This window comes from Cyrtonyx montezumae, unplaced genomic scaffold, assembly GCF_038088225.1.
Source record: "Cyrtonyx montezumae isolate F1298 unplaced genomic scaffold, pur_monq_1.0 scaffold_4, whole genome shotgun sequence".
NCBI lineage: Eukaryota > Metazoa > Chordata > Aves > Galliformes > Odontophoridae > Cyrtonyx > Cyrtonyx montezumae.
Window position 1 is genome coordinate 14,763,410 of NW_027072045.1, and position 57,694 is coordinate 14,821,103.

A 57,694-nucleotide genomic window follows, 5' to 3' on the forward strand; every position below is an offset into this window, starting at 1 on the left:
AGCAAAGCAGTTGGGCATAAGGATGTTCCTCTTGACCTGCAGGACATTTTAATACATGCAGAAGTGCTTTGCTGGCTCAGGCCTAAATGAGGAACAGGTCCAAGGCCAGCTGACACTCATGAGTGTGATTCTACTACCTGCACCAATATGCATGAGGTAAGAGCATAACTCGAGAGCAGAGCAGTGCAAGAGGAGAAAGAGGCTCTGTGGTTCTTCTGAGTTTGACAGCCTCAGCTGCATACACACGGCATGTCACAGTGATCAGCACAGACCCTTGAGAGCTTGGTATGTTGTTCTGCAAGTGGGACTTCCACTGGCAATAGTAAGCCTGATTTCTGTTTGCAACAGGACAACTTTATATGCTTGTAAAATCTACATAACAAGGCCTTAAATCTGGAGCAGCTGCATGATACTGTTAGTGCTTGAGCGTGGATTTATATGCCAATAATCAGTGTGATGTACTACACACCCCCACCTACACACAGATGGAGAGATAGATATATGCAGAGTCATAATGCAACATAAGCATTATTTCTACAAATATCCTAACAACATAGCTACTGACTAAGCTAACCAGCATAGGGGTTTGGAGCCACCCCTTCCAATACCATGTGACAGGTGATGGTAGAGAAAAGCAAGCTCAGGTGTTACACTGATTTACTAGGGAATGATCTGGGACCAACCCACACAGCTATCGCTTAGCAAACACTATTCATGGGCTGTCCCACAATCCCGCGTCAAACCTCTGTGTAGGTGCTCACATCACTTTCTGATGACACACAGAATTGAGGTCAAGTCAGTGGTTGGAAATCCTCCAGATAAACATTATAGAAGAGGGGGAAAAAAGCTAACACTGACTCTTCCCACCATGCCTCTCTCGATCACAGGTAGCCTGCAAGGTTAGATTACTGGGAGCCGGGCTGTCTAAAGAAAGCCACTCAAAAGGATTCATGTTTGAATTACAAGAGGACCCAATTTTGCTTGTCAGTAAGACTGAAGGGAAATTTCTTTATGATTAAACAGCAACGGAATTGGTCCATCTATGCTCTTGATTTACGTAATGTACTGTTTGCATATGGTAGCATTCATGCTCAAGTTACAACTTTTTGTTCAATTTCAGAGTGTCTTCAATAAATGAAAACAAAATATCTAGCCAAAAAGTTCCTTGCAAATCCTCTGAACAATGCTAAACCGAGGTCTTGCTCAGGATTTGGATTTCTGGAACCAAAATCCAGCCTTCAGTGTCTAACCTATACAACCTAATCAAAACATATTCAGACACAGCAGGTTCAAATCTGATTTTGTCAAGAGAAGGACACCCCTCTTCTACACTAGATTAACGGCACACAGTCTCATTTTACCTCCTTATTGTTATAGCCTTCCTATAAACTTTCATGGAAATTCCACCAGCGGAACTAGAGGCAGAAATTATCTTTGTAATTATTGTGCCGTGTTAACATCTGGATGCAGTACTGTTGGGGGAAAGAAAGCAAATGCTTCAATGAACTACATTTAACCAACTTGCAGGTGGCAGCTATCAAAACAACAGATGCACATGTATCCAGCTACAGTTACTAATGTATGATCTGACATACCAAGTCAGACAAATGTCATATGTAAATAGAACTTGAAAGGTATACAAATAAAGCTGCTACTGTATCTAGCTGATCATTTTGGTTTGTTTGTGTACCCCGTAGCTCTGAATCTATCCACTGAATGTTTACTCAGCACGTGCGGTATAAATATACTCATACACTAAAACTGACACTTGGTAATTTCTTTTACTTTTTCCCTTTTTTTTTTTTTTTGCTGACCAGCAACAAATTCTGTTATCTTTAACTGTAAACCAATACTCAATAAATATGCCGTGTTCAGCAAAGAGACGTGTTTTGTCACTCAGGATTTTCCTGCACTCTAAGCCATGGGCTGCGGGGGGGGCCGTGAAGGGGGAGGTCCAGGAGGGGCTCGGGATGGGGGTGGCCCAGGAGGTGGCTGCCTGGAGGGGGGCTGCAGAGACACAGGAGGAGAAGGACTCCTTGGAGCATCGTTGACTTTGTCCCTTCGTGGCAGCTTCGGTGGTGGGCTGTAAGGTGTAGAGGTCCCATCCGATTTTACCCGAGTGAAGTTTATGCATCTTCCCTGGAGATAAAGAGAAATTCATTATTCATAAGAAGCATGTTTTTTGATTCAGCAGCAGCTAGCCAAAAGGGCTGTAAGCATAGGAGCAGGATGTACTTACAGATCTTCACTGGATCCTAGACATGACATTCAGGCCATGGTGTACTAAAGATCAGTGCTACAAACAAATGCCTTCCTTGTGTTTCAGAGTTCTTGCCTACTGAAAATAGCCTAGGACTAGTTTAAATCAGAAAGGAGCCCAGTGTGACTTTACTCACGTGCACTCTCTTTGATACTACAGCCGTGCAGAACATGGCTATTGTCACAGCTCCACCACAAAGTCCTGCCTGCTTGTTGAATTATCTTCCTGATAAAGCTGTGCTAGAGAAAACTCAAAGGAGAAACAGGATTACACCTGAAGAACACCATGAGCAAAGGCACTACCTGTAGCCCTCTTTTTCATACAGGTGCTAGCCTAGAGGTGGCCATGCTTGCAGCATAATGCTGGGATAGTACACTGCCTTATGTGTTTCAGAAGAGATTTGGCTCTCCTGTTGTTGCTATAAAAACCTATTAGGTGAGGGATTTGTGCGAGGGGAGCTCCAGTGCTTCATATAAATTTCCACCAATCAAGTTCCAGAGACGAAGAGCAACAAGACCCCCAAAAACAATCTCACCTTTCCTGTGGAGAGTAGCCAGAACAATCTCAATCAGACACCAAGACCTCAGCTGTCTGCTTTACTTGCTCCTCCCCACAGCTACCATGTTGTGTTATGAAACAGTCCACTGTCATTGTGGAAGCCTCATGAAACCCTGCAGATGCAAACTTGTGTGTAGAGATGCAATGCTTGGCATCTCCATACCCATCTCCTCACCTGGAGATGTGGGAGGAGATGCTTAGGCAACAACCCAGCTGCCACAAGCTTGGCAGAAGCCTGGAACTCAGAAAGGCCTTTCATCATCAAGAATAAGGGCTGGAGGTGAAGATTGTCTTAAAATGAAGGAATGACACTGCCAACAGACCATTTACAGGAGCCTTCAAATGCCTGACGTGACGATCTGGCTAATCCCATTAGCCTCAACCCCATAATTTCAATAGAGTAGCTCTTCATGAACAGCCCTTCAGATACCAAACAGAGGTCATTCACAGCTTCTGTGCATTTACCAGAAGCACACAGAGGCTATGTTTGTTTGTGGGTTTTTTTTTGCTCATCTTTACTGGGATGTGGCTTACACTCAAGTAATTGTGTGCTGGACAGTACCCAGGCATTAGTGATTAACTTCATTTGCCAGCACTTTTTCTTTTGTTCAGCATGCCTGTTTTTGTTCCATGCAGAAACCATCCTAATACAGATGCCCTCTGCAGTTTAGAACAGAGAAGAACATTACCTATTTTTATCTTTTCAGGGCAAACACTGCATAGGGAAAAAAAAAAAAAAAGAAAAAAAAAAAGGAGGAGTTTGGTGTGTTAGGAAGCATCTGTTCCAGAAGGCATCTTCCCTCCATAATTTTCAAATACCTATAGAGCCATGATGTTGGACAGAGGTTTGGCGAACCCAGCGTACAACCTAAAACAAATTCAGCTCAAGGGTATACCAATATCCCTCAAGTAGAATTCAGGAGGACCCCAGATTTATAAAGGGTTCCTTCAGAGCTAAGCAGATTTAGATTGTGATCCCTGCAGCTATAGATGACTGTGATAAAAAGGGAATACAAGAATCCATGCCAGGGACATATCACTGTTGGCTAAGTGCTGTCTGACACGAGGAAACACCAAAGGTGTTCAGGGAATGAGCTGATTTTCTGTGGCAACCCCAGAAATCACAATTTCTGCTGGAATCCAGGCAAAGACTATCACAGCTTAGCCACATCTGTCTGTTTTGTTAAGAGACGTACAATGCCTGTAGCTTTGTTTGTGGACCTTCTCCTTTAAAAAGAAGAGAGCTGCTTTAGTTTATGACTTCTCTGAAGAAAGGCAAACAGACTACTTCTGCTATGTATCAAGAGAAGCTTATGCAAGCTTCAGGGAGCTCAGAAAATGATTCAACAGATGTACTAACGCCCAAATGGTACCACCCTACCACTCACTTGGACTAGATGGCTCAGGGCTTCAGGGCTCAGTTGCAGCCAAGAGCTAACTGAATGGACGTGTTGTTGCCTGTACATAGGATGCACTCAGACCCAGTTTTCACCATCACAAATTCACCACTACTCTTAAACAACAACCTCAATAAGTGGGATAAAATCCTCTTACTGAAAAGGCAGTCTCATTAAAGCAGACTTTGCTTATGAACCTAGTTCAAGGCAACACTGTGCTGGGGCCAGATGCATGGAGGCACCAATGGGCAAAAGCCTGCTTCTTGGCGACTTCTGCAAAGGTAAACAACTGAATCAAAAAATTCACAAGTCAGTGCTTTGCTCTACTCTCACAGAACTCAAGTCCTTCCCAGCACTGCAGTGAGTGGCCATCCTTGTCAGCCTAAAAGTGGCATTTGTCTTCTGCTGTGCTCACTTTGAAAATCAGCAGTATTTACCTGCTAGGCAACGAATGACACAGATTAATTTAATAGTCATGCTACTGTACATTGAAGAAAATTCAGCCTTGATTTTATACGTTTAAGAATTAAAACGGCAAAATAATCACTTCAGTATTGAGATTCAACATATGGAGAGGGAAAAAAATGAAAACAGAACAATTTCCCGGAACAAATGCAAAGCTGCACTAGTGCTTTTGCCTACCAGCCTTAGCTGCCTCTCTTGTCTTTCCCCCAAACATCAATTCCAAATATATTCATAGTCTATAATCAAAGGGGATCCCATAAATCTGTTTGCATTACTTTCACTTCAGTTAAAGTGATAGGCGACGTCAAGCTGCTGCCAGTTTCTGCCACACTCGCTGATTTGTCAGACAGATGGGTAATTTAAAGGCCATGCGCCGCATTGTGTCAGGAAAAATACGGTTGGGTTGGGAGACTCTGACAGATAGAGGCTTAGCTGATCGATGTATGCATTGTGACACTTCCTCACAAAAGATTATTGGTGTTAGCCTACAATCTCATACATCAAAGACTTCTGGTAAATACTGGAGCAAATCCTCATGAGCACTTCAAGCAGCCATTGATAAATCGAGGCTGAACTCCTAGCCAGGGTTAGGATTAACAGCCCAAAGGAAAAGGGGGAAACAAATAACAGTAAACCATAAGTCAGTTTTAAATTCTCTGGTGTATTTCATCAAAGGATTTCCAGGTTGAAGAATTAAGCCCTGCACTCACCACACTTTCCTAGCAACAAAATGCCACAGCAATTCTTCTGCCTTGTGGGCATGTTCCTCTAGGATTAACTTAAAAATAAAATAAAATGAAAGTGTTTCTTAAATAAATAAGCTGCTTCTTAAAGTAGCCACAAAATTCTTAATATTCTGCATCTGAAAGGATTAAGTAATCTCTTCTCCAAATGCATTTGAGGGCTCTCAAAACACAGAAATTGTGGACAGAAATATTAAGACATTATTCCAAAGGTATCCTGCACACTCATCTCTGCTCTTCTTGCACAAGGGATTAACAGTGACCGAAAGACACCACCACATTTGTAGTGGTAACAGTATTTTTTTTCCAGGACCATGCTATATACCAAGTGCTGTAGGAAGGGCTCAGAGCTGCCAAGTGCTGGAATACCACAGTGATCCCAGGCACAGCAGCTGTCAGTAGCTGCCTTATTGTTTTCTAGGAAGCAGATGATCTGGGTAAATCCAGTTCTGTCTGGTTTCAGCCCCTCTTCCAGCTGAGCATCCCTCAGATGGTGCGACCCGCGCCGCGTACTGTCATTCAGGCACCAACTAAAGGTCAGCGCAGCGCCATATGGAGTTACGCCCTTGCTTCAGCTCACATCTGCACAGTCTTCCTAATGCACAATTATTTTGCCTCCCCATATGTCCATCCACTTGTTAGGCTCTTGTTATGCTGCTTGCCAAACTGGCTTTTCAAAAAGTACAAATACTGAAGCAGCAGGATCTGCCCTCGCCCTGACTCCAGCTTTTATCCCAGTGCAACAATCACATGTGCAATTCAAGCACTTTGTGCTTCTAGGCAATGCCTCCTCGACCACCTAGGATGTGTTTTTGTGTGTGGTTTGTGGGGGGGAGGAAGGGAGGAACCTCTTGAAAGCCACTGCATCTTGTTTCTGGGCTAGTTTCTTCGCAGCACTCAGTCCAACACCGCCCACTGCTTGTTCCCCAGAAGTCCTTAGTTACTACTCCACAATCTTTCAAGAGCTAGGAGCAACTCCTTAAAAGGACCTTGGCAATTCACAATATCATGAGTAAGTCTCCTCTCCCATGAATTGAAGAACAACACAGAAAAAAGTATTTCAAAAATCCATCCCATCTGCTCATAGTTGTCACTTTTCTCTGCTTGTTTCAAGAAACACTTCGGTTTTTATTTAACAAAAAATTAAATCCACTTTCATCTCTGTGCACAGTGGAATGTTCTTGCATGCTAAGGTCAGTTAGTTTCTTCTTTTTAGCTGTGTTCGTTTACCCAGTAGAAGATATTGTTCCCATTACAAATTTTACTTGAGTTTTCTTTCACCTTCATTTTTCCTTATGGAGTCTCTGCCTCAGTTTTAACTAGAAGAGAGGATACTTGACTGAAGAGGAATCAGCATCAATTATATATACATATATATATATAGAAACTTCCAGGTCTTTGATTTTGGAAAAGCATGAATCTTGTCTTTACATTTTAGCATGAATTAAAATTCATTTCTTCAAAGCTTGGAGGTCCTCACACTGTTGTCTAAGACACAAGATCACAAAATTAAATATATATATATATATATGTATTTATATATATATAAACACAGCTCTGGTTTGCCAGCATTCACCATCACCGCCTGAGTTTCTACCAATGCAAAAGTGGAATATCAAATCACAGCAGAAGAGAGTTTGCATGCTTATTGAAAATCCAATTGAGAAAAGCATAGTAAACACAAAATGAATGCTAACACTTCAAATTTAAGGCAAAAGAAGATGCCGAAGCATATACAGAGGGTCAATCAATTTAGCTAACTGAATGCTTTGACCCAAAGACTGGGATACCAACAAGCTGTACATCTTTGAAGTACATCACTTTCATAAAAGTCGAATTTTGGAAAAAAAAAAATAAGAGGACCAGCAACTTTCTACTCCATTGATGAATGAGGCAGATTACAGATAGTCTATTTATACAGATTGAGCCAAATCAGGGAAGTAGAGAGCCCCCACTACTCAAGTCCTCTGGGTGAGTATTATTAGCAGCTGGCTCCTCAGCAGCCAGAACCTATGTGAAGTAGCCTTTGCCAAAACCTTCCTTGCACTGAGCTGCTTCATGCTGACTGTGTGCTGAACATGTCACGGCTCATTAAAGCCTTCATGGATTTCCTGGGAATTGCACTGATTACCCTGCAGCACACAGGCTAGAAATTAGTGAGCCAATGAAACAGTTTGTCGCATAAAACCCAAGGCTGCCTATTTTTCAGGCCCAGCTCAGGACCTTTTACTAACTCCTGCTCTTATATTTGGGACTGAGATACTGCTTTTGTGTTGGAAAATAAAATACTGGAAATGCCAGAGATTCCTGTATCAGCAGGTTGATGGCTGGTCATGCTTTCAGCTCAATAAATATATAATGTGTAATTAATTTCTAATTATAATGAATGGCAATGATGAAAATTCAATTGTTAAGTAACACTGTGGCTATTGCATCAATTATTGATGTTTAATTTATTAACTCGTAATTATTTCTTTTTATATATGACAATTTCCAGCTATTAGGTCTCAAATCAAAACAATATAATTATCATAAAATATTGTTTTGTATGGGAGTTTATCTCTTTAAACATCTTCCTGTTGGACAGGTCCTTTGCTTCCAGTGACTATTATCTGGGGATATATTTGGCATTTCAGAACTGATGTCCAAAATTATGTCAATCTAGAATTATGAACCAGTCAGAGAAAATAGGGTCGACTAAATGGATTTTAAAAGCAAGATTCAGTAAGCAGGGGTATCCAACAATAAAAATATAATTTTCTTCATTATTGCTTTTAAAATGGAAATTCATTCCATTTCTTAATAGAGTGTATTATATGGCATCTTTAGATACAAACTGGCAACACTTCTGGTCCCTCCTTTAGCAATGGAGCTATTGAAAGAGAAGGAAATAAGCATGCTGTGGGTTACAAATCACTCGTATGCTAACAGTGAGATCCCTATAATGGCTTTAGGTACGTTCAGTAAATTGAACACCAGAACAAGATGAATGCAGAAGCGTGAAGATGATCCAAGAGGCAGCAGCAAACATCCAGCCCAGCTGGATGTGCTTATCAGCAGGGACTGTGCCCCAGCTCACAGCCCCATTTGTACATGGCACAGCTTAAAGTCAGAGATGGATCCTCTGGAAACAATCTACTATGTTTAAAATCCAGTGCAGGAGCACATGGGAGAGAAGTGGGCCGCTTCTCTCCTAGAATCAGCAATTCTAGGAATGGGATGGAGGATTATGTCAGACAGGGAAACTGGCCCTTTTCAGCTAGGCTCAGGATCCATCAGCAAAGTAAATCTCATGCTGAGCACATCCCTATGACCCAACTGCCATATGCCTGCTACAGCTTTTCCAGCTTAGGCACAGAAGGAAAGACAACACAGCAGGTGACATGGAGAATCCATCCCAGTAATGAAGACATGGCTATTTAAGTAATTTGTATCAGCAGGGAGCTGCATGTTTTTTCTAGCTTTGTCTTAGAAAGAAAATGCAGCAGTGGGCTACAGATACCTCGTGAAGGAAGGACTGGAGTCACAAGATTTCTTGCAGGAACGCACAAAACATCACATGTCTTGGACCTTGCTGAGGTTGTGGCTGAAGTAACTCCAGAACATACAGCCTGCTGGTTCTAAGGGCAGAAATTGTTTCTGGGACAGAAATGGGTGACATTAAGCATAAGCAAAGTAATGTACTATCAGTCATACCTGATGCTCAGTACCAGCCTCAAAGCATAGCCATGCCAGACCAAGCTCCGCCCAAATCTGACAGAAATATCCTGCTTAAGCCAAACCTAAACCTGCATTCATGATGCACAATTTACTTCTTTGCTGCCAACTTTGATGGATGAAGGTACTAGAGGGGAGGAAGTGAGGATACACAGCTAAATTGTGCCACCTACCCAAGGTCAGGCAGCAACTCAGGAAAGGAACTGGGATATACAAGTTCAGAACTCATGACTCACATCCCTTATTTCAACCACAGCACCACACATTTCCACACTTGTATGCTGACAATACAAGAATGTGGTTCAAGAGAAGAAAACAGTGGTTGGTTTGCAAAAGATTCTTCTTTTTCCTTTGGCATTTTCAGGGAAAAGGAGGATGCATTTCTACATCACCTAGATCAGTGAGGGCTTTGGAGCATAGCAACTAAAGCAACAAACATCTGCTGTGTGCAACAGACTTAAACTTGAGGTATTGGTGGATTACTGGAAGGAGGAAAGGAGGCCACAAAGGACCATAAATACAGTTTGAACAAGACCAGTTAAGTGTCATCGTGCTTTCCAGGGTGAATTGTTTGACTGTCTCTGCAGGAGCTAGCTGGGACTGTGGTATGCACAGAAGAAGAGCACGAGGCTCTTTACGCGCCTAGTATATAGGGTAATGCCGGAGACTCTCAGCTTTCTGGTGAAAATGGCTATTAATTTTCCTTGGTTTAACCAGAAACATAAGATTTTGGCCCACCACACAGAAAAACTGTCTCATAAGCTCTCAGGTTGGGTAGTAAATTTGCACTACCCATGTACAATAACAGCGATGATAGATTTCTTCTATTACCACAACAGGAACCACAGTAGATTATACAAGAGCAGAAGCATCCAGAACTACAGCTCCTCTGTAGACAGCAGAGATGCAACAGTTTTTCATCTCTAGCTAACATTCTGTACAATAAAGTTAGTGTGAACAGTAACATTTATATATTATCTTACAGAGTGCTTAAGGTGAGGAAGGTCAGGACAGTACTCATTATCCATTATATAGAGATATATCATTATATAGAGAAATGGGATTTCACAAAAAAACACCACAGAAGAACATAAGCAGAGAGCTATGGAAAGCTAGTTAGATAAAGTTTTGGGCTATTACCCAACTCAGAAGACAACGAAGCATGTGCATTTCCCAGAAGTCCAAAACAAAGAAAGTAATATAGGTTCAGCATTGATCCAAGGGTGCTACTAACAAACAAGTAAATGCATTGGACATGGCATATCTGTTGGCATGGACATGCCCATCTCCAGCACACTCAAAGTGGCAACAGGAGCACAGTCTCACTCTCCTGGAACTTCATATCTGTCAGTGGGGAGCAGCAGTACAACAGACAAGAAGTGACTTACATTAGCTACAGCCAGGGTCTCTGAACTCACAGCTCACTTTCTTAACCCCAAGGCCATTCCTTCTTCATTGTGTTATGCAGCTCGTGCCAAGTAGCACCAGCACTTGGCATCTACACTCATCCTTCAGAAAGACCTCTCGTGGCTGTTACTGAGCATGCCTCAGGCTCCCAAAGCCCTGAACACACTGCTATCCCTTGGGGGCACACGGGCAGCATCTGCCCACAGAGCCAATTTGCACTCTTCTTCCATGTCAGAAATAATAAGATCCTCACAAAAAAGAAATAATGCCAGTATGTGGGCTTCTTGCAGGATAGGAAACTCGTTAGTCACTGATTACATCTCCAGCTGTAGTGCTTGGCATATCCTGGGAACCAAGCAGTAGGATACTGGCTAAGGAGATTTCCCCCCCCCACCCTCGTATAATGCCTATTACAGTAGGAATGAACCTTACAGATAGCAAACTCCTTTACCAAAATAAAAGTCACACAGTGGCTACATGTGTCTCATTTTCATCAAAAGTAACCCAGTGAGAACACCTACTGTGGTAGGCAAATGTCCATGTCTCTTCAATTTTTCATCAGTTTATGAAGATAATTGGCTCCAGAAAGGTTAAGCAAAGGGAGAAAAACTCAGAACAAGGCAGAAGCCTGACATATGTAATCTGAAGGTGCTCAGTGCTGCTTTTCCAGCACCCCCCTGCAACTCTGGTCAACTACAGTGCAGCTCTGAGCTGCAGGGAAGCCTGTTAAATAACACTGCTTGGTCTTAGAAAGAAGTAATTGACGTGAACTCTAGTGCTGGTACAAGGGCAGCTCACACGGAGTGGCAGGGGTGCTGCCATCCCAGCAGGCTGTTCACAAACCACTGACCACTTGTGGGCAGCAGCCAGAAAATAATGAGAAATTATGAATATAGACAGCATTCTTGTGATTTTGCACTTGGGAAAACTAAGCACATAGATGCCACAGTCAGCATTACAAATTGCTGCTCAAAATTCATCAGTAATAGGATGCTCTAAGTGTCAAACACACCAGCTGTAGAATGACTGCTTTAAAAGGGACCCAAAGGATAAGGAACCCAAATACTTCTCATAATTTCAAAGGCTAGTGGTTAGAATTGCATCTACCCATGACTTATTCAAAGTCATGCAGTAAATCAGTGCAGAGAACTTGTAAGGACATAAGTTCTGGTTTCCAGCACAAGCAGCAGCTCTTAGTGAAATTTTTGGCTTAAGCACTGCCTTTTTACCTTTGGTTCTTGGGGATAAAGGAAGAAAAAAGGCTTCAATTTTTGTACCACAGTCCGCATCAAGACCCTTTTCCCAACAAAAGCATTGCATGTGCTAACCAAAGGTTAGAACTGGTCAAGCATTGCTTTTTCTAGGTAGTTCTGTGGGTATACAAAGGATAATGGTGACATCAAAACCAGGCCTACATTCTCACTCTGTCCTAGATAATTTTCAGTGACAAAAATGAGATCACTTTCTAAAGCTTTAAATAAACAAGGGCAATTCTGCTCGGGAGGTTGGGGGGGGGGGGGGGAATGGTATCATTTTTTAGCTGTGGTTTTCGGTAAACCAAGCTGCTGAGAATTTCCTGTGACAGCATGTGCTGAAATGCAAAATTGAATGAATTTGCTGAAAGCAGCAACTAAAAAGATCATTTGTAAGAAGCATCTCACCTTCCTCTCTGCACATCTTTGGGCTTTTAATATTTACTTGCTGGCAGTGGTAACAAACTCACTTTTGATCCATGACTGCTCAATGCTCCAAGCCCCAGATTCCTGAAGGAGGGATGGAAGGGCAGAAGCCTTGGGGTGAGCAAGCCCAATGGGAAGTCTCACTGCAGCAGCAGCACAAATGCCCATTGGGAACTGCCAAACTCCAGCTGCCCACAGGGCAACAATGAACTGTTTGCACTGGGTACAGTGCAGTAGATACCACATTTGTGTTTCTACAAGTATTTTTCATGAAGAAAAGCTCTGAAACCAAGTTGTTTCAAAGGATGAAAAATTACTTTTCAAAAGCTTTTAAAGAATGTTTTATTGTTAAACTATCCCTCGTCATACTCTGTCCCAAAAAGCCCTGTGATTTTTTTACCCTCTCACTCAATTGTGGAGGTTTTCATCATAATAAATATTTTGTATAATGAAAATAAAGCAAAAACAACAACAACAACAAAAAACAATAGTTCAGCTCCACTTTTCACCAGTACGAAAAGCTAATGCAAGTGAAAAAGAACATTTGTTTTTAACTAGGAGTACACACTGCATAAAGTTTGGAGAATGTTAACTTTGAGTTATCTTGTTCCAGTGGGACCTCACATCTCTGGTAATCCTTGAAAATGTAAAGATAATTTAATTGATTTTAGGAAATTCAGAAATAGGAATTTTCCATGTTATGAATTCAAAGGCCAAACCCTAAAACATTGTGGTTTTTCTGCCTTCTGAAGTTTTCCTTAATAGAGAACTATACACACACCCACACACCTCCCTGCCACCAGAAAAAAAAAAATCCACAATCCAAACAACAAGAAAACATACAAAAACAAAACAGAAAACAAACCCCCCAGAAAACCAAAGCAATGGAGCAATCCCTCTGGCCTCTGGATGGTGCCATTTGGAAGAATACCTCACAACCAGGCACCATGCCTCCAGAACTACCAGCAGAAATCCAGTGTTTATTGACTGCTGTCAGCACGTCTGAGCAGCAGTGCCCTGTTCCCTCCTGAGCTCTGAGGGCTGCCCATCTCTTCCGGCTCCATGCAAGAGCTGTCCATGTAGCCTGGTCACTCATAGCACTGATGTTTTTTAGCCAGGATGTATGCATGCAAGAATATATGAGTATGTTATGTATATAACAATTTTTGAAAAGGTTTCAAGCTAAAAGAGGTGATATTTAAATTGAATATAAGGAAGAAGTTTTTATTATTATTATTAATTTACTTTTACACACAATATGGGTCAGTGAGGCACTGGAACTAATTGCTCACTGAAGTGGCAGATGTCCCATCACTGGTGGCATTTAAGAGTGGAGCTCTGAGCACCTGATGGAGCTGTAGGTGTCCTGCTCATTGCAGAGGAGTTGGTCTAGATGACCTTTAAGGGTCCCTTCCAACTCAAACGATTCTATGATTTATTTACATACTTCTTCCTCACCAAAAGCCAAACTCGAACTCAGTTTTCCACTGAGGGATTGCTACTGGAAAAGTCAACAGAACAATTCATAATAACCTTGTTCTCCTCTGTACTAGATCTCTCCATTAAACTCAGGCCTGTAATACCCTTTATTTATACAACAGAGAGATGGCCAGTCATTTTCTTGTTTCTCTTTCAATATTCTTCAGCTTTAGTTAATTTCACAGACCAAGGAACAGATTATCTCATTCTTCCACTGAATCTGGCTCAATAGGATTCTTTCCACCCTATTTCCCAGATGTACGTTTGATTTTCCAATGTTTGCCCCTATACAATAATCCTTCAGCTTGCTCTGTTTTACACTGCCCCTTTTGAGTCCCTTGTCCTCCCCACAGAAGGGCTGGAGGGCAAGTAACTGAGCATCCCTGTTCTGAGCCAGCCCCTGCATGTTTCACAGCCCCACGGGATAACAGAGGCTCTGTTGTGCTCTGCACCCATAGAAATGTACCCGCCAAGCCAGGAAAAGGCAGAGGATAGATACGTAGTATACAATGTTAGTGCTATCAAAATACAGCTGGGCCTAAAGATCCTATTCAGAAGCCCCAGATCGTGATTAAAAAGTAAATAAGGTGTCTTGAGCACAGCTGCCTTGAAAATACAGCTTGGTAAAAAAAAAAAAAAAAAAAAAAAGTTAAAAGGCCATTTTACAAAAGTAGTATGGGAAGCCGAGCCTGCCCTTTAGCATCCATACACACCAAAATATAAATGGAGGAGACTGAAGTTCAAATACTGATGAAATGTAGAGATCTTGGCAGAGAGAGGCCATGGGGCCGGGGAGAAAGATACTGCCATCTCTGCGCGGTTCTTGTGTGGCAAAGCTCCACTGCAGAAAGCCATATGTGAAGGTGGAACAGAGAGTTAGCAACACTCAACCTCCTTGGAGTTGTTTCTCTAGAGTAACATAACAGATTACAGAAAGCTCCTAGTAGCACACGGGAGCAGACCTCTGTGGTTCAGAGGCACAAACTCCTTGCTTCCTTCAATGAGGAATTTATTCCTGACCTTCATTTGAGTTTATGAAGGCAGGAGAATATCCTATGCCTCAACACAGGTCACGAGGAAGAGATGTGTCTCTGCACAGAGCTCTAAGAGAATTTTATTTTCCATTAACTTTGCTATAGTTTGTATCTTTATCACCTGCTAATGTGAGAATCTCTGAAAGGTGCAATCACTTAACACTATTATTAAATCTGAAAAGCAATTATCCCTCCTTCCCAACTTCAGAAAATTAATGTTGCAAATTTGCTAGTACATATTAAATTCAAAACTGCTAGGTTTGAAGTAGTAGTGTTGCAAAATAAGTCAAAAGATGCTAGTTTTGAGTTTGCAAAGAACTTTTCCTTTGACTCCAACACTTGCTCCCACGAAAGCAAGGCTAAGAACTTTAGCTGCTAAAAAAGATATAGACACTACTGTAGCTGGCCAGTGCTCAAATCATCACAGTGGAGATGTTGTTGACCTTTTGGGGCAATACTTTTAAATAGATGCCACTGCAAACATTTTATCTCATTTGAAGTCTCTGGTTCTCCTGAAAAATTTTTAGCCTCAAGATATTGTAAAGAGATAAGCTCACATAAAAAAATGGAAAAAGAGGAGGAAAAAAAAAGAAGCATGGCAATGGACAGAGCTTGCTGCTGCTGCTAACAGAGGAATGACATGACGGTGTGTTTGTGACACCTTACCTTATCCCCTGGCTGTGGTCTCATAAGAGAGACTTGGTCATAGCCTCGTCGAACCAGAGCCCACAGTGCATCAAGTTTGCCCTGGAATAGAAAACATCTAGCATTACAAAGAAAACATAGGAGAACACAATAAAATTAAACTATAGCTGAGCAGATGCAGCCTTTCTGGATCCAACTGCATGAAAATTGCTCCCATGCCCTTGTCCTGTTGGACAGCCAGAACAGAGACCTCAGTGTGGTAACACAGATCTCATAGCCAAGTGGGACAAACTCACTTTGCTTAAAATGCACTGAGGACAACTGTAGCTTGAACAGCTTCACAGAGGCACAATTGGGAGCTATGTTAACAAAAGGTAGAACAATGAATGTCTACTAAACTGGACAGACAGCCATAAGACCTAGGTAATTTCCAGCCAATAAATTCAAGCACTGTTAAACCCATCTGAGAACCATACATAGCATGAAGGATTGGGGGAGGGAATGGGGAGGGTCGGGTTGGGTCTCATTCTGCACGCACAAAACACTGGTTTTGGACTTGGCAACAGGTTTCTGGGATGAGTGTGGTACGTTGCTGCCTTCACCAGCAAAAGCCCTCCAGCTTCCTTGGCTGTAAGCTGAGATAACAGCTCTGGGGTTATGTGAGGATACATAGGTTAGAGATGGGGAGACATCAGATACTATAATGACACAGGAGAGATGAGGATGAAAAAGCATGGAGAGACTGAGGGACTCGCCCAAAATCAAACACTGTGTCTTGTGGCTGAGCTAGGAGAGTATAGAGTTGAATCCCAACCTCAGGCATTAGCCACTCTGCAACCAAAGCAAGGACAAGGCACTTTATTTATCTGAACTTCTTCACATGCTGCCTCAAAATGGAGTTCAGCTGGGTTCCTCTAACAGAAGAGTTGGGATATCTGCTGTTGCAACTCAAACTGTGCAAAAGGCCCAACAAAGAAGTGAGCTGTGTGAGGGAAGATTTCTGCTCCTGCCCTCTAACACCCTCCACTCTCCACAAAGAACTGTGACAACACAAGGCCTGAGACAGCATAAGTTCCAAGAAATGGCTAAACTGGGGGATATTGGCCATTTTTCTAAATAGGCTCCCCCAGCTCCACTATAAGAAAGGCTACACTAAGGAGGTAGGACATAGCATCATACAGGATAGAACAGACATCATAAAACTGAGAGGTGGGCTCATTACCTTGATTGGAGTGTACCACTTCCGTTGGGAAGGTGGTTTTCTCACATGGGGCTTTTTCGGCTTAGGTTCCCAGGGCTCATACTCCTGCTCCGGCAGCTTAATAATAGCATTTTTGGGTTTCTCCAGTTTTGCTCCTTCCTCTGTTGATCCTTTATCTCCCCACCGCACCTGAATCCAGGAGAGCATGCTCAGTACGGACATTGCAGTGGTCCTTGCAAACAGGTATTTATCAAGATCCATCAGGTGATCCAAATATTATCAGACAGGAACACAAATTTATAAGGGTACACAACACTCACCGTTGTCAGAAATATACGCTTAAGAGCAAAGTATTAATTCTGAAAAGCAGCCTGAACTGCCATCATTTGCACAGCACAACGTGCTGTGGGACATTACAGCACTCAAGGCTGATTAACCAATTTCTAAGTGAAATCCAAAGCACTCTGCTCTGCTCTGACACAGGCATATTGCTATTGCCTCACCCAAAAAGCAGGCAGCATCACTAGTTGAAGAAAGGCAGTCTTCATAAATAGCTGTATGCCGCTCCTGTTGATTAGTTCCAAAATGAAAAGTGTCAGCAGGCAAGGATTTGATAGCTTAAGAGTAGCAGCCCATATTAAAAACAGTTCTTCTAAAGAAGACCGTGTACAACCACAAAAGAGGTTAATAACTTCATCCTCATACACTGTACATCACTCGTTCCAAGTTAAAAATCTGCTTTTGTAGTCTGACTCAAACAGAAATGCAAACCTGTGCTCAGTGACAGCATATAATTCACAAAGCTGTTCAGAACCAAGGATGAAAATTCTCCAGTGGAAAATGGTTAAGGATACAAAGACACAGTACTTTGACTGCAGACTTTCCAGGCTTTCAGGTCCTTGCTGAGAAGCCATTGCTTTCATTCTGGTTTGGACCACAATCTCAGCTGACCCACATTAGCCCAACTCCCTCAGCTGCCAATTAGATCTGGTAGGAGGAATGTCTGGTGCAGAAACCCTGAAAGTCACCATTAAACCTTCAGCAGATATGAATGAGTAATAACTCCCTGCCTTATACTTGTATTGGCCTTGATTAGGGACACTAAACAGATATCATTAACTTTGTGGTGATATACCAGAGTTAGCAGCTGATTACAGCATTATCAGCTGATTCTCCAGAATACGTATGTCATAGGATAAGACAAGGCAAATTTATTTTACAGGAACACTTCACATCACATATCAAGATTGTGTCATGTGTGAATCCCCAGGTAAGATTTGATTTATAGACCAATTTCAACGTAGAGAATAATTGAAATTTTCCCCTGGCAAGCTTTTGTGTATTAGGAGTTAATGCTCAATTAAAAAAAAAAATAAAATAGAAATCACTGGTTTTAATTCCCAAAGCGAACTGCTTCCAGCCACCAAGGCACAGAGTGGGTAACATTCTCAAATACTCAGAACCAGTGCAACTCTGCAGAAGACAACAGAATAGGAGCCAACTGCACTAACGGAAGGGTTTGATTCAGTAAATTAGAACTTTCGGTGCTTATCCCATTCCTCAACCTGCGAATTTTCCCCTGCTCATAGTGCTATAGTCAATTAATTACTCATGCAAATGTGGCAGCTTGATGTCTGATTCTTGGATGGCAGGTGCAATCAGGTAGACAAGCCTTAATTAAATCCTGGTTTTTATTCCAACAAAAAAAGTGGGATTTTGTTTGTTCGCACAAAAACACCATTAGAGTATATAGTTAAGATCATTTGCAAGAGACTACAGCAGGAAAAAAAACCCAATACCTCCATTCTCTTAATTCCACCGACACCTCGGCCTCCATAATAAGATGCATCCACGGTTGGCCACTTTTTCTTTGGCAATCCATCTTCATCATCTGATTCCTGTGGGAAAGAAAGGGAGATGTTACTGTTGTTCTCGCATAAATGGGAAAAAAAATGAACATCCTACAGTTCAATCCTTGGATATTTGGCTTTGTGCATTACATTTACTTGCTGACCAAAAATAAAAAAGTCTCTTGTCTCTGCAGCTGCAATTTTAACCGGGGAAGCCAAAGAGGACTGCCTATTCCCTTCTCCTCTTCAGGCAACTTTTATTTAATCAAATATGCATTGAGGTTCAAAATCACAACTGACTTTTAAGGGGCAGCAAAACGCAGATGAATTGCACATTATACTGGCTTGTCACTAAGCCGTGCAGAAAATGCTGCTATCAGCTAACCCAAAAGACTCATTTATTAATTGTGCCTTTAGAATTTAATGTCACCTAACAGGGAAAAAGCTACCACTGTGAGATTTCTAACATGTGCATCAAGCCCTTTTCTCATGGCAGCTGTAACCAGTTGTTCTGTGCTGCTTCATTCTTTGTAGGGTCTGGCTCAAGCTGTACAGTTGGGAGCTGGAACTGAAACTGGAGCATCTCCAAATTTTCAGGAAGCTCAGATCCAGAGTCTCTGACCTGTAATTATAAAGACTGTGGATTTTTTTTTCTTCTGAACGTGGGAGAATCTGAATCAGGGTTTTACTTCATGTTCACTGTTCTGTTCTTGCATAACTAAAAGCTGGCAAATGTTTCTGGTTCAACAACCCTGGGAACACTTTCCCAATTCTATCATCCTGAGCTGGGAGAAGTCACTGGGACTTCTCAGACTCTGTCATTACACTGAGTCAAGACAGCTGAAAGTCACACCGTAAGTACAGTTTATAGAAATTCTTTTTGGAATTCACTTTAATAAAAGAAAAAAATATCAAAACAAAAAGAAATCAAGTGAAACATAAATAGTAGAGGACACAATTCGTTACCAGGTTGCTGAAAGACATTTTATTAAAAAGGCCCTTATATGTCTCTATGAATATGAAGTTGAGAGTCCAAAAGCCAATAAGATCTTTTAAAAATCTTGTCTTAATTTTTGTTTATTCTTATTTAACTCCTAGGTTATGCCTTAGAGAGAGTTACTTCCACCATTTATTCAGTGACATATGAACTCTCAGCTACGGTTCATGGGTCAGTTCCTCCAACAAATTCTTTAGTGTGGCCAGGCAAGACTAGAGTTGATATTTCCATTGCTTCTATGGGATTTTTCAACTTCTAACTCATAGAAATACACAAAGAAGTCATTGTGTGATTGTCCTGTTGATATTTTGGGAAAGTACAATATACAATCTCATTTTGTGCCACATCTAAGACAGCACCCAGCGAACTAGATCAGCAGTTTAAATTCATTTGTGTTTCACTTCATGTAGACTTGAATATTATATATATAAAAAAAAAACCCTGCCTCTTCCACGGGATCTAACAGATTTAAATTCTTTGGACCTAACAACCCTCATTACTGGCAAACTTCATAGTGGCAGGGCAGTTAATGATGGCTTGTACTTTAGAAGTTGATAAAGAATTCATACTAAATAGCACCTATACCAAACTTACATAGCAAAGCAACACTAAAAACCACCGTGCACATTTTGAGAAGTGTTAGAAATAAAATTCCTGTGGTTTTGAACAAGATTTAGATACTTGTATTCAGTTTAATAGCATTTGTGCCAGAGCATACTAAAGGGCAGAATGCCATACATAGTGAGGCTAATGTTATACATTCTGAAACAATGGTCCATGGTGGGCAGGCTTGGGGCCAAGTAGGCAGATGAGCAACATCTGTATTTCACGGTACTTCAGGAAGTTCAAAGAGAATGTGCGCTGGCCTAACATATCTGCTGACCATGACAATCCCAAAGCATCTGAGAATTCTACTGCAAGGGTGAAGTGCTCTCTGAAATCTCCCTCAAATCCCACAGCATCATAGCTGTGATTGCAGGCCTCACAACAACACTAAACACCCCCAACACAGCATAATTTTGGTGCGTATTCTCAAGTTAAGCTGTCACAATGCTGCTCAGGGCAAGCAATAGAATCACAGAGACAGCAATGGTGGCCTCTGGTAACCTCAAAACTGTGGCTGTGGTTGCCTCCTGATACTCATGCCAAGCTACAGCAAGTTAGCAGCAAACTGTAAGCTTCTCTTGTGGGTTAGGTAAGTATTTTCCCACCCTTTAGCTGCCTGTACCTAGGAAAGGAATAAAGGCAGCTGTGAATTCATCCTGGAGATACTTGTATTTATTGCTATTATTTCTATCAAAATAATAGAGTGAAACCAGTGCTGAGATCAGGGCGCCGGGGATTACTGTCTCAAAGAGTTAAGTACGACCCCTCCTCCAGCAGCTCACAACCTAAATACAGAAGGGCCAAGCATCCTGCCAAGGGTCAGGCTGCAGCAGAACCACGGCCAGAGCCCGCCTCCTGCTCCCTCTCCTGTACCAAAGCCACAGGAATGCAGCCTTCACTGTCTTTTCTGTCAGCTGCCTGACTTTGTTCTGTACTCCCAATAGGGAGCTAAACTCCTGCTGGGAACAGCTGGAGGAGGGGCAGCTTTCAGCACAACTGGTTTGCTGCTGGAGAAGTGAAGATTTTCCTTCACAGATACGTGATGCACAGAAAAAGGAACAAAATGCTGTAGGAACTGTGTGTTTGTAGACTCCCGATTTAGGCATCTATTTTCTCTGTGGATGGAAATAACCTTGCTGTATATATATATATATAAAGAAGCCAGAAGGCAGAAATAACTGCCCTGACCCAAGTGACTTCCTCTCTCAGCCTTCAAGGTGCCATTAAGACACCTACAGAGGTGACATTCCTGGGCAGCACACTGCACTACAGTGGCTGCAGACAATGCAACAGATCAGAAATAGCATACTTACAGGCTCTGGAGGTGGTGGTGGAGGTGGCTCCTTGATCACCTGGAATATATAAGTGATGGGAGGAATCTGAGTTAATGGCAGGGTTTCTTCCACATCAGGGCTATGCCCTCTGTACTTTTTGCTTATCATAGATAGGTTGCCTGGATCTAGTTCCCCACATTCAGTCACACAGCACATAAACAGCAGACTGTCATTACTCACACTGATAGCAATATCTGTGTTGCAGCACCAGGACCATCACATGTAGGTCTCCAGCCCTGCCTGGTCCTTACTGGACCCTGTGAAATGCCCAGAACTTTCAGCTCCACATGCATTCACTATGACTTGCATGTTTAACAACTTATTTTTCAGCAAAACTATTTTATAGATGCTCTAAAAAGTTTGCAGATAAATTTATTAATGTAACTTTCAAGGTGTCTAGTCATCATTTCACTCTGTGAAGTTTGACTAAAGTTTCTGATTCCAGGTAAGATTTAGGTCTTTTGCCTGTGCTGCAAAATGGAATGTATTATAGGATCGATAACACTGTCTAGTTGAGCCATTTGGCTCATTACTATATGAAGAAACAAAGTCCAAATAATCACTATCGTTTTAGTAAGAAGTGAGTCAGAAGTAGAACTTGATATCAAGTTAAAAAAAAAAAAGTAAATAAATCTATACTTACCACTGTACAGCAAAGGGGCCAGAACCACCAAAGAAGAGCCAGAGCCAGCAGCAAAAAGAGAATCAGGAGAGCGATGAAAAGGATGGTTCCAGTCAGCTGCAAACAAGATTGTCACCTTTGAGTTATCTGCATACGCCACAAATGAGGTAGGAGACCTACCTCTAAAAGTTACACAATTAGTCTGGACTCCTTTTCCTCTTTACAAGGCCTCACTTAAGTGGTGCAGCCCATTACTATTATCATTATTATCAATATTTAGTGTGACGAATCTGCACCTGGAATTACAGTTCAGGGACGTACCTCCTGTTTGTGGTATGAATATGTGTAATTCATGCTATACTTATAGCTCTCTAGATTCAAGGGTGCTAAAATTGTAAACTATCCCCAAACCTGTCCTGAGGGCTCCGTTAATACTGTCGAAAGGATATTTCAATACATGACCAGATTTAATGGCACAGAATAATATTCCATCAGTAGAGATGCATAACATATCAATGCTAATACTCAAAGAATGGGAATGTTGCAGCTAAAAGCATAGAGGTAACTGTAAGCATATCAACATCTTACAACTTACGATTAGCTCAGCCTCATCAGCTCCTGAGCCTGCCTCTGTTGCATCTTGACTTGATCTGCACACAACTTCAGCTTGAATGATCACATAAACTAGTACTGAACACTGCTGGTTCTTGGTAAACCTCTTGGGGTTGGTTTGGTTTAACCATTCCTGATTCTACCTACCCTGCAGGTGGGAGTGTGGGGCCATGTAAGATATACAATCAAAACAGTGGTCAATTTTTTTCATTAAAAACAGCATTAATACTTGAAATTGGCTCCCCAAAGCAGTCAGACAACCAAGGAGAGTCAGAGATCTGATTTTCCTGCATAAATTTTGAGGGACTGTGCACTCGTGCATTCATGACAACATCAGAAGATCTGCTGGCTGAGTATTTTTTTTATGACTACAGGAAAGAAGGTCTTCAATGTGCTGCTTGGCCCCTGCAGAACATGCAAAGCAAGTGGCTTTTGAAAATCCAACATCTGATGCAGATGGCATGGCAGGACACACAGTTCCCTTGGACTGCAGTGGACTCTGGGATGGTGTTAAAATTAGTTCTTGTGCTCCAGATTTGTGGAAAACCTCCTCAATGGTAAGTTCCCTGCGTTTAAGAGGTTTAATTCACCAACAACAGGAGTATCAGAGAACAGAAAAAATCTGGTAGCAAAAAAACCACAACAGCTGGAGGACAGCCTGGGAATGGGAAGAGGAAAAAAAGAAATTGAAGAAAGGTCTGTGAGTCAGGCTGAGGAAATAGGAGCTGGCTAGAAGAGAAAGCTGTAAGGCATTTTCAAATCAAGATAGACGGGAGGATAAACGGGAGGGAAGTAAGTTCCAAGGTAAATATAGGTAAGATAAGGTCTATACAATTCAACGTTGTTAAATATGAAAACTGCTTGTCGAGTTCCCATGACAAGATAACAAAATCTCATTCTTAGCCCCTTCACTGTTCCCAGTGGGTTTGTTTCCTCCCCAGACAGCAAAGAGGCTGATGGTAACAAAGAAAGCACCATCTGGTAAGAGCTTTGCAAAATCTGGATGGGATGTTTAGTGGTACCCAGATCTCCCTCAGGCCAAATCCTAGACCTGTCAGGACTGGCATGTTCAAGACATGACTAACTTTTCCATGGCTCCTACACCATACCAAGGTACTTAGCCTGGGATCCCATTAACTCTGTAGCATCACCATTTTTTCACCACTCTGTCACTTCTTGTCACTGATGCAACATATTGCTACATTACGCAGCTCCCCCTTTCCTTCTGGCAGGCAGCTTAAGGCCAAGGTGGAGTGCTAGGCACACAGACAAGTCCTGCTGCAGCTCAGTGCTGCCATCCCCTCTGTCCTGCCTATCGCCCCATATAGAATGATTAAAAAAATCAAATTTGAAGAAGATTTTATGCACTCCTTAAAAGCAAATCCAAGCGCAGCTCCAATGCAGTGCATGAGCCACAGATATGCACATATTACAGCTACTGTTACTCCAAATGCACATTGCCTCCTTGTCCTGTTCCCAGGCACTGCTTTTCCCATGCTAAGTGCTCATATAAATCACTGAGACATTTGCCAGCAGCAGCTCAGGAGCTGCTGGCAGCAAGAAGCTAGAGAGTCCTCTTTCAGTAATCACACACACAAAGCGTCATAGTGAAGCTGGACTTCGAAAAGGAAATAGCAGACTTCATGCAGCTGAACAGAAACGAGCACAGGGATCACACAGAGGCTTTGGGAGTAGAGTCAAGAGAAGATACTTACTGTACAGAAAGGACAGAAACGCCAGCTGGGGAGGAGGGCTGAGCAGGCCAGCTGGCTGCCGCTCACAGAGAGGGGAGCAGAAGAGGAAAGGAAATGGAGGGAGTCTCTAAAACAATAAGAGTGAAATAAGTGAGATTAGAACAAAGCTGGAAAGTGAAGCACCAGCCTTCCCACTTACGGGATGCAACTGGAGTGAGATGGTCTTTTTTTTTTTTTTTTTGCACCAGATGAGAACTGGGAGTCTTTCATGTTTCATCTGTGGGAGCTGGGCAAAAGTCGTCAGATTGACAGGACTGGAAACTGGAGTCCCCTCATTATCCTAAGGTTCTTGAGAACCTTCATCCACCCTCTGGGGATACTAGCTAGGGCTGACTTCAGCCTCCACCAGAAATAAATTACATATGGGTCTAAATGCATCAGTTAATACTTGCATTTCACTGTGAACTCAAAAGAGGGTAGAATATACAGAAATGTAAGCCTTCATTGTGGAAAATTTGGAGGAAATTTTGGAAAATAAAATAAAAAAGGTGAAGCAGCAAAATCATCTCTGCTGAACTCTGCATCCACAACCCTGGGCTGTTCCAGAAAAACAAATTTCTGTGCAGAATTTCTCAACTGCATTGCTGAAAACATCAGAAAGTCAAATCTGTAAGCTCCAGTCACCGTTTGTCTTGATTCCTGCCCTTCTGCTCTGCAGCTGTCAGAAAGGCCAATGATGATTACAAGCCAATTTGACAGCATTTGGCGTAGGCTATAAAAGTCCTTCTGACACTAGTAACAATAAAGCTCAAATTCAATATCAAATGCTTGGTATCAGGTACTTTCAGCAATTTTTTTAGACCACAAAAAACAAATCTTCAGCTAAACCAAACTTTTGTTAGCTTGCACCAGCTACTGGTATCATTTTTATTTTATTTTTTACTTATAAAATCAGTTTTTCTAAAAGATCACTTAGGTCCCTTACCCTGGGGATAAGTGGTCTGCCTGACATCAGCCAGAAGGAATGAATCCCAGCCACTGCTATCCCACAGCAGCACATCCTCACTTGGCTGGGCAGCAGCCTGGTACCAGGAAGCTTACTCCAGAATGAGAGGCTGTTATCTCTTTTTGTGTGTTCCCTATGACATTCCACATGACACCAAGAGAAAAGCAATCATCACTTGTCATTACAAGTGTAAAAATGCCTGAATTAGAGGTAAACTGTGAAGGTCTAAGAAGAAAGGTAGTAAGCGCCAATCAGAGAATATCCCTTGAAAGTTAAAGGAAGTTCTATGCTGCAGCCCTTTTAGACACAAGTCCTGGCAGCTGCACATTTCACTCCAGATCCAGCACTCAATGGAGTATTGCTTCCTGATGCTCACTGTCCCCTGTTTTCTGGGTTCTCTTCTGGGTAGATCCTACCTGTAAGGATTTTTTTTTTCTGGAATAGGAATGGGCAGGGAGTGTTTTAATTGCAACTGTTCGATTTGTAAATCTACCATGATCTAGCCACCATTAGTAATGGTTTAATCTTAACTATCCTGGTGATTTTTCGAAGAATTGCTAGGATCCAGTCAACAACTGTGATGCTGCAGCTGCAGGGAACTTGTGCTCAGTCAAGGAGGCTTGCCTGAAGAGCCACCGCCGCTTCCCAACATCTCATGGTTTCTCTGTCAAGCCCCATTGCAATTACTTACACAATGTGTGCTGGTGATGCTGACAGAGCTGGAGATGAACGTTAGCCCATTGTTCATGCTGACTTGTAGGAAAACCACCCTAAAGCACAAACAGATACACTTATTTTTAGTGTCGTCTCTATACCCATTGTTCCATTTATTCTGGCTGTGTTTTAGCCGTTGGCTCATGAACATGCATGGGTAACATTCCCTGCTGAGTCAAGGCATTCTGTGGCTGCACATGCTTACCTATTGCTCTCTCTCTGCTTGCCCAGGAGTCATCCCTTTTACATTGGCTTAATTGAGTTGGGACATATGCTCTTTATTATAAAACCTTCATCTCACCTGGAGAAAAGGGCACTAGGACAGAGCTAAAATGAAAGCTCAGAAATTTGCAATACTATCCTAGACAACACAAGAATCCTTTGCTTTTGTTTTAAACTGTTTCTGCAGCTTAATGAGCCAGACTAGTTTTGTTTAAAAACAAATGTATCCAAGTCAAGTCAGAGTCTTGTATGAGGTCAAAGGAAAAATACTTAAATGACAGTGAAATTAAAGCAAAATCCACCCTTAGTCATTCCCCAGCATCAGAGGAAAAGGTCTGAAGAAAAAGAAGAAAATGCTCCCACCCACTCACAGGTAGGGAAGGGGAGGGAGGCTTTCCCCTCAATCTCTGTACAGTATTTAAGGATCTAGATCATCAAGGAGGAAGCTACAATCTTGTGCCACATCTTCCTGGAGTCTGTAAGACAGCTGAAAATGCTATTCAAAGCAGAGTAGAGTCAAAACACAAGAAGCAACAGTAGCAAAGGAATTCAAATCAAGCATCAGTTTTCTACCAAAATGAAAAGTTTGCTTAGAGTTTGATTAACTTTTGGCCTGGAAAAAAGAGAATAGAAACATAGCTGAGGAGAAATGACATAGGCATACTCAAAAATCCTTTCTCCCCACTCTTCTCATTAACTCTACTTTTCTCCAAGTCATCTCACAGCTGACAACCTTTCAGCTATATTGGGTTTGTGTGGGGTGGCTACCATGAAGTCTTATCAGACAGCTCCTCTCAGGCAGAGCCCTCAAGTTCTGGAGCTGTGGTGCAGAAACACCTGCTACTGTTTGGATTGCAGCATCCTGGGCAGGATCCTAACACCCATCAGCATCCACTGAAGCAGAGTGAGGCCTGACACGTGCATGTCGTGTCACTATAATCATCGGTGCCTCTGGGTATAGCATGCATGATGTTGGTCCAGTGACACCAAGACTGTAGCACAGCTGACGTGGGGGGCTTTTTGTTGTTGTTTTTTTTTTGTACTGACACAGGTTGCCCAGAGAGGTTGTGGATGCCCCGTCACAGGAGGCATTCAAGGCAAGGCTAGATGTGGCTCTGGGCAGCCTGGTCGAATGGTTGGTGGCCCTGCACACAGCAGGGGGGTTGAAACTAGATGATCTTTTGAGGTCCTTCCTCAACCCAGGTCATTCTACGATTCTATGATAGTGACATCCTTATCCCTCTCTCCTCATATACTGGAAATGCGATACTTACTGTCCAGCATCTTCAATCACTGGGGCAGGACAAAGCAGATAAGTATCGTGAACAAGGGTTGGCTTTTCATCTGAAAAGGAATTAACGTACCGTCAGAGATTTTAAAAATAAATTATTCCATGGAGGTCATTCCCTGAAGAAGTGTTGATACTGATAGGAGCCACAGGGGACTTCAGTGTAAGGGCAAAAAATAATACTCCTCAGTAGTACTGATCATAAAGCCAAGCACTGGGATGACCATTCTTGGTGATGCTAATATGATGTTATCAACCTAGAGATACTACAGCTAGGAAATGGAGCATCTCTGTTCCTGACAGCAGTGGCCAGCCATTTTGAAGCTACCTTTGAGCAATACACATCTTGTCTATCTGAAAACTGCATCCAAAATCTATTTGCACTGAATACTCCAACCTCTCTGATTACTTAAGGGATCAGAATTGTAGATAAACTGAACTGCCCTAAAAGTGAATGACTGAAGCATGAAAGCAGACAAGTTGCTACTGTGGCTTCACTCCAAATGGCCCTACAATGCACTAAGGACAAAGAAAGACACTGAGGAGTCTGTCCAGGCAACCAGTTAACCCCAAGTGAGCTTGAGACTGATAAAAGCTGCCAGCTTATTTATAACTTTAGAGGCTTGATTACTATTCGTATCTAGAAAAAAAAATAACTCAAGCAACAACAGATACAAGGGCTGTTCTTTCCTGCTTCACCCACTCCATCACACCTGAAGATATAGCTCATTTCTGTGGCCTCATCTCTGTTGAAGCTTAGATGTTGCAGTGACATGTTTTAGGGCCAGCCTAAAGGGGGGCTGGGTAGGGGAAGAGGAAAGCACAGCCAGCATAGACCAATGTCTCATGATACCAGATAATCTAAGGAAAAAGCCATGGAGGAGATTTGGAATTAAGGCCATTTTTCCTCCTCTTTATTTCCAGGTCAGCCTTAGCACCTGCAGTGTGAAATTCAGTCAAGGTGCCAATGGATTAGGGGCAAGGCAGAAAAAGCCAGGAGTCCAGCTACCTGGTCAACCACAAGAAACAAATCCCCAGCAAAGAACATTTGTAAGCCTGATGGGAATGAGACCACCACAGTTTATTTAACACAGTCTTCATGGAAGCAACTATGTCTAGCAACTAATGAAGGAGCAATTCATAGCACCCTCTTGTAAGTGAATTCACTGCTAGGGAAGGCACCAGTCTGGCTGTGGTAGAGAATGAAAGCCTCTACTGTGTTCAAGCAACAAGGGCAACACATACAGAAGGAGCAAAGCTCCCCCTCCATTCCAAGTTCCACCTCACCAGACACCCTTCTTCTCAGGAAACAGGAGAGGACTGCTGAGAAACCCAACACTTGATCTTTTTTGTCCATTCAGTCCTTTGCCTGGTTGCTGAGACAGCTAACCAGAAACCCCACTGAGTGCGGCAATTGCAGGGATTTTCCACCTTGAACATTCTCTGTGATGAGACCAGCAACCTGTGCCAGAGCGGAGCAGAGCAGGGCTGAAGGGTCCAGCTTTATGGTAAGCATCTTCCAAATCAGTGAAAAAACAGCTTGAACATTCAATCAGGGAATCAAGATAACATTACTTATTTTTACCGGGGGCAAACCAGAAAAGAGGAAGCAGTTTTACTTCTCCTTATTAAAACTTGATACCCAGCTCTCACTGGTTGTATGCACTGCCCAAGTGAATCATTACTGCAATGCTGATATTCAACATACAAGCAGCATCTCCTGCATAAAGCCTCACAGCACAGTACCCAAAGGTTGTAAGGTTGAACAAGGACAAGTTTCAAGCTCCTGCCAGATGCAGGTCCCCACTCATCTCCCTCCATAGCCATTGCATGGCTCTCTGATGGGGGTGGGAGGTGGGCTGCATCCCGTGTGGTGACACAGCCACGGGAGAAGTGGAATCCCTCCCCCTGCATACTTACTGATAGTAAGGCTGTCATTGAGCTTGAAGCTGCAGAGTACCTGATCAATATTTCTTGCATGATAAAAACCATTGCCTCTTACCACAACTTGAAAAGGTTCTGTAAGGAGAAGTATAGAAGAGTTATGAAAAATGGCTCAAATGCAGCATTTCCATCTAGGGTGGTTTGAAGTACATGATGACAGCAGTCTTCTGTCTGAATCCATACTTTCACTCTGATGCAGTTTGTAGCCAGCCCACCTAGTGACACAAATTCACAGCTAAGAACATTTATTGTTGTTTCTCAATTTTGTAGGAAAGCAGCTTGCTGAGATAAAGTTGCAGTTAGATTTTCCCCTCCATCCCCAATCCTTGAAAGCCAGCAACCACGAAGGTGTAACTGAGTCTTTCAATACAAAACATCAAAAGGTAAAACCTACATCTAGAGGCCTGCTGTTGTCAGAGCAGGTTAACCCTCCTGCCCTTCTTTTCCCCATCACTGCCACTCTGTACAGTCACTCGCGAGAGCTGCCTTCAGAATAACCTGCTCACCAACACAAGCTGACAATCGAGTTTTAATCCCAGACTCATGAGGAAATGTGGGCAGCTGGTTGAGGATTTGCTGGTTGCCACTGAGAAGTCTGCCCCTTCGAACGCTCTCAAACATTAGCATGTTCTGGGTGATGGTCTGTTGAAATGGCTAATTCCATTTAATTTTGCGCCCTGGCTCTGGCTGCGTCCTTTTCTTCCTTAGTTACCATCAGCTCACAGATTGCAGCTTTTGACAAGACAGCGAAGGGAAAAAGGTCAGCACTGAAATAACCGGGCAGCGCTGGCAGCGAGATGGTGGGTTGGAGCTGGTGTGCGCTGACTGCGCTGTCGGCTCCGCTTCTGTGACTCTGATGAGAAGCTGACGGCTTGCATCCACACCTGGGAGTTGATGTGGCCAGTAGGATGCCACATCCAACAAAACCTTTCAATCACATCCTCATACCGTAAGCATAATCAAAGCAATGATGCTGTCAAACAGAATAGGAGGCACCTCTGCTGCTGCACTGATAGCCTGTTTACAGGCTGCACGTCTTGGTCACTTTAAATCAGAGGGAACAGAAAGGACCAAACTACATTTCTCCACAGTGAGGATGACAAATGTGCAGGGTCAAAAAGCATTAAGCATCAGATAGCTGTCATAACGTGACTAGATCAATTTGTAAACAGACTTGCTGGATAGCTTTGTCACAGTGAGTCAGAACCCCAATAGCAGTTGTCATAATTCAGCTGCAACCACATGGAAATCATTCAATCAGCAATTTACTAAAGCTCTAACAAATAAAAACTGAAGCTGAGAGCCCCAGTAATCACTAGCACAGTGGTAATTATGAGTTGCAAGGATAGTTGTGAGGAGTGGGTCAGTCTGCTCTAATCCCTGATTGAGAATGGCTTCTAGTAAGCAACCCCAAGCCCTACTACTCTCTTACCAGATTCTAGAAATCAGTAATAACACTGGATAAAATCCCAACTAGTTTTCATCTCCTTACTCAGATAAGCTGCATAAAAAATGCAAGGCTAGCTCTACGTTTTGAGGCTATAAACAAGCAAGCTGCTTTTCTGGAGTGTCACAGTGTATGACACTTCTGAAAAATCAAGTTGTTTTTTTTTAATCAAAATTCTGAAACATGGGATTCAAATTGCAATTTAAAAAAAGTTATAAAATTCCTAACTAGAAAAAAAAAAGACAAGACCAATCTTAAATTTCTAGAAATTATGTTCTAAATTTCATCAAAATCCGAAGATACAGTATATATATTGTCATATTTAAGAGCCATGTGACCTTCCTTCTTATGTATAAATTACCAGTAAATTCTACCATGTTATTACCAAAATTTAAAATGTATTAAAATTCTGATACCACTTCAGATGCCCCAGAACTTTCCTGTGCTTAAGTCCGAGTTAGAATTTTAAAAAGTCACACTACAGAAAGAGCTATTATCTGGCTTCAAGATCTGGATCCATTCTATTGTGGAAAAGAAAAAAAAAAATAATTGTTCAATCCAAGGAGATCCCCTCCAGCAGACAGTGGTATAAACAAATAGCTATGAAGAGGAGCCTCTGGCTCTGCTGAAGAAAATAGGATTACTCAAGATGATAAAGCCAAGCTGGAGTTTAGCCTTGTGCTCTAAAACTCTTTCAAGTTCATTCCAGGTAAGGCTTGCAGGAATTGGCTCACAGGAAAAAACTATTATGTGCTCAGTTCTTGGTGTCAAAGACAATTTCACCCACGCTGATGGCCTGTACCACATCGAGCTGCGCTTGTGACTCTCTCCTCCTTTTGAGCTCCCTGCTGCTATAAGCAAACAATCACACATGTGAGCATCTTCATGCCCTAGTGATTCAGCAACACACTTCACCTTCGCTGGATGGCTCTGTCAGCAGACAGAATAAGCTCCAAAATTTAAGCATGTTCAGCATACATACAAACTGAGCTGATTGCTTTCTCAAAACAACTTTGCTCGTTTTGCTGAAACATGCCTCCCTCCAAGAAGTCAAATCTTCTCCTGAAAACATGTTCTCTGAAGTTCTTACGAAAAATATTTTCAAGTTTTCTATTTGAAAAGATCTTTTCAGATGTCATCCTGCAATATTCTTACATTGTGCCAAATCCATACTGGAACTCCCATGTCTATTTAGCTAAAAACAATGTTTAATAAGCAAGAAAACTTGCAATAATTTATTATCCAAGAATTTCCTGGCATACAAGAAATAAAAACAGTTTATTGCTATGAAATAAAAAAAAATGCCAAAATCAAAGCTTTTATGTTTTTTGATAAAGCCTGCAAAGGAAATTCTTAACAGCAAAGTATTTTCTTTTTGAAATCTTCCAAAGGTAATATTATGACAAACATCTAGCTCACAATTACCTACTTAGAAATAGCGGAAAAGATATTTCATTCTAAATTTAAATACTCAGGGCACAGCCATGCTGTGATTAACATGCAGAAATGAAGAGTGAATAATTTCTCTTCTTTGTGCCATTTAATAGATTTTTCCTGAATCTCCCATTTTGATCCACGTTTTCAAGGTTGGCTTTCAGGCATCCTGCATTTATATGCCATCATTTCCTCAGTGCATAAGGAAGTGAACAGAAGACAGTAAGAGATCTACATAACCATGCTATAAACTACGCCTTCCAGCAAGCTTATGCTGTCACTCTCACTCTGCTGCAATATCTTAAGTAGGAAAAATGTAGAAGATTGTTAACATAAACAAGAACAAATGCAAGTTAAATATCCTAAACAGGAAAGGCGTGAAGTTACCAGCAGCTCCTGTGGGGATTCTTCACATTTGCTTGTACACTAGTTGTTCTTTCATTGCAACTAAGTCAACCACTTATGCTTTGGAAAACATGTCAGGTATCTTGTCCTTTGCAGTTAATTACCATCTAGTTCAATAAACCTGAAGTGTGTGCGAATGTTCTGCAAAGTCATGTTCTAACTGCTGTCAAGCCCTGGTAGATTCAATGAACTCAGTCATTCCAGAAATTCGTGATACAACGCATTAGACACTAAAGTAGCCCCTGGTAGCCCAGTTTTATGCCATTTTTGTGTCCTTTTTCTGTTAGGTATTTTGAAGATCTGCATCTGCAGATGCCCCAGTGCTCTCTCAGTCATTTCTCCAAGCTTGCGTTTGGAGAATACAAGTGTATCACCACCAGCTTCTTCCCAAACTCAGAGGGGACACGCATGGCTTCAGTCACAGCCCTAGGAGACGCTTTCCAACACATCCAGGGGCTTCAGCTCTGACACCACATTAGGTTGTTACTAACATTTGATCACTGTCATTTGCTTGCCTTACCACCCCAATCCTGTGAAAGCTTACCTCCTGCACAAACACTGGATGGCTCAGCTGCTAGGATCTCAATGCAAGATTTCTTGAGAATCTGGAAGATTTAAGATAAAGGCATTTTTGGTGATCATTTTTAATCTATGCTTTATTAACACAGGAAAGGGTCCCCTTTTTTAGGTTTCAGAATAGCTAGCTTACTGAATCAATGGTTCCTCGTAGGGCATAAAAGCCTCCCGTAACTGGAAAAACATGATCGATGCTGTCAGCTATTGTTGACAGCTGCAAAGAAAGACAATCATAAATCATGAGGAAAATAAAATTACAGTGAATACAACTGGGCCCCTTCATACTTGCTGAAAGACATCATACTGACATGAAATGATTTATGCCTCAAGTAATTAAATAAATGCCTTCAACTAATGCTGTTATTTCTCTACAAGTATAAAAGAATAACAAAATAAATGCAAGCAAGTAAAATTACCTGAGTTTCATTGAAATCTTTCACTCCAACACAATAAACAATAGCTCCAAAGCTTCTGGCTCTGTTGGCCTAAACAAAAAGATTGCCATGAAGTGCAAAACCATATGAGCAGTGGAGCCAACAGTAAACACCTACAGTTTTGACTTGAGCTAGTCTGGGAAAACACAAAGGTGACTTACTTCCTGTTCTGCATAATAGAACTGAACATCTTGCAGTTCTCCATCCGTCAGAGCAATAATCACACTAGCAGTCCGAACTCCTGCATGGACAATAGTTAACAGATTGCATATGGATGACACAAGATTTGACAGAGAAAATAAGTTTGAAGTGACACATGCCTTTTTGCTGACAAAAACACAAAACCACAGGCCAGAATCTCAGCCTGATTTGTGCGGACTTTGCTGGAAATGCACTGATCTACCCCAGCTGAAGGTCAGATGTATGACAGCATACAGCAGGCAAAAAACTATGCACCTTCAACACAGACAAGCAGCGCTTGAAGGAGCAATGCTGCTCCAACAAGGCCCTTGCAGAAATTTCTCTGTCCCACGTAGCATTTGGCCAAAGTTACACCTACACCCTTCATGTGGAAAAATGGCACAACAGATTCTTAGAAACATGTCTTTCTTTTACTCTTGACAAACACTTCTCTACATGGACAACACCCAGAGATTGCCACTGCAAGGCCTCTGCAAGAGGAGTAATCCTGACACTCTACCTTCACCTCCACCAGGTTTTCAAGGAGAATCCCTACTGAACACAGCACAGAAAGGTACTTCCACAAGGGGTTCAGTCCTATGCTTTTCATGCAACAAGAATTAACAGTGAAGGTCATAGGAATTTTGAGCCTGAAAAATGAAAGACCAGATCCACTGGAACAATTTCATGTCTTGGGATAAGCAAGTTCATGTTCCACATAAGCTTATGTGAAAAGGTTGCACAGGTTTTTGGATAGCTATATAAGTAACATGGTACAGAGTACAGTACTATCTAGAAAAATGCAAATTGTTTAAAAAATCTCAGTTTTTTAAAAACTATGGTTCAACCAACCATCCTGCTCCAATAGTCACACATGATAATCTACACATACATTACTTTTAGAGAAGTATTTGTTATTTTTTCAAACTAATCTGGTACGATTTCAAATGTCTTTCTCCATACCGTCTGAAACTAAAGACTGATTACTTCTGACAGGTTTCTTATGCCATGCAGTCCTTCCCATGTCATGTCAACACAGATACAAAACCTTAAAAAAAAAAATGACCTGCAACTTAAGGGAAAAAAGCTTGAATTCCGGTATTACTCTTTTTTTTTTTGTGCTGAGGAAGTTGAAAAAGAACAGAAATAAACTGAACTTCACTTTCTTCTCAATTCTTGATTCTTTCACAATACTTTTTTATAATTCCAGAATTCATCTGTTCCTTTTTCCTTACTAATCACCTTAGCTAAGAACTAATTAACTACTCTCTATCTCTTGGGAGGAGGTAAAATAATTTTCACTTGGGTTCATCAAAACCTCAGTTTGTCAGGTAGGAGCATCTGAGAAGCCACACAACAGAGCTGCTGGTGAAGACTCCACACTCACACTCTATTTTATTAAAAGGCACTGACCTTTTTCTGGGTTTCCCAAAGAAGCCATCAGCTCACAAACAAGAACAACTTAAGACCAGTCTACAAACCAGACAAAACCTTCAGTTCAACTAATTAGGCCTTCTCTTTGGCACTGATAAAAGCATAAATATATTCCCCTATGAAATTGAGCAGAAATGTACAGTACATTGAGAATCTGATACTAAATTATTCACAATGATAATATAACTTCCAGCTGATCACACTTGTGCCTACACTAATGAGAAAGAGAAGTTGGGAGCACGAAGCAGACAGAACTGAGTGCATCAGGACACAGCAGGGCAGGAAAACGTACATGTTCTTGTCCCTGGGTGCAGTACAGGCCATTCCGGCTACAATGCTCCAGCCTGTATTCAGCCCTGGGTCAGATCTGGGATTATACTGGTCTCCTCTGGTCTTAATAAACCATGAATCACACATTTGAAAGTAGGGTTGTAGTCAAAATGGAATGCAATGATTGTGTAACACCAGTCCTTTCTCCAGAACTTCTTCAAATGAGTTTACTGCAGGTCACGTAAAACTATCATCCCTATCTTTCTCATGCAGATCCATAACAAGAAATATACAGCACCTACCTCCATAGGTTTCATGGTAAATCTGCTCATTTGCCTGCAATGAAGTGTAGAACGTAGCAATTAAATGCAGAAGCAGAAAGGAAAACAAAATGTATATGTATAAATCAAAGAAAGGAAGTTCTATAGTGTATACCCTTTTAAATCCTTCATGCATGAATGTGTCTCCTCCAGGCACTTCATACTGAAGAATTTCAAGCCCTCTTCTTATGGCTTCCCTTTGGATCAAAAACAATTACAACAACAACAACAACAAAAAAGGAAATAATTTTATGTTATTGTAAGTATTTCACTTGTTGTTTCATCAAATAACACAGACAGAATACATATCCTGTCAATACATTGCACAAAGTACATACACCCCAGCTAACACTAGTAAAATCGAGACTTTTCAAAAAGCAGTTGTGACATCAACCAAACACCCATGGGAGCACAAAACCAGGCACATGCTACCATGCTAGGTTTAATCCATTTTTAAAGTCGTAGTGCTGCTCCTGGTACACTGTTTGCCAGGGCACGACAGAATTAAAGTAAACGCCAGATATTGAAAGCTGACAAACTGCAGATGGAATGAGAATTTAAAAGTGTATGACCCCGTCATGAAAATAGGATAAAAGTTCATTACTCAATCAATCATCAAGACAGCAAGGATTAAGACTTGTCCATTATAAAGACAGAGACCACAAGATATGAAAATAGGTTGGGAATGAGGACAACTCCCTGTCCTAGACCAATCAATCTTTCTCAGGCACGGACTGTTCCCTGGTGCAACTTGGACACCATCACTCCTTTGCACAGCTTCTTGCTCCACAAACACCTGGAGAGCAAGAGCATGGCTCAGGGAAATTAAAATCAACTGTCCTGATTTCTGTAAGATCCACAGACACAATTACAAGGGAAATAAGATAAAGGGATGAAGGTAATGGAAGGATCTGGAATGAGGGACATCCTTAGGACAAGAAGCACAATATTACACTTTACAAGTATAAAATGAGCTGAAAAAGCACAGATGGATATCTAACAGTAGATTTCAGTAGAGTTTAGGACAGGGAACATTTTTATATCACATTAAATATCCTGCTGCTGGACTCCTGACTATTTCCCAAACTGCAAAGCACAAACTTCCCTGGGAAAAGTAAAATAAAAATAAATAAATAACCTTGAGCTCTGCCTTCTAGATAGAAAACAGAGGCCTGAGGACTTGATTTTGAAGGAGGCAAGAAGAATTTTTACTCCAGCAAAGACTTCTTTAAAAACCCACTGCCCAAGTGTGCAGTGGCAAAGCACTTCTGGCACAGCTGCTGTACAAAGGCAGTGTTGCAGCAGTCTGGCAGGTAGTGCTCCAGCACCACCCTGTGTGATTGCTGCCAGTGTCAAGCTCAGAGTTTTAAGCTATTTCAGAAAACACTGCTGGAGTTTCACAGTCAGCTCAGGGTCTGAGAGGTCTTACACAAAAACTGCCTTATTTGGGTAGCTAGGGACACTGAGGGGAATGTACACAAACTCTGGTCTGGAAACACAATTTCCTCACTGAAATATTTTAATAGGAACCACAGTGCTGCATTTTTCTTACAAGGCTGAAAATGATAACAGAGGACCAGCAGACCTTCCAGATCTCCTGACATCTGCAAATATTGGAAGGATTTCAGTGGGTGCCACACCAAGGACTGAGACAGAGCTCTGAATCCTGGTTTTGTGGAACACTCGCTGCTTGACAGCAGGGATGGGAGGTGCTTTTGGTTGAATACTGGGAAGTACTTGCCTGTTTTCTGTTAATTTCATGATTGTAGTGCCTCGTGAAGAAAAAACAATGAAAGACATGCGCAGCATTGGACTGAAACAGAAGAACAAGCCAGATTTATATTTCATACATATTGTTTCATCAGATTAAGCAATGGATGGGAAATAGTACACCCAAAATGTCTATGTATATGTACATACAAGCAGATTAAAATGTAATCTAAGAAAAATTTACCTTATGAATTTCTCAGCCAGGCTTTCTACAAAAGAGTAAATCTCCGTCCAATGATTTCTGACACTTCCAGACCTGTGTGCAAAACAGAATGGATTAAGTTCATCTCATTTTACAGTGAAATTCCTTGTATCAATTTTAAGAGTGAGACATTCCAGAGTTAGTGAGGGACAACCTGGACAGAGATGCATGCAGATGAGGCAGCTGGTGTTGCTGGGGCTTCTACAGCAGCTGTTCTAGAAGCCATAACCAGACAGTTATGACAAAACTCACGGACCCAAAAACAAGTAAAAATACATATTTTATTTTATGTGATGTTGCTAAATCATCTGCTAATAGATTGTTTACTTTCCTAGAGCATAGCTCTGCTGTTGCACCCACAAGGAAAGTTTGTACTGATCATCCACCCTCCTAGAACATGTGAGAGAACATTTTCATTAATTATTGTTTGTTTCAAAAAAGAAAACATTTGAAGTAATTTAGAGGGGAAAGGCAATGCTAACAACTAACACACTGGACTAGCATTTTTTTTACACTTAATCCCTGTCTCTGTTACAGACTTCCCATGAAAAGCTGGGCAATTAGTCATTACACATTTGTGCTCCCATTCCCAATCTATAAAATGCATTATTAGGTCTCTGGCTTTTCTCAGTTTAGTCTTAGGTTCTCAGGGACCACAACAGTCTTGTGGGACTCAGACCTCAAACAGAGCCCAGTATGCAGCAAGTCTACAGTAAATGATAGCTGATTTGTTGCTGGTGAGTTTGATCATACACTTTCAAGCCATTTAAAAGGCTACAAAGCATGAGAAATCAATGGTTTGAAAAGCCCTCCTAGGGTTGAACAAATAGCTAATTCACCTTTCTCGCCAAGCAAACACCTGCATAATACGTCTTGGGCACAGGCAGAGAGAAGCAAAGAGAAATAAAGCAGCAGCATATCAAGAAGGATCACAGGAGCTTAGAAACAAGAACTAAGATACTCCTGAAGAAGCAAAAAACCTTAGGCTTCCTTTAATGGACATTAGACATTTTTCTGTATAAATGCATGAAAGTGAAAACAATTATAGTTGTGCTATGGGCATTCCAAGCAACCCTGTGCAAGATATTTCTACCTCCTTTCACCAGGTACAGACTAGCAGAGAAGTCCATGTGTTCAGCAGCACTGGTAGGATAAAGGAGAGCAAAGAAAGGGACAAGGGCCACTGAAGTGCTGAAGCTGGAATAAGAGCAGTGTCAAGGCACTTGAGCAGACTTATTGAGAATGGTGAGCCATTCACATAACAACATAGTTAACAAAAATGAGGAAATTCAGCTGCCTGGCAATAAGGAAGGGCCAAGAATGCCCCAAGGACTGCTCAAACCAAGGACTGATCTGTAGTCTGCCATTTTTAGGCGCTATGCTCCCATATTGGTGAAAAGTGCAAGGGACAGAAGACTGTACTACTAGCAAATGACTCCTTTTCTCAACATAGAAGGTACTCCATGCCTATACGACATATGTGCTTAAACAACTGCTTTTTCAAAAGGGAACCAAAGCAGTCCAGCACATACAGTTCCCCAGGATTCTTCTGGAAGTCCCTGGCTAAATCTCTGAATTGTCTGAATTTAAACAGACTTTCATTGTATGCGTGCAAGATTCAAAGTAGAAAGATCTATACATTTGTATAGATATCTATGACATTTTGTATTGTTATCATTATTTTAAATTCTGGCCTCACACCCCAAGCTGACCAGTTTCAGCTTCACTCTGAGCCAGTCAAGCTCCATTCTTGCAAATTCTGATGTGGTCACTTCTTCACACAGTGTAGCCAGTCTCTTACTCAGAAAACAGTCGGTTTTGAGTTATCAACCTCCCACTGCAAGCTGCAAAGGCAAGGATGAAATCCCAAAAAACAAAGTAGCGATGGATTTTCAAGTTGCAACAAACCATCACTTCCAGTACCTTCTTAAGACTTTATTTATTTATTGTGCCTTTTCTTCTTCCCCTTTCAAATACCTAATCCTAAGGCAAAGAACAGTTTGGTAAAACAACAAATCAGACACTGAATATTTGGAAAAGTCATAAAGTACTGATGGTGAAAAAACATGAGGAAAAAGTGCGAATGCACAGTTAACCATAATAATGTGCATTTCCACAAATAATGAAATACCTTTTCTTTAAAGGGGATAACCAGGGACACAAAAAGTAACCAGAAGTGGCTGTAAGAATTCTACAGGTGCCCACCTCTGAAAACCTAGCAATGCCTCTGTCATTGGCTAGTCCTCATTGGAAGCATACCGTTATAGAGTTACAACACTATGTTTGTTAAGCTACATAGCGAGCTCCCCACAACTATCAAATAGTACTCCCAACATTTGCAGAAGCAGCCCAACACTACTGAAAATACAAAGTCATTCCACTGCTTTTTGGATTTTAGCTTTAAAACCACCAAATTGTGACGGCAGCATAAATTAACATGCTGTGTAGCACAACTGGATGGGACTAGGAAGTTTTTGCCATGGTTCTCCATGGCAGATGAGAAATTGTGAAACAATTCAAGCACACTTTTATCTCCTTTTTGTTTGTTTGTTTGTTTACCATATCTGGTACTTAAAACCATATATTCATTTTCAACTCCCCAGTATACAGAATCATTAAGGTTGAAAAAGACCATTAGTATCTTCCAGTTCAATCAAACTATCCCTACACCATGCCTGCTAACCACGTCCCTTAGTGCCACATCCACATCTTTCTTGACCACCTCCACCACCTGCCTGGGCAGACTATGCCAGTACCTCACCAAGTTCTTGAGCCTGGAGAATGGATAAGGTCTGCCAGCAATGTTTTACACCAGAAATTATTCATGGACATCCTCATAGCCTCACTACTTTTTCAGTAGTTTCAGTGTTTTTGTTGTTTCCCTTAGAATCCTATGATAACTGATGGAAAAACAAACAAACACCACAAAACACACTCCTGTTAATCAGCATATTGATGCCAATAAGAGCCTGAAACAGAAGTGACATACTGTCTCAGAACACCATCAGTAAAAAAAACCCCACAAGCAGTTTAATTTCCTGGCCTGACTGGCTACAAAGTGATACACTTAGTGTATAAGTTTTCAGAGAAACTATGAAGATTTCCAAACAATGAGGGGACAATAAGCAAAGCATGGACCAGCACTGTGCAGAAAGTACACAGGACAGTGGTGCAGCCAGGAGCCCTGCACAGACTGCTGCTCTGCAGAGCACTGAGCCAAATATCTCCATGGGCACTGGCCTACAGCTTACAGGGGGCCTGTGGTCCCTCCAGAACCAAGCATGAGGATGAAGCCTCAGGCCTCTGATTCTGGTAGCAGAGGCAAACGCAGAGCAACAAACAAATGCTGTGAATAAAATGTGAAATGGGCTGCTCCTAACGGTGGCTCACTGGGCAGAGCCTGGAGCAAGACAGGCAAAATAAGAGAATTCCCCCAGGTTCATACCTACAGAACTGGCCCAAACAAAGCAGAAAATCTACAGGAGTCATCTCTGGGAGCACGCTCCCTGAGCTCAGTTCCCATTACACATGAGACAGAGTCAGCAAACCACAGCATAGGAAAGAATGCACTCTCTGCCTCACGGCCCTGAGGAGCAGCTGCTGCTCCCGCTGCCGTTTTCCTAAATTTCACATTGCTACTGCTGGATGGGAGGGGAAAGAGAGGCCAGCAAATATTTCTGGGGGCGGAAGGAAGTGATGCGATTGCAGGGCTCGATTCAGCTCCTGCTTGTTTTGGAGTGACTTCTTGCAGCTTAGCAGAGCTCTGTGTCGTGTGAAGAACACAGTGAGTTGCGAGTCAAGCCTTTCTCTCGCTGATGGTTGAGGCAGCACAGTGTGAGCTGGCTGCAGTTCCAGCCCTCTGCCCTAGCAGATTCTGAAGCCTGATTAACTGGTGGCAGCTATTTCAGAGATCCTGGAGCAAGAATCAAGTCCATTATTAGTGACTCTGTGTTCAGTTTGAACGTGGTGTCAAGGGAACACAACAGCAATCAAGTCTGCTTGTCCCTAAGTATCCCCTTGAGCCCTGCGTACTGCCCCCTGCTCAGAAACAAGGCAGTTTGTTGTTATTTGAAAAGAGCTCTTTGTGGCTGCAGCCACATCACAGACAGCAGGATAGTTCATGCACATGGCTAATAATGGCTTTGCAATAAAAGCAAACCCTGGGGCATCTAGTTTGTTGTGGCTTCAGACATGCACATGCATGTTCATCCAATCCCTCCTCTCCCTTCTTGAGAGCCAGTAGAACATTCAAAGTGACAAGGACCTTCCTCACTCAAACAATGCTTCCTGAGAGCACAGAAAGGACCTTCAGTGAGTGACTCACCCAGGCTAGGAAGGACTAGTTTATATTATCTGCTCCAAAGGCAATTAGGAGCACTGGCAGAGATAGCCACCCCAAGACAGTCCTTGCTGCAAAGCATTTACAGTGGTAATGGACAAGACAAGCACTGGAACAGGGAGGGGAAAGAGACAAAGCAGCTGGGAAACAGATTTCTTACTCCTCAGCCAGTACACCAAGCTCAGGACATGAAGCATTTGAATCCACTAGGTTTTTATGACCAAAATTAATTTTATACTTCCTCCTGTAAAACTACTGACAACTACAGCAGTATAACTGACTTGTGCAAACCACACCTCATAACCCATTGCTCCTACAGTTATCCACCTCATCCAAGAGCCCTGCCCTCTGGTGTTACAATTCTTGCATCACCAGAACAGGAAGCCCCAAAGTGCAGCTCTCAGGCCAGGCCCAGGCTGCAACTAACTACATCAGATCTCCCAGCAAACCTCCAGCACTGCTCTCAGAAGCTCCAGGTCTGGAAGAGCTGCTCTTAGCATCTCAGTCCTCTTAATACAGCCTGGAGAGTGAATTAGAACCCTCAATCCCAATCAAGATACAGCACTCATACCGAGATGCAAGCTATAACCAAAGGCATGGAGGCATAGCTCTGGTGCTGCAAGAACTCATTCAATGTCTCTCTGTTCCAGATTAAGGGCTCTGGTGCTATGACACATCGTAACAACTCAGAACACATTGCACACCAGCATTTGGCCTGCAAGCTTTGTTACAAAAGTAATGAAATTCTCAATCAGTGACCACATCGCAAACTGAAACCCTAGGTTTGGGGGAATCTTATTACTTCCTTGGCTCAAGCCCCAAATAAATAATATTTAGTTACATGCATAAACAGACTGCAAATGACAACCTGCTATGGCTTTTTCTTCCTGTTAATCATACACATTTTGTGTTAAATAACCACTGCCCATTAGCTTTATCTTCAGTTTTATAAAGAATATTTTCTTGGGGCTGTGGAAAGGGAATTGGGCTCCCACATTTTTCTTCCTTTCCAAAAAGGAAATCTGGCAGAATAATATCAGACAAAACGCAAACAAATTAAACCTGGTTCCAATAACATAGGTATGTCTGAAGCTGAATAAAAACTTCCTTTGGAATATTCCTCACAATTACACCTTGTTGTAGGGAAATCCCAGCACTGACTGCAACATAACCACAACAAAGGAAGATGCTAAGGCAAAATACCAACAGATTATGTTTTGAAAACTATAAAGAATATTGCTTGCAGGCAACTGGAGCCCACAAGAGGTACCATGTAGATGATGAGGTTACACTATAAAGCGGAAAAGTCAGACAGAAAAGGAAAAGAGATAGACACTAGACACAGCCATTTTAAAATACATGTGTATAGCAATAAATGAAGTCTAAGAAACAAAGCTAACACTTATATTCAGCATGCCCTCCCAGTCTCATGCACCTGCATCAGGTCCCAGACCATATGATACACTTAAGATTGGTTGCAATAGGCAGATGTCCTTGCTTAACAAAAATGTTCAGCAACGTCTGAAGCCAGAAGCGAGACACAAGATTTTTCAGAAGCAGTGGAGCAAGATGACAGAACACATATTTGTGCACCTACTTCTGCCAGCAGGCCAATTTCCAACCACAACATTGTTAGCCACACACCTGCCTTGCCCACACCTTGTGTAGCACCCAGGCACAGAACAGCATCAGTCTGAGCACTGCAGATAGGAGTGGAAGTGGCTGCAGCTCCAGCTCTGCCCCAGAGCAGGCAGGCAATTCATTACTTACATGAGTGCTAAATTCATTCAAAAAAATTGGCAAGGAAACTGCTTTCTTGGGAGGATAGGAGGTGGGAAACAAAATGTGTTTACCTAACTGTTTTCTTTATTTGCTTTAAACAAAGCATATTTATAGAAAGAAAAAAATAAAAAGGTTACCTGAAGATTATCAGTGCACTGTATTGCCTTAAAATAAAAAGCCAGGTCCAGAATAGCAGCTACTGAAATGCCTTTTGTTCTGATGATGGCTTTCTGGCTTGCCTAAAACTTTAGGAAGTATCAACCCATTTCCCTCCTGACAGCCCTCATGAAACAACTGCAGGAGTGTTGAGAGGATAACAAAAGATATATATATATATATAATGTATTTATATCCCCAAACAAATCACATAGAACAAGATGAGACAGGGCAGCTAGTTTCCTGTCTAACCAGCAGATTTTGTGCTCTTCTACACCATTTCTCCACCAGTGGGGCTCACCTCTCAAGAGCGGCTTAGCAAGGGTAAAGGGAGGCAGCTGCAAAACAGATTACAAGGGAGAGGAAGGCTCAAGAGGCCACACTGTGCTGATGCCTTTAGCAAAACTACTGCGAAGCACAGGAGAAGCAGCAGAACTGGCTTGAAATGCAATACTGTCATGGACCCTAGAGGCAGGAGTGCCATGAAGTGAGACTACCCACAAGTTTAGAAGGAAGAGGAAAAAGGATAGCTAGGTCAGCTCCCAAAAAGATTAGTATTGTTGCTCTGGAAGAAAGTCAGCTGGGGCCCCAAAACATTTTCACTGCCATGGTCCAGGTTGTGGAGGAAAAAAAAAAAAAAAAGGAAATATTTTCAAGGCAGCATGGCCTATCTTTCCTCAAAATCCAAACAATTTTTTTTTTTAGCAAACATCTCAACAGGACAAAAAACAAAAAGAAAAAAGAAAAAAAGCTTTGGAGAATCACACATTCCACATTCTCCCCTGCCCATCCTCCTCCATTTTCCATCCTGTCCTATGGATAAAAAACTAACCAAATAAACTTATTTCTATTTGTTAAATACAGAGCACAGAGAGCTCCACTGCTCAGATCTGTCATGTCATGCATTGCTAGGAGCAGGCATTTATGGGAGAGTTAGAAACCCTTTTAATACAGGACTTAGATTTGTTGCACTAATAAACAATCACAGTGATGTCACCAGGCACTGCTATAATCAGAAAACACTAGAGGTCAGTCATTCTTCTTGCGGTGCAAGTGTGTTTCAGTATGATTACAAACAACAGCTGGATGTTACCAGCAAGGCAGGGATGAAAGGGATGTATGTTTACATACTCAAGCACGAGGATGTCACTACAAGACCAGAATAGTGGAGCAGCCAATCCTCAGCAGTTTGGGGTTGGACTGAAAGAAGTTCTTCATGCACTCAGACAACCTAAGCAACGGAAGCAACCAAAGCAAGTGAAAAGTACTCAGCTACCCATATATTTATTTGTTTTATCTTATTAGCTATGCTTGTTTAAGGACAAACACAAGATCTTTGAAACAACATGTGACTTGATCTTAACGTGGGCTGCAGGAGAAATGAGCACAGATTGATGTGCCACACACAAAGTGCTCAACTTGCTGCAAACAGAAACATTTCTGCTGCTTCAGTTCAATACTTTGAAGTCCTCTGTTGCACCTCCAAATAAGCTCATGCCTACATAACTCATGGGCGATAGCATACACACCACACAGGACTGCTGCCAGCAAATGTCTGGTTCTTGCAACTTCAGAAATTTGTTCATTTTAGTATTCGCAGAGACAAAGCAGACCTAATGTGGCTCTGACAGTCAGGCAACCCGAAACAGGATAGTAGCAGGTCCCCCTACCATATGTGCTGCTTTTCCTTCTCACCGCGCCTGTTTCTCAGACACCCAAGGCTCAGTTCCACTGCTCTGATCTTGCCTGTCCCATAGAGTTAATATAAAGGGCTGCAGTCAAATTTAGGAAGGGCTCAGACTAACTGTAAGAGCTCAGAGTTGTTTTTTCCTTCTCTAAATTGGCACCACGTGTATTATACCAATAACTTCACCAGCAGATGATTTTTTCCTCTGGAGGTTACTGCCTGCAGGATTAGATCCTCACAGACTCTGCCTGGCAGAATGAAAAATAAAATAATGACCCAATAAAGTCATTGATGTAAAACGCAGTGCTTACATGTGTTAGGAGAAAGGTGTGTTGCCTTCTCCCAGTTTGCCTCCTACAAATGTGGGATTGCATCTTTCCATGGGGAAGCAAAGCAAAGCAGATCTTGAGTCATTTTGGTTCACTTGGACTGATTTCACAGACAGGATTTGTCGTTTAGCTGAAGAGCGTGCTACAGGGTCACAGGATTAAATCCTGGAGCTTTCAGAGTCAGCACTTCAACCCCACTGTTATACAGCTAATTAAGACTGAATGCACCCAGTTCCACAATAGCAGGGCACTAATGAAGGGGCACAATACTAAGAACATGTGGGGATACCCATTAGTGGACATAGATTTGTTTTTCTGGGCATTTTCCCATTAGAAATTAGAGCCAGGATTCTTTGCTGATATGCACCAGCACAGATCCAACTTTTTGTCCACTGCATTTCCAGATTTGGCCAGCTGCTTACAGCTGGCGTCCTGCCTCCTCCCTACCAGGAATACCCCAGCTCTTCTCAGCACTGATCAATTACTAGTTCCTTTCTAAAGAACTGTCCCAAGGTTCAGGATTATCCATCCAGACAACTCTCCCTGACTCCAGAAACGTTCTTCACAGAATCAGAGTATCCCAAGTTGGAAGGGTCCCATAAGGATCATCAAGTCAAACTCAAGTCCTCATGCTGCGCCAGATGCCACGGTATACTTCTGGGACTAAACACACCCAGCCAACACGTACACTCCCTCTCAGCACCACATGCATTCTGTTAAAGTAGGAAAGCCACAAAGGACCAATGGCTCCAAAGATCTGGCACTCCAGCGTTACTCATATGGATTGTAATGGGATTTCATTAAGGCCAGAAGCAGCTTTGCCACTGCCTTTGCCACTAGCTCATAGAAGTGAGAATGGTTTCTAAAATCAAGGGCCCAAAATTATTTTACTGCTTTTTGCCAATGGGTTTCTCTTTCAACCTCTTGAAGGCTATAAAGAATCAATCTGCAACTGAAGCCAAAGAGAATTTTCCCACTGTAACTTAAGTGTCTGACTTCTACTCCAGCCACCATTGGGTCCAATCTGCAATGGAGTAAACAATACAGCACTTGAGTCAACCTGTAGTCTGATAAAAGAAAAGATATGCTTTTGTGCCCACAACGTGAAGGAGGAGCTTGCTTACACAACTGGCTTTCTATTGCTCAACATATCAGTAACTCTAAGCAAACCTCTTTGTCCTCTGCCTTGATTTCCCCACATAGAAGAAGATCAATAACAGCAACCACCTCAGTAAAGTGATATGTAAGTGATATGCTTCTGAAGAGAAGCCGCACAGGAATGCAGCATGCTGATAACTGGAGCACACAAGGATGGTTTAGACAAGGAAATCACACTGCAGAAGATATCCCATGCTATCAAGAGAACCCATAAATAAACCAACCAACAAATAAATAAAAACATCAAAACCACCAGGCAGCATGTCAGAGCATCTTCCAGAAAGGCAGAATGTCTTCGGTAGTTTTCAGAGCACTTCGCTCTGAAAACTGAATCCCAACTAATGATGCCTTCTTCTTGAAGATGAGGACATACTGGCTCCTAAGTGACAGTGGCACTTGCCCCACAGGGCCAAACAGTTCTCCCAGGTGAGAACCAGCATAGCACAGACCTAGCACCTGGCTTATAGAAAAGAAGAGGCTTCAGTATTTCATACCACCACGACCCACATATAACCCAGGAAGCGCTGTGTAGCACAACCACTGTGCTCACTACGTGCACAAGACCAACAGTTTTCTCTGGATTTTAACCTTTGGCCATTAAGCCAAAGCAGTGCAGTGAGCAAGACAGCTCGCACCTTTTGAGAACTACCTGTGGGTGCACCTACATACACGGGCTACTCATCACAACGCGTCCATGCATGTGAGCTTACACAAACCCTCAGGCCACATCTAAATTAGAACTGCATGGTATTAAAGTGTTTGCCAGCATTTTTTAATATATATAACAACTCAAACACAGGTTTAGACAGCTCCGAAGAAGTCAGCCAGAAGCAAATTCCATAAAATCTTACAGTGATCACATATAAAAGGCAATCGCTGCATACAAACACCAACACCTTAGCTGACTGTAGGCAGACCCGCACCGTCAGCCCCATGCGGCCGAATCCCGCAGGTGCCGGCCCCGCACCACGCTGCATCCTCAGCACCGGGCTCCGGAGGAGGAGGGGGAGGGAGGGGGATGGGGGGAGGGGGGGGACACCGACCACCGTCCGCTCAGCCCCAGTGCCCAAATCCCGCACCCCGCAACCGGAGGGTGCCCCGATCCCCCGGGTCTGCCCGTGCCTGACCCGAGGTGAAGCGCGGGGCTTCCCTAAAGGCTCCGCCTGGGAAACGCGTACGTCTAGAGGAGAAAAAGCAAGGACCCTCCCCTGGTACTCGGCACTGGGGGAGACGGGAGGAAGGCACTAAGAGGAGTGGGAGAAGCAGCACGGAGGCAGCGAAGGATGAATAACCGTTTTTAAACGTGACTGTCACTTACTTATCCAGAATGAAGTAGAGATCAAAGGCGCCGTGACAGGAGCGCTGCTCTTCGCGTTCTTCCTCCTCCTCGGGCCGGGCGCAGCAGCTCAGGCTCCCACTCGCCAGCAAGAAGCAGCACAGAAGTGCCGCTCTCTCCACGCCGCTCCTGCCACTCGCCATTTTTTCCTTTCCTTAATTCTTCCTCCTCCCCCCGCCTGTCTCTTCGGAAGAGCCGAGGGAGGAGAAAAAAAATAAAAAAATAAATCCAACCCACACCACCAAACCACTAACTTCAGGATCTCTGCTCCAGGCTGCGGAGAGCCCGCGGGCACGGGGCTGCGGCTCTGGGCCGGGCTGGGGGCTGAGCCCGGCCGCAGTGCCCCCGTCCCCGCAACCCACACCCGCCCCGAGCTCGGCTACGGCCCCGGCCCCTCACGGAGCGGAGCGGCTCCGTCCGCAAGGCCAGAGGCAGGAAGGGGCAGAGGGAGGGGAGCGGCGGGGGGAGACAGGATCTTATGGGGGAAAGCTGAACCGGGACTTTCCTGTTCCGGGATGCCGAGCGGGGAAAGGCTGCGGCGAGCGGGGCACTGAGGGGAGGGAGGGAGGGAGGGAGCTCCGCGCCCCGACCCCACCGCTCCTCCGCCGCCCCCGCGGTTATGGGGTGGGGGTCTCCTCCCGGGCTGCCCCCGGAACGAGAGGCAGAGGAGCTACGGAAGCGGAGCGGGGTGGAATAGGCGGCGGTGGGAGCGATGGGCATCAGTGCAAAAAGCTGTGAGAAATGGAGGAGGAGGACGGGGTACGCGCGCAAAATTGAGTTGCGGAATGCAATTGTAGCGGTGACTGCCTTGGGGCAGGGGTAAGGATAGGTTTTCAGGGTTCTCTTGTGTCACAGCACACTGCTTCGTTTCTGTGGTGAAAAATTTGGCTTACTCGCAACTGTGCCCTGCAGGCGATGTGCAGGACTGAAACGAAAATCTCTTCACGCAGCTTCTTAGGGCGGTGTAACCTCACCCCGCCCGCTTACAAAGCGCTGCCCCCAAGAGTTGCCCCAGCCTATGTGGATGCTGGCACCAAACTTTGCATAACCGCTGCCTTCCAGCCCTTCCCCATCACCGCTGCTGCTCTAATTAATGGAAAGAGCCACGGGGAGGGATGGCGCAGAGTCACTTTGCATGACGGACCCGGGACCATGACGTTTCTCCCTGTTTCTTTGAACACGATTCAAGGTCGAGGGAATCCATCCCCCTTGGGGTACTGGCACGCTGCCCCGCCAGGCCTGCCCCAAAACACCCATCGCTTCGCTGGGGCTGAGGGAGCGCCTCGCACTGTGGGGCCGTTTTTAGGAGCAAAAAGTGTCCCCTCCTCCCTTCAGGCACCCGAGGGAACGCGAGGCCCGGGGCTCTGCGGGGGCGCGATGGGATGGTGTCCCCTCTCCTCTGCAAACTGTCCCCGCAGCACCCGCGTGCTTTGTGCGCTGTGGGCCGTTTCCCACGGGTACGGAATAAAGGTTGCTCAGCGGCGAGAGAGAGCATCTCGCTTTCCATTCTCCGCTCCTGCACTGCGCGGACACATCGGACCGCGGCGGCGGTGGGGGACTTAGCGAGAGAAGAAGAGGGGTTCGCGAGGTTTCACCGGCTCGTCCTGCTGCGACTCGACACAGCTGCCTGATGGACTCACGGCTCGAGCTTACCGCTTTAAAACTTTTTGCGCGCTGGCCAGCTCAGCTCCAGCGATTACTTAGATCACGGAGAAATACAAGAAACCCACATCCTCCCTGGTGACATTCACCAAAAATGAGCAAGCAGCCTCCGGGCAACAGGAATCTTCCCTCCTCCCCCCCACATTCCACCGCTCTCCGGCCGTGCTGCAGCCCGGTCCTGGGGCACCTCCTGCCCGGCAGCACTCCCCACATCCCCTTACAGGACATCAGGCGTCCAGGTCCCGTTTCAGATTCGGGTTGTTTCGTAAAGTAACACGGCAGACTTCGAAGCGGGACAGTAAGAGGTTACAAAGGAAAATATGACCGTAGCTGTTTTCCGGTAACGTGCACCGCCCCTCATCTCGGGCGGCCACCGGGGGCCCGCCCCGCTGCAGGGCCCGACCCCGGTTCGTGGAATCACAGAATATCCCGAAGGGACCCAGGAGGGTCAGAGTCTAGCTCCCGGCTCCGCACCGGACCACACAAAAATCGGAGCATATGACTGAGATCGTTGTCCAGTCTCCCCCTGAACTCCGGCACTTGGGGCCGTGACGGCTGCCCTGGGCAATCTGTTCTATTCCCATCGCCCTCTGGCGAAGAACCTTTTTCCCAGCACCCTCCCGACTCTGCCCGTGGAGGATCCGTGCCCGTAGAGCATCGCACCGCAGCGTGCAGAGCTCCGCGAAGCCCCTTCGTGAGCCCCGGTAGCTGGTGGTTCATAAGGGCTGCGAAAACAGGAGAGCCGGAGGAAGGGGCCGCGGTAGGAATGGCTCAGCTCGGTTCCCTGCCGGCTGACCCCAGCCAGAAGTTGTTCCTTTGGGGTCTGTGGGGCCGCTCTCGGAGCAGCCCGGGAAGCACAGCTGGAGTTTGACTCAGTATCGGTGTGAGATTACTCGTTAATTGTAGGGCAAATCCGTTCTTTCAAAAGCATTACGGGGCTGACGTTTCTTTTCCCGATACAGGCCAGTATTCAGATTACACGGACACTAATCAAATAAGCCGGGTTATTGCCTTTGTCAACATGTTCAGAAGGATTTTCTGCCAGGCGTTAAAGGCATTTATATGGAACGACATCTTTCAAAAGCAATGTCGCTGTCCGGATTTGGGGAATATTTGCTTCTGACAAGACGTGTGATGGCTGTATTTGCCATACCAGCTGTGCCATCAGCCGCTTCAAACCTCAGATTCCTCATTCTGCATTCCCGCGCTTAGCATCCCGCCAGTGCTCCCCGTGAAGCACCACTGCGGAGCCCCAAAGAGCGCCGCAGTCAGCGGCGATGTCGGGTGCTGCCGAGGAGCAGCGGGAGGACGCGTTCGGAGGCTTTGGCCATTTTTAACTCCAACTTTAAATGAAAGTTCTTTTCTCAGCGCACCGTTACACCGGGGAACCCCTCCCACCTCCCGCTAGCGGCCCCGCTGCTGCCTGGGGGGGGAGGGGGCTCCGCGGGCGGGGGGTGGTGGGACCCGAGGGGCGGGGGGCCGCTCTGGGCGGGGAGCGGCGGTGGTGTCGGGGAGGGGGACGCGGCCGCGCCGGGGCGGTGCGCGGGGTGGGGTGGGGTGGGGGGGCGGCCCCGGAGTGGGGTGCGGGCTCCGCGGGGACGCGGCCGCAGCCGGCTGCCGGGGTGAGGGCTGCGCGGAGCCCGTGAGCGCGGAGAGGTGAGAGGGGCCAAGGCGGAGGGGGGCCCGGGGGCGGGCCGGGTTTGGGGGGGGCGGGCCGGGGCGGCCGTGGTGCCGGCGGCAGAGAGCGGACAGCGCGGGGCGAAGCGGGCGTCTGCCGTCGGGCTGCTCTTCAGGGCGGTAAGAAGAGGGCGGAGGGGGGGAAGCTGGGCGCAGACGGGAGCGGGAGGGCGGCCGCAGGGGTCTCCGTCCCCGGCGGAGCTGTCCGGCGGAGAGCCGCCGTCCTCAGCCCCTCCTCGACAGCCCCGCGGGGCTCCGCTCCTTCCCGGCCCCTCGCCCCTCGCTCGGGAGGCCGCTTCCCCTTTGGTGTCTCTCTTTCTCCTGACTGCGACGGGTCGGAGCCGTAGTGGCTTTGGGGTGCTTAGTTAGGGTCTGATGGCTTTAAGAAACGGGTGAACTTTCTTCGGACTATCTCTCCACGCTACTCCGTATTTCTACCCAGGGTAAAGAAATCTTCGCTCCTTAGCAGGAATTTCTTTCTGGTTCCGAAAGTTAGAAACCGCTCACGTCGTCACCTGAGAATGTCACCTTTGGTCTTCACGCCTGTGAATCCTTTGTGGAAAGGTTTCTGTAGGAAAGGAGTTGGGTACAAAGGGTGGAAGCAGGGTGGAAGCATCACCTTTGCTCTGCGGTCGGATGGGTACTGCTGCGGGAGACGGCAGTGACCACACCTCGGGAGGACGCGAGTTAGGCATTTCTGCATTTCCGTGTAGTTGCTCTTAAATAAGAAGCGGCCGCATTCTGCATTGAATTGAGGAATTTACAAATTCTTGCTGAGGAGCTGTCCCCTCTTTGTGGCTTTCAAAAATGCCAAATGTAGTGCTCGTAGCTCCTGTTACCATTTGATACATATAATCGCTAATAGAAAAGAGGGATTTATTTAGGCATCAGAGAAGCTGGGAGGTTAAATTTAAGGTTTATTTTTTTAGAAAATGTGTAAAGTGACACCGAATCGTTGTACACTGTTAATGAGAAAACACATCTACGTGGAATTCAGGAATCTTCCCATGTGGCAAAGCAGAGTAGCACTATACAGATCTCGACAGAAATACCATCTTACTGAAAGAAAAAAAAGCTCCAGAGCCATAGAAATATTACTGCGAAGTCAACATATTACTTCAGTTTCTATTAACTGAATGGGAGAGGACCAAATAATAGTGATATATACATATATTTTTAAAAAGCACAGAAAAAATAGATTTGGTGTAAGGAGTTATAGAGTGTATGGGAGATTTGGCAGAAGAAATGACTTGCCTAAATCCCAATATGACATGTGTGTGTTTTTCCATGTCTGTAATGCTGTGAATCTGTTATTATGGTTCTCCTACAGCACTTGTTACCTGTAAATGCTTTTAATAAACACCAGGTCAAAGAACAACGTGTTTAATTGGGAAACATTGGTTTAGGTCAGAATTCACTTTCCTTTAAAAGATTCATTTGCTTGATTGCAGTATAGAACAAGTGCTTTGCGTTGTTTCCCACATTTTCACATTACGTGGTGCTGTTCAGCTCAGTCAGTGCTGTTAGCAGAGGTGACATTAGGCAGCAAGCCTAGCACTGATGATAGTAATGTGAATGCAAGTTACTGTTACTTCGTGCAGCTGAAGAAATCTCCAGCATGAACCATGTGAATGTGAGTACTCAGCATTCTGGAATATTTATCTTCAAATGCAAATGATGAATATATAAAATTGCAAAAGATCCTATAGCTGTATGTATAGCCCTAGGTACAGCTGTGAGTGCAATTGCATATACATGTATATATGTATGTGCACACAGAAATAAGTATATTAGTTTCTTGTTGATCAAATATAACGTATTTTTAAAATCGAGAGCTACCAAAATAAATATCAGGACTGCAAAAAGAAAATGAACCTTACACATCTCGAACAGCAATCAGATAAAGTAATTTGTTTTAATTTGTGGAAAGGAGATGTTGAATTTGAACTGTTGGAGACAGAGCAGAGACATTCAGTGACTCTTTCCCCAGGTTACAGATGCTGTTGCTGTGTGACTGTGGAGCATCATTCTGGTTATACTGGGTCATGCTGGCTGCTCGCTTTGCAGTGTTCTCTGCCCACAAGTGGGCAGTGGGGTTTTTATCTGCATAGATGTCCACATAAGGAGGAAATAATGCTCAGTCTCTATGCGAACAGATGTGTCAGCATCTCCCCAGTGGACACAATAGCAGAGAAAAGTTTGCATCGTTACTTTCTCTGTTCCACTTCCCATAAAATGCTTTTGCTGCTTTAACATATGCATTTTTTTATGCTCTTTCTAGGGGAGTGCAGGCAGTTGAGGCACTTAGGGATCTGTTTTCTCTCCCTTCCTGGTTGTGCTCTGTAAAATTCAAAATGCATTTTTGGGATGTTTTGCCTACTGCAGAACACTGAGAAGTGACAGAGCAGCAGGGGCAGGAGGCAGACCCAGTCTCTGAAGTGACCACTGGCACAGTGCAGATTGGGAGTATGAAATGCAGTGTGCTCTGAAATGAGGCTAATTCATAACGTTTACAGGCCAGTAGTCCTCAAAGCTGACTGGAGAGCTGCAACATGCTCCTGGCTTCTCACAGGAGCCCTGCTTTTTAGCTCCTAGGCCTTGAAAATGCAAGAACAGAAGTAATAGACAAAGGTAATACAGCACATGGTTGATGTACAGGCTGGTGAGGGGTCAGCCCTCCAGCATAGTGACTTGCACCCAAAAATGAAGTCTTTAAGATGCATCAGACCACTGAGCCGTAACCACCTCCCTTTGCCCACTTGGGAATGACTTGCACAAGCCAGTACCATCCACCAAGGCACATTAGATCAGATGCAGTGCCAGGCAGAGGGAGCAATTCTTCATCTGGGGACAGCCCAACTGGAATCATGTGTTGACCATTTTTTTCTGAACCTGAGGTAACAGGAGATCAGAGTATTTCATCCATTGCATCCCACATCCCAGCAAACCAATGTCAGTGAGGCTTTCCTGCTTCGTGGGATAGTCTGTTTCACTCTGCATGCAGAGGATAGGGGCAATAGAAATAGGTATTTGATGTGGAAATTGACAAAGAGGAAAGCTTGCTATGGAGCTCCCACATGAAATTCACTGAGGCAGTGTACATACCTCTCCTGGAACTTGTTCCATAGTTCTGTTTTCACCAGGCTAGATCTGGCACTGAACTGTGGGCATTTCATTCCTGGGCTTCAAGTAAAGAATGGAAATTGCATCCATGTGGTCTTGGAAGAAAAGTTCTGCCCTCTTTCTCAGAGGCAGCTCTGCATATTTTCAGGGAAGCTGCTAGGTGAGAGCCCTCTTCTGCTTTTCTTGTCTTCAGAGGAAACAGCAAAGAAACTGGAATCTTACTTTTTAATCTGTACCTACAAGTCATTCCTGATCTCATAAGGCTTGCTGAAGCCGGATGTGGAACTAGAAGCATTTACTCCTTTCTAAGGTTTTAGCTCTGTCTTCTTCAGTATTCCCACTGAAGTCTGAGAGATAGTTCATAATAAAAAGATTTGGCAGCTTCATGATTCGCTAGGCTGGGTATCCAGCCAAGATATAATGATGGCTCATCAGAAGCTGTCAGCTTGCATTGCCTGTACTGTGTGTTTCAGGTGATGGAAAGACCATCTGAAGACCACAGAGCCTTAAAATAGTAAGAGATGCTCCCTGAAGGTACTGTGAAAATAGAACAGCAAAATTGTGAGCACTCAATGAGCTTGGAGGTCTCTGATTCAGAATAAAAATTTCTGGATTGGACTTGCACTCCAGAAAGGGCAAATTTCTGGAAGCTCAATGTGTGTATCAGGCTCTCCACTCACTGCCTCATGATTTTTCCAGGGAATGTGCAGTTTCCATGCTTGTATCCCCTATTTTGGGTGCTTATCAAGACAGAGTTCTGCAACTGCTGTGCAGCAGTATGTGACGGAAGGAAGCTGGGGTTCAGCTAAATGCTGAGCAAAACCATTTGCATGCACTGTACTAGTTCAGCCCCAATTTTATTCCACTATTTTCAGACTCAATTCACCTCTGCAGCCAGTGAATTCTTTACTGATTCAAAGCTGTACTTCCTGCTGCTCCCCTCATATGCATGGCACAGGCTAACTGCAGAGATTGAGCTGCCCCAGAAGTGCAGGGCATGTGGTCAGAGCACCAGCATGAGAGGCACACACAGAATGTCTCAGTGTAGCCCTGAGTAAGAAAAACAGTAGATCTCATGGGCATTTAGTTTATCATTGCTAATTTGGTTGTTCTTTTCATGTGGATTGGAAGTGGTATGTTGAAGTGGGCTTTCCTTGAACGGGCTGATCCTGATCTCTGTGCAGAATCATTGCTGGAATTCCTATTTTGCTATTGGTGAAACTGGGAGGATGAAAGAGGATACGTAGAGCTCAGAAATTCAATGAATACTTTCTATGGGTTATTTCTTGAAGATGAACAGGATGCTGAGATTGAGGCTCAGAAATGTGACACAATGCTTAGTTTTCTGTCTTAGAATCAGCAGCACCTCACCCCTTTCCAAGCTCATCCCAGACTTCGGTACGCTCTACTTGGGATTTAACACCTGCCTGAGGGACACATGTATGGCTTCCTTCATGCACAAGTCTTCTCAGCAGCAGAAGTGTGAAGGAACAGCTCTGAGCCCCAGCAGAGAGGCTCCCCCCAGACCTGACCAGGGCTGATGCATAGACCATCTTGCAGCAGCAGCGAGCTAAAAGAAACAGCTTGCTTAGTTCCTCTGTGCTTTAACAGGACCTCCTCAGTTTGTGGTTTAATGTATTTAAGAAGCAGGTTGCTGTTCCGTTTCAGCATTTGTTTGGGGATATTTGGGATTACTTATTATATCTTTCAAAACAAGAATTATCCTTTTCTTTCTTTGATTTCCTGTCAGTTTTTTTCCAGTTCTTTGATTCTTCTCCTTTGCAGCTCACAGCATGAAAGTAAATAAATAAACAAATAAAGGAAACTTTGCAGTAGGAGAACAAATGTGCAAAACCCAGTAAGTGGATTTTCTCACTTACTCATCTCTGATTCCCTTGGAATTTCCCTCGTGTATTAAGAATCCTTAGTTCCTTACAACAACAGAGAATAATAAATGCTGCAGACAGAAGCACTCTGTCTGCATCAGCTCAATTCTTTAATATGTGTAGTTTATTGTGCATGACAATGCATGTCTGATCACGGATTACTCGGGCCGACAGACCTACTGAAATCAAAGGCAGTTTGAGCAGTGGCCACAGGAATGCATTGGTACAGAGTGCCAGGTTATGTGCTCCAGGGAGAACTCTGTCAGTCCTGTGAGTAGGGAGGAGTAAGTTAAAAGGAGAAGGGAATGATGATTCCAGCATTTGTTTATATCAGTTCTGGCAACATAACAAGTGCAGGGCTCTACAACTCAGGTTAATCCCTGCTCCAGAGGCAGGTCAGGGTAGATTTGAAATGGCCTTTGAGGGTGGGGAGGTGCTCCCCTGGGTCAGATCCTCCTAGTAACTTTTATGAATCCTTTGTGGTGCGTTTTCTTTTGTTGTTTTTTTTTCCTCCTTTTTCCAAAGTAGGGTGGTTGCTATGAAAAAGTTATTTCTATGTGCAAATTACGCCACATTGAATTAAAATGTGAAGGTGAAATTAAAGAAGCTGTTG

At 43.6% G+C, this 57,694-nt stretch overlaps 1 protein-coding gene across 1 annotated transcript; it reads right to left on the bottom strand.

Moving 5' to 3' along the window:
- Window positions 1–1,775: 1,775 nt before the first annotated feature.
- ANTXRL (ANTXR like) lies at window positions 1,776–48,938 on the bottom strand. Its single transcript, XM_065746209.1, has 18 exons — window positions 48,716–48,938; window positions 37,929–38,000; window positions 37,716–37,787; window positions 36,090–36,171; window positions 35,957–35,990; window positions 33,932–34,011; window positions 33,753–33,821; window positions 33,470–33,550; window positions 33,305–33,365; window positions 29,451–29,549; window positions 27,517–27,586; window positions 25,998–26,076; window positions 22,016–22,111; window positions 21,352–21,390; window positions 18,385–18,483; window positions 16,607–16,774; window positions 15,406–15,486; window positions 1,776–2,139 (listed from the first exon to the last, which is right to left on the bottom strand). The coding sequence occupies exons 1-18, from the start codon at window positions 48,874–48,876 to the stop codon at window positions 1,915–1,917; spliced, it is 1,668 nt and encodes a 555-aa protein (XP_065602281.1). The 5' UTR covers window positions 48,877–48,938; the 3' UTR covers window positions 1,776–1,914.
- Window positions 48,939–57,694: the final 8,756 nt, after the last annotated feature.

What these genes read in the sequence shown, in the direction of transcription:
- ANTXRL (XM_065746209.1), bottom strand. Translation starts at nt 48,876, where the DNA reads ATGGCGAGTGGCAGGAGCGGCGTGGAGAGAGCGGCACTTCTGTGCTGC. An exon ending in ATGAAATTAACAGAAAACAG is followed by an intron (nt 36,172 to 37,715) that starts GCAAGTACTTCC and finishes TTTGATCCAAAG; the next exon opens with GGAAGCCATAAGAAGAGGGC. An exon ending in AGTGGTACACTCCAATCAAG is followed by an intron (nt 15,487 to 16,606) that starts GTAATGAGCCCA and finishes TTTCTATTCCAG; the next exon opens with GGCAAACTTGATGCACTGTG.